This window comes from Diadema antillarum, unplaced genomic scaffold, assembly GCF_040938485.1.
Source record: "Diadema antillarum isolate AM-2024a unplaced genomic scaffold, OU_Dant_1.0 scf00000126, whole genome shotgun sequence".
NCBI lineage: Eukaryota > Metazoa > Echinodermata > Echinoidea > Diadematoida > Diadematidae > Diadema > Diadema antillarum.
In genome coordinates, this window is record NW_027271015.1 from 460,251 (window position 1) to 532,339 (window position 72,089).

The following is a 72,089-nucleotide window of genomic DNA, read 5'->3' on the forward strand; positions in this document are numbered from 1 at the left end:
ATTCTGTTGTTCTGGTAAGTGTTGCTACACCAGGCAGTGGCTCTTCGTTCCTTTGTTCTTCTGGTTGGTTTTATATCTGTTTGTTCTTTTGTTTGTTGTTAAGTTTGTGTTTGCACGTTTTTCTTCGTTATTGTTTGCTGAATGTTCAAGATCAGAGAAGGTAAGTAGATAGATTTTAGGACCGTTGGAGAGTAGGTCTTATTATACTGAACGAAATGTAAAACATGGACGTTAAAAGTATTGCAAGGTATTCGGAACTAAAACATGCCATGGAAACAGATTTTACATCCATAATGCCACTATCGGCGTCAGAGCTCTCATATCAATACAGAATCAGTACACACGGAAGAGGATGTTTGCTTGGTTTGTGTGTCCCGGTATGTGTGCGTATGTGTGTGTGTGTGTGTGTGTGTGTGTGTGTGTACGTTTGTGCAGTGATCTTTTTTGTGTGATTTTAGTAGCAAACCTAGCAAATCCAATCCACTCCATCACGGAAACAAAAGTTCGTGATTTGCAGCAAGAAGTCATCTTTCCTGAGTTTTTTTTCCCGTCTCTATATCTCGCTATCTGTCTTTTAATAAGTTTTCTTAATTTTCTTATCCATCTATCTTTTTATATGTATCCACAATAGTGCATGTAGAAAATGCCGAAACAGTGACAAAGAAGACTTCAGGATGTTCGTGAGCTACCGAAATTTGGCCTCACCTGTCGGAACTGGTCATACGTTGGACAGGGAACAACGCCCTCCGGACAGTCCGTCCGCGGTCAGATTTTTCTTTAAACACGACTCCACCAAGTCCACGCAGTCGCAGGACGTGAGCAGCAAAGGTCTGCCCACTTCTCGCAATCGCGACTCTCCGCAAATGCACAATGGTCCTGCCGGGGCGGAGAGCGCTTCAGCTGGGACGAACATTCATGACCGACAAAAGCGTGGTCCTCCAACTCCGCCCCCAAAGCCTTCTCTGAAGATCCCCCTTGCCGCTATTAAACGCAGACTGGACAAAAGTATCAAGCAGGGAGAAACTGGCAGAGAGAGCAATGACAAAGTGAGCACCAGCCAATGGGAAGGAGACCAGCGCAAAGGCAACGCTCCTCTAAACAAGCCGCTGGACCATAGGAGAAATGGTCCGGTCGTTCTGTCCCCGGAGACCTCCGTTAGGAAGTCCGCAAAGCTAATGCAGCGCTCTGAAGTTGAGCCCACCGAAATTAAATCCAGTTCTGGCAGGGTAAGTGAACCAAAGTCCCCCGTCGGAGGCCCTGAGCAAAATCTGAGGACAGATCCGCGAGCGGTCAAATCCTGCGGAGTTCGTTTCGCCGAGAACCAGAGGACAGTTGTCGATGGTGGATCGGAAGTCCCACCTGTCATGAGGCAAGGACGTACTGCCAGAAACAAAATAGAGGAGCGAAGAAGCCAGATTCATCCCCTTGAACACTGCGCAAATAGCGGTTCGGTTTCCCCATATGGTCGTAAAATTCGGCTCAAGTAATAATAACAAACTACTACCAACAAAAATCATGCAACATCACAACAGCAGCAGCCTAGGAGAAAAACGAAGGGGAGCAACAATTGTTAGAAAGTTTAAGTATCTTCTGTCCCTCCGTGATGTCTTCAACCAAATCTAAATTGGAAAAATCGGTGTAGATCACCGATCCGGTAGAAAATTCGTAGTACAATATGTACCCCCTAAAATACAACAGGGCCCTCCGCAATGATATCTTTACAAAGACTGAATCAATCTAAATACAGACTCAGGGTATGAGACTATAACGCATTGCCCACATCTTACAGAAAACTCCATTCGATTTGCTTCAGTGGTCAAAGAGAAATTAGGAATTTTGTGGAGGATGTCGGGAATCTCGTCCTCCAAATTCTGTCTATTATTCACACACAGGAGCTTTGAATTGCTAAAATTGGAAGAATTAAGACTCGTGACATGCTTTACAACAATCAACATTTCTCTGTGACCGCTTAACCAAATTAAATGGGGATTTCTGCAAAATAGAGCTAAGATGTTATATTTCAAGACGCTGAAGTAGCGCTTAGACAGGTCGACCATATTGGGTGTTACCAATTCCAAAATCTGGTTGTAATTTTTTGGGCGACTTACTGCAGTAGGTCTCCAAAAAAAAAAAAAAAAATACAATTAGATTTTCGCATTGATAACACCCAATATGATTAAATTTTTTAAATGCTACTTCAGGGTCTTAAAATATAACATTTTAACTCTATTTTGAAGAAATCCCCATTCGATTTGGTTTAGCGGTCACAAAGAAATGTGGATTGTTGTAAAGCATGTCATGAATCGGATTCTTCAAAGTTTAGCATTTAAATGATCTTGTGTGTAAATAATAGACAGAACTTGAAGGGAAGAGATTCCCGACATCCTCTACAAAAGTCCGTATTTCTCTTCGATCACTGAAGCAAATCGAGTGGGGTTTCCTGTAAGATGTGGGCAATGAGTTATAGTTTCATACCCTGAATTTGTATTTAGATTGATGCAATATTCTTAAAGATATCATTGCGGAGGGCCCCGTTGTAATTTTTTTTTTTTTTTTTTTTTTTGGGGGGGGGGGGGGGACATACGGTACTATAATTATTAACATCATATATTATTTGGATTTTTCATCATACTTCAAAATCTCTACACTTGCTTATAGCAAGCCTAGAAAAAAAGGGGGATGATTGCATTTTACTATCTGTTTTGTGCATGACGAAAGTCATTCCGTCTTAATCCATGTACGTTTCTATGTTTCAAGTGTCTTGACTGATGGCAAAATTAGAGGGTTTTTTATATAAAGCTGCAGCATGGCCATTGGTCTCTCACCAAATACTTCGCTCTTTTCCCTGAACACACCTACACAAACCAAGCGCTGTACACACGCACAAAAATATATGTAAAGCCTTATATTATATATCTTAATGAACCTATTAAATTCTTTGGTCTTTATATTGATTGTAAGTAAACATTCAAAGGCATTATTTACCATTTGCAGATGAAACAAAAAACCCAGCATTAGTGCTTTAAAATAGTTTTTAAATATGAGTTAGGGATAGAAATAACCACTGTAAAAATTTGAATCGGTAAAATCGATGTTAAAGCACAAGTCAACCTTCACATGCATGAGGATTGAGTGAAGGCAACAATATTGGTAGAACACATCGGTGAAAGTTTGGGGAAAATCCGGCAATCCGTTCAATAGTTATGATTTTTTTTTAAATATCTGTGCTGTCACTGCTGGAGGAGAAGACTACTACAGTGTATGAAGTCACATGCGTATAATACAACGATATAAGGAATATAAAAAGAGAATTTCACAAAACTTGACTTGTTGAACAAAGCGCACATTTCTTCGACTTGTTACTGACTTATGTTAGGGGTAATATCATTCCCCCTGACTTCTGAAAGAGAGAAGTCGAGTGTTCTTTTATTATGTGAGAAAAGTGAGAATATCTTGAATTTTCTTTATACTTTCTTTATATAGTTGTACTCATATGATATCACAAGCTGTGGTAGTCTTCTCATCCAGCCGTGACTGAGCAGAAACTTCAAAAATTCATAACTTTTGAACGGATTGTCCGATTTTCCTCAATCTCTCATTGATGTGTTCTACTAATATTGCTGCATTCACTCAACCCACATGTCTATGAAGGTGAACTTGTCCTTTAAGTATTGTTAAGTATACAGAATGTGAACAATAGTTTTAATAAAAATGTTTCCAGACTAAACCGTATACAGTAATGGTTTATTGAGAAAAATACGGATATCTCCTTATATTTTAGGCCTTATCGCGAAAATATTACGATAGAATGTTTTGTGGTACAACAGACCTACACACATGCATTATATGCCATATCTTGAAATTTTTTTCAATCACTGTTCCCAAAAGTAAACTGGACCTTTAAGGATTATATTGATTTTTAAATTACTATGGCGTATAGTTGAAATGGAAGCAGTATTTCCTTAAGCACATTCTACATTCATCATTCATCATTCATTGTATTCTACTCTATTATTGCCTTATAGGCTATGGAATTCTGGCATGGGAAATTTTTCACTATACTGATGCAGAAAAGAGCCATACGAATAATTAACTTTGCGACATTTCTGAAACATAATAATGCATTAGCCCCCCCCCCCCCCCCCCTTAGAACACTCAAGATCCAGGATCTGTATTATTTCACTATTGGATCATGTATTTATTATTCAAATACAGGTGCTTTCCTTGACGTGCTTTCGTCGATTTTTTTTAAGAATACTGAAGTCCATTCGTACCCTACGAGACAAAAATATTCTTTTCATCTTTCTCCTGTACGGACTGTATCGGCCTTAAAAGCAATTACTACCACTTGACCTACACTCTGCAATGGCCTGGATGAAGAAATATTTCAATCTTAATCTCTTGATTCATTTAGGCATAAACTTAACATAAATTTTCTGAATTCATATCTATAGCGATTTCTTCTGCCTTTTTGCATGTATTCTGGACTTTCTATGTGCATATCTGACGTGTACCTTGCTCGGATGATCACGCCACTCTCGCGGACATTCTTTTCTCTTCTTTTCTTTTATATTCTCCAACGTCTGTATATCCATACTTCATAAATCTTCATTTCTTTAACCGTTAATTTCATGAAATAATTCATCTCCTGGATAATTATCAGCATCTAAGAATCTACACCCTCCCTATAAACAATGTTTCGATGCAGATTCCTCATACTTTACATATTCAATTGTCTTAATTGCTGTATTCGACATTATTTCACCAAGTCAATTTTAGTTACATTTTTAATGGTTTATTTGTTGAAATGTGGAATATGGAAAAATAATAACCCAACAAATAATCAAATATACATACATATTCTATGTATATAGGCCTACATATTATTAAGTCTAAATATAAGACAAATGTATCATACAAACTTTACCTGGTCACCTTTGAAACGTACTACGTATTGACATATTCAGTGAAGGCACAGGATATTTAGTTTTCAAGACATAGTTATTAGATCATTTTGTTTGTTGTAGCACTTCCGTAACATATTTTGTTTAAAAAAAAAATATTCACTTGAATATTCTGTATCTTACCTGCTATTCTTCATGCACACACACACACACACACACACACACACACACACACACACACATACACCAGTCTCTGAGATATTATGGTTAACACTACCATGAAGTTAACGGCGGTATATTTCAGAAGGTGAAAGATTGATGTCAAATTGTGTTTAACAGTTGAACAAAAATAAATGCAGTAGCTCGTATTTGATCTCGTAGTGGTCTCTTTCATTATCGCTCAGTATCGAGTGTATTTCACTCATTCATTTCTTCAATATTTTCGTGATGCATTGAAATGTCCACATTATTATGACCTATTATTAACATTATGTAACCATTTCGTCCTGGAATGCAGGGATGATATATATATATTCCGTGCATAGTTATCAAAGAGCTTTAATCACCGAAAATCAATATTTGACTGAAGTGTTCGTTGTATGACATACACACACATATATATATATATATATATATATATATATATGAAGACTTTGATATCAAAACGGGTCTAGCACCATTTTATAACATTTTAGGGCAAGCTAATCATCAGATAGGGCAATATATGAACTTTCCAATGATACCTCACTTGTCGCATAACAAATCATATTCGAATTCGATTCGAAGTTTCCTATTTGTTCTTGTTTAACCTCTTTAATGTAATATATATATATATATATATATATATATATATATATATATATTTACTCCTTGCTACGACACAATAAAAAGACATGGAAAACCAAATCTGCGGTTATGGTGGTTTAATCGTGGAAGCCATAAGTTATATAATCCATACAATCGAATGACAACGTGCTTATCCATAATAACGAGTTCGATCTTGCATATACATTTTGATATAGTGAGAACTTCTTACACCATTCCAAACACGTACAATAGTAATACACTTCACAGCATTATGCATCCCGAGATGAAGGGGGTTTATAGCCTCTGTGACAAGGGCCCTTAATTCATATAGTAAACCAATGTTACTCAACTGGTATATCAAGCGAAAGCCAAGCCACCCGTAAAAGTCCATCTGCCCCGCCGCACCGATAGCGAAATTGGCAGGAAATAAAACCCAAACACCTGTTCTGGTCGCATTAACAAGTGCTTCACGAGGGCACATATACCAACTCCGATCCCTTGCGTCCGCGCCTTGAAGCAGTCACCGACCAGCGCGACTGCCCCAAGACTCGCATATTTACGGAGGGCTTAGATAACAATCCATCCTCGTGGTACTAAGGTCAGCCTGCTTCGCTACTCGCCGGTAAATAGAATTGCATCCAAAAGTATGTTACCAGAACAAAGCCCCCTTTACCTCGAGAGGAATATAATTATGAACGATTCAAACTGTACTTTAAAGCAGATGTTATCCTATAGCGTAATATATATATATATATATATATATATATATATATATATATATATACATATATACTTGGTGATTCTATCCTTCTATGAAGAGTGCTCGATATCCTCAAAGGAAGAGCTTTAGACAGAAGTATTGGAACAAGTTCACTCGGTTGACAGCAGGTTCATCCGTATTTATTGCTACTCGGAATTTCATGTCACCTCCATGAGGCGCAATCATCAGGCAACAAAATATGTTACTTTTCTTTGCCGGATGATTGCGCCTCATGGAGGTGACATGAAACTCCGAGTAGCAATAAATACGGATGAACCTGCTGTCAACCGAGTGAACTTGTTCCAATACTTATATATATATATATATATATATATATATATATATATATATATATGCATATGACCGTGCATCACAAAACGAATCAAAAGTCACACACACTGATTTTGTGTGAGGACTGAAAATAGGACTGGTGAAATGGGTCAAGCTAGCCAATCTTTATTTTTTCATGATTTCTAAAAGAGCAAGTCTTCTTCTACATTGTACTAAGATTTGGGATCATAAAATGGGCAGGAAAGTGTGTTTTTTAGCAGTTTATTTCAAACATTTTTTGGTACAATAGTTTGATTAGGTGTGTCTTTAGAGGCCACTTTTCATTTCTTAAAAAGCTTGCACTCACTCTTCACTTTCAACTCTGATAACTTTTGAAAGGACGATGCTACTGCTTTGAAAGTTAGTATCAATTATGGACAGAATGTGTTGACAATGCATGCTCAATTTCAGGTTAATCTGATAATCTCTTTATTGTTGTTACTCCGGCGGTTTACATCCTGTTTTTTGTCCCATTCATCGCACAGCCAGCACAGCTTGGTTAAGATTATGCACTATACTTCAGAGCCTCTTTTCTCAGTTCACACTTTTTCTGAGTGTGTTTTTTCTTTCCAAAAATTAGATAGGTTAGGAGAGTCCATTTGATTTGATTCATACATCATTTTAAAGCACAGAGTCTGCTCTTTCAGAATATGCTCTTTAACTAAAATTTCATGTCTGGCGACTTTTTTTTTGGATGCAGGGTCACACATTATATATAGAGAGAGGGGGGTAGAGAGATAATAATAAATTTCAAAGCATATACTCAGTTTATTCCAGTTATCAACAACAGCAAAATAAAACAATTTATAGAAAAGATGATGAGTTTAGTTTTCGTTACCACAACCCACTCAGTTGATTCAGAATAGATGTGATTCTCTGCTATCCGTTGCATTGAAACACACACACACACACACACACACACACACACACACACACACACACAAATACACATAGAAAGCTTGATTAAAACTAACCTGATGTAATTTCCAATCGAGACACAAACAACGCAAGAAAAAAAACCGCAGACATGATGTCAACTCTCTTTCCAAGATCACCATTGTGTATATGATTAAGTTTATTTTTAATATTCAAATTGCGTTGAATGATATAGAACGGTTACAAGGAAAATTACAATTACACACATGCCAAGGAAATGGCATGTTATATTTGACTCATCAAATGCTGCTTCATCACACTGGTTTGAGCATGGAAAGAAAACATGATACATTGACCTGCAGCTATTACATTTGTGTATCAATAAGTCTTACAGCATGATGAAATTGGATCACTTGTTCAATTTCATTACATTTGCTTGATCATACCAAATACATACAAAGAAGGAATTATAAAAGGACATCCAATGATATAGGCCATCTCTCAGATAGTACACTTTATAGCTAAAACAATTTGATATTAAGCAAATTCTGATTTAAAAGGAAGAAAAAATCACCTTAACTCCTTCTTATCCATCCGTTATTCACATTAAGGTAAAAATATACAGCAATCGTGTGTGTGTGTGTGTGTGTGTGTGCGTGTGTGCGTGTGTGTGTATGTGTGTGTATGTGTTTGCTCCGTTGACTCTCCATATCTCCTGCCCCCCCTAAAAGAAAGACTCGCACGCAACACTTCGCTTATCTAACTATGCTTCTCTAGTAGCCTCCCTAACCCTAAACACAAATATGCCCCATATATACACAAACTCATACATTCGAATGTACCATAAAATTTGCTTATCCTTTCAAAATACACAGGATTATTATAATTCTTCATATATGTATATATATGTGTGTGTATAGTGAAAACTTTGAGCAAAGAAAGTAGGTTTTCATCGGGAAAACTCATTTTCTTTGCTCAAAGATTTTTTTTCTATCTATTAATTGTTTCTGGTCAATTTTCCCCTTCTTTCTTTAAATACACACACACACACACACACACACACACACATATATATATATATATATATAAATATATATATATATATATATATATATATATATACACATATGTATACATATATAAATGTATATACATAATACAAAACAAAATGCCTATCACACGTAATAAACATGCGTACACACAAAACGTTATGGACAAATAATAGCATATAGCTGTTCATGACGGAACTTCAACAATAAGATCGAAATATTACATTTTTGTGACATCTCACAATCATGTTATATATATATATATATATATATATATATATATATATACATATATTAGCTAACAGACTAGTCAGTCTATTTCACCTCAATTATTCCCTGTCCCGTTCAACGTGAAAAACCATTTAACCTTCTATTTGCGTTCTGCATCATTGTCCAAAATATTCTAACTTTTTTTCATATCTTTTGTATGTTATGATATATTTGTGTTTTTTAATTTTATTCTATTGTTTCACATCTCAAACACAAGTATGATAAAATAGATACAATCGATAGAACATAAGACAAGACATAACGTCATAATCAAAAGAGAAGACAACTTTACAAACATGAAACGTGGGTTACCTGCGAAAAGCTAAGTTTGTATTTTATAGGTCCCTAGATGAAAATGTTACAATTGTATTACAGTGATTGTCCAGTTTTGGTAGAGACCTTACTGAGGTTTCTAACATTGTTTGGTGAGATAATGAGAAACTTTTTTGAAATATGAAAGAGCATGTAATTCTAAGAGAGATTCAATGTTTATTTCACGGAAATTTGTTTTAAAATGGCTGAGATATCCAAAACAGAGCAATACTAGTAAAAGGTGTGTCCCACCTTTTATTAGGATCCATTTGTTTTACTTTGTTTTTGGATGTCTCGTCTCTGACATTCCAAAACCAATCTTTATCTAATAAACTTGGAATTCCCCTTAGAATATTATGCTCTTTCTTTATTTCACAAGTGGTTTCTTGGTCTCTCGCAAAAAGTTAAAAGCCCAATCCTCATCTCTACCAGTACTATACCATCCATTCAAATAAAATACCTAATCACGAAAACTTTGAAAGGAAGGAGTGGGAAGTAAGGGAAAAGAGAGCAAAAGGAGCAAGAGAAACAAACAAACAACGATAAAGCAATTAGAACATACCGAGATAGCCACCTGTAATATATTTACAAGACTTATGATTCCTCGTCAGCCGCGAGCAACGTAGTTGCATAACTATAATAATGTGTAATGAATAAAATAAAAATCACTGTTCTCGTCTTCAACCCATTTGGTAAATGTTCTCCATGTTACAGTCAGTTTGTAAAAGTTTCTATTACAACATCTTTAAAAATGATAATTTTAGTATACATATTCACTAGTAACTGACAGCCGAATGTACTCTTTAATCGGCGATTAAGTAAAATGAATGAAAAAAAAGAAGGTGGGTATTCTATATACAAAATCTTTATCTTTTTAACTGAAGAGCATCATCTTATCTGGAAGGTGTTCGAGAAGGAGAAGAATGTATGCCTCATGCTCCGTGCCGCCGAGAAGTTATACACTCGATCGCATCTTTCCTATAATACAATACACCTAGCCAGCAGCAATTTGCTATAACCTTCCATAAATTATATTCGGCAGCAATTGTTTCGTGTGCAAGAACAAAAGACATACGAATAATATTAGTAAAATTGTACTAATTTAGCTAAAAACAATGCTACTAAATACGCAAAACACGCATTAGCCAATTACTTATTTCGAGAGATTTACCTTTCAGGTAATAAACCTAACAAAACAATATAATGCACAAACGAGCGCAAGATAGTAATACGTGAACTTATCTATGAGATACTAATACTCCTTTTTTCAGTCTAATAACAACGACATTTGAAGAAGAAAAAAACCTTATATCAAGAACCTCCTCTTTTATCTCCATATCCAAACTCTATTGAAGAGCGACTTGAAGCATGGAGCATCAAAGCCAGTAAAATGCTAAGTATCATGCTACGCATAAATTAGCACCACCCCTTCTCTAACACCTCCCTGATCTCTACATGACTTGAATAAAAGCCAAATAGCAGGCTTCATGACCACTTCATAAGAATTGTATGGAAATAGCTGCCTTATCACGATAATACGCACTGGTATTGAGCAAGTTTCATGGTCTTGATATGCTTTACAGTGCTGCAATAGGAATGTTGTAGCGATGAATGCAAGGACAGCGTACGCTGAAAGCAATTTTTTATACACAGAGCTTCAAAACAGAAGTTTGAATACACCTATAAACACACATAGTAATATAATTTACATTTATTTGATGTGGCTTTTGCGTTTTATTTTTCGGCTTTCAGGTGATCTATCAATATACACTACGCATCTTAAAACAATAATGGCTTTCTCTACTTCCTTTGTGAATAAAGCTCAATTGGATTATCAGTTTGAATTTACCGAAAACATTACGGTCAAATTCTTTCATGTGCTCATGGTGGTGATAATCTATTCTCTTGATCTGTTTCAACTTGAGTTGTGATTCAGTCGTTTGGTCGTGTCGCGTGTTCCGTGCGTTCTGCAGATTTCTTCCCTGGCATACGTAAGAGATCACTGCTGAGAGAAGTTATGATACAGTATCAAACAAAGGGGTCAGTGACGGAGTGGATGAGGGTTCACGAGATCGTAACCTTCTTGTGAAGACTTGACGTCAGGTACAGAGTACTGGTGTCCAGAGGTGGAAGATCGAGCTCTCTGCATACCAGACTTCCAGTGATCATACGAGTGAGGTAAGCTCATTGCCTTTCCCCCCAGGTTACAGGCAGACGACAAGAGCTCATACCCGCTGTCGTCTTCATGGTTGCCGCGCTCAACCGATTTTCCCTGACAGGCCGATATTGTTTCATATTCACCGTAATCGAGGGAAGGACACGAGGGTGTTGGTTTGCGGACAGGCTTACTCCCTTTCGATTTGAAAAGTCTAGCAATCGTGTTGCGGACAAAAGCTTTATCCTGTGAGGGTTCAACTTTTGAAAGTGTTACTGGCTGGTATACCTTATCAGGCAGGAAGTCCGCAGCTGAGTATACAGTTTCATCTTTACTATTGCAGCCAAGGATTTGTTGACCATTTGCAGAACGTCCCTTCTTCTTTCTTTTCCTCCCTTTCCAAAACTTATTTTTCTTTGGATTCGACCCATTCACTCCAGCAGTTTCCACTGAATTGCGACAGGTGTGGTTATCTGAGTCACATTCATCGCTGTCAAGAGACTCGCAAGAGTTTTCAAAGGAAGGAGAATGTTTCAGATCTGTGGATTCACTCTTCTTGGAGCGGTCTATGGTGGCATATAGACTACTAACGTCGAGCTGACAGATATTTCTCGAAGATTCTGAAGTATCCAATCTCTCCCGATGGAGAATATCTTTCTTTGTAATACGCAGGTCACGAGCAGGCGTCTCATTGCAGAGGGTTTTACGCCATGATGAAGGCTTGTGCGGTAAGGCTTTACCAACCTTTGGAAGGGTCACTGACTGGCCGCCCTTGGCAGGCAAGAAGTCTGCAGATGAGTAAGTGTCATCTTTGCTATCATGGTCACGGCTTTCTTGATCATTTGTAGAAGGCGCCTTTTTCCTCCTTTTCTTCCCCTTCCAAAACCTAAGCCCAATTCCTTTTTGGCTCAAGCTATTCTCTGTAGCTGCTTCCGACGATTTCACAAAGGAGAGGTCAACTGAGTCGCATTCACTGTCGCCAAAAGACTCGTGTGGGTTTGCCGAGGGTTGGGAGAGTTTCAAATCTGCGGATTCACTTTTCTTGTTGCGGTCAATAGTGGCATAATGACTACTAACGTCAAATCCGTTACCATCTCTCGGGGAGTCAGGATCCTTTGTTATCTCCTGCTGAGCACCTCCTGCCTTGCCTGTATCACTGGGGCGTGTTCTTGGAGCTGGAGTTGGAGCTGTTCGCGCCTTTTTAGTTTCACTCAAATTTGAAGTAGTGCAGGGCTCGGTATCGTTTGAGAATGATTTGTCTCCGCCATCCTGTAAGGAATACAGACTAGCATTTTTCTCTAGAAATGACTTTTCTTTGACAAACTCCTTCTCGCTAGTCTCCTTCCCGGAAGTCACTGTTTCGGGATCAGCTGCATCTTCCCTGATGGGCAACATGTTTTTCGACTGTGACAATTGTCGGTTCTTCCCCTGAGGGTCCACTGATGGTGACTTTGTTATCCTATAACGTGCAACACGTGCCGCTTTTCTCATCTGAGACTGACGATTCTTCCAATACCATTTTGAGCTGTAAACCAATTGGGAGAAAACAAAATACAAAAAAAAAAAAACGACATTCAAATAGGTGTTCTGGCTGCACTATTCATGGTTATATATCTATTACAAAAGTGAAATGTAATATAGCACATAGCAATGCTCATGTTGATAATGTTTATCTCTCAATATTCAAGAGGATAGAGATATATGATTCATCAACACAGACCGTGCATAATGGCTATTGTGTAAAATCCATAAGATTTTGCTAACGTACCTTTAGACTGACGTATAACTTGTGTTCAGTGCTAAGAAACGGAGGCAGCATGATTTATATAGACAGAACTATATAATGCACCGAACAATACATCATAGCGTGCTTGCAATTCAATACATTCACAGGTCATATAGGATGTAAAAGCATGATAACACATTGCGTACAGATATCATGGTAGATACACTTGTTGAAGATAAGATGGATTTATCTGCATTTCCTGAATAGGTAGGTTCACATGGTAGTCATTCCAAAAATATAAAGCAAACAAAAAAGTGCAAAAAATACACAGACGAATTTTTTGTTTCATTGTTTTCTGTTTTTGTTCTACAGCTTTCTTTTTCATCGAGTTTACAATCATGCAGTGAAAACCTGTGAAGCTCACATATAGATGATGTAAAGGGGAGTACTTTGACTCAAACACTAGAGTGTTTCGTTCGTATTTCAAGAAAAAGAGGGTCTCTTACCAAGCTGATGTCGCCAAAATAGCAGCCGACAGAGGAATGAGGATGCCGATGATCACAGCTGTAATATTCATACTTTCGTAAATTTGTACAGCTGAAATGAAGCAGGAATTGAGGATTGTCTGAGCAAAGTGTGGATATCACCATTTTCATGATTTTTATTTCTATATTTGATGTGATCGCAGTATGCATTGTGGAATAGAATTACCGTGATTTGATTAAAAGACAACAACTTTGATTTTAGAACGTTCGAAACATTTCTTTCATTATTACACTCTGAATTTTATATCTTACTCTTTGGTACAGCTTTTCATTTGATGATTATGATGACTGATAAGAATGGCTATCAATACTGGATATAAATTCTACAGACACTTTCAAAGGTGCCCTTTGATCCTATAAATCACCATTAGTGTGAGAACATAATACACATAAATATGAATCGATGCACATTAACGCTTTATACAGTAAATGTATCTTTTCATGACGTGAATTTCAGTTTAAACAAAATCATAGGAGTACAAATTCCGGTTTAAATGATATAGACTTTTGAAAGGTCCGCAGTCAGGTCACCGGCCCCCAAGAAACCTATAAACAAAGATAACATCTAATTTTCTTTCCTATATCTGCTAAAAAGCATCCTCTAAGATATTCATATATACTGTAATCAACTACACACAACACATTCACACACACACACACACACACACTCACAGACACCATATTGAAAACTTTCACCCTAATTCACGCAGAAAATCCGAGGTGGCGAAAGTGAGTGCGTGTGGGGCGCGTGGCTAGTCGACACGTTAATGGGGGTGGCCTGCAGCACCGTGCGTGGAGGGACATTATGTTCACATTTCACGCGTAGTGTGTTGTGTGTGTAGGCGACAGAAATCGGATTAAATCTACAGTTCAGATAATATAGTCTAGGACCTTATCATTCCTTTCCAACATTACTTCAGTTGATTACCTGTGTACAACACGTGTATATATGTAAGCGCCGGATTGCAGACAGCAGGTGGCAATCGACCGTTGCAACTACTTACATTATTACCACCTCCGAAGGAAATGCACCAGTCCGACTAGAGCCATCATCGAAAAATGAGACGGAATGTAGTGGAATATATTTGGTTGTTTTTGCTCCCAAACGTGACAGTTGTGTTGTTCATCAGGCTGCTACGTATCTAGATAATGTCTCATATACAACTGTATCTGCATATTGCGTTGAAAATGATATTTGGCGAGAAACAAAAGCTTGAAATCACAGGAATTCACACTGCTGACGACGGCAGACAGTGAAGGTCATCGGCTCAAATTTTCGTTGATAGTCTCGTCACGTGATAGTTCTGTATGGATTGTGCACGTTCCCAATAAGGCACCACAGAAAAACCTGATAGAGAGATATCTTCGTCGCGACGATGTCGCATTGTGCATGTTTGATGATTTGCATATGAACAGGCGTCACGTGCATATGAATAAGCAACCGCGCATATGAATACACGTACTTTCTATTCATACCTTTGTTTATTCGTCCCGACGATAAGCGACGATAGAGAAAGGATTCCCTTTCACTAATCGTCGCTCTTCGTCCCGACTTACTAGCTATTTTCAAAGTTCGGCTTCTATTGTGCCTTGCGTTTCTTTTGTTAAAAACGTCGCATATCGTTCCCGACGAATCATTGTTCAACCGTCGGGAGACGTTCTGACTACATGGCTTCGTTTCAATGCCGTTCGTGTTCAAGTTTATGTTTTGTTCAGCTTTACTTGTCACAGCATAAAGCCTGTTATCCGTGTGATCTAAAACGTCGCATATCGTCCCGACGAATTACCATTACTGTACCACCGAAATTCCGTCTCTGTTCCATCGTCGAGCAACGTCCAAAACGCGTGGCTACAGCTAATCCGCTGGGTGATATGATTCGCAATGCCGAGTACGATAATGAATGGGAAGTTTTGTGTTTTCACGAGAAAAAAAAAAAGTATTCTCGCTGCTATAGATAATTGTGAATAACAGGCTGACTTTCTGTCTTTTGTGCAAATGGTAGTTACGGCGATGTGAAAGGAGACTTGACCGCAGTCGATAGACATTGAATTTGTATTATCTTGTCTTTACGCGTAGGAAACACGGCGGAGAGATTTTGTCCGGTTTACAAACGAAAACTTGACCATCGTTGCAAAACTTATTTGATGGTCGCCGTTCGTTGTCAAACTCCGACAACTTCTGTCATATTTTTTTGCTGTAGAATACATTGATTTTTTTTTTGTTATTTCACACAACATTGATTCAAATATTTGTATTTTAACAACGTGTTTACCTTTTTATTCTGTTGCGGCATTTACTTCAACTGGTCGTCGGCCTTCGCGTGGTTGTAATCATTGTTAACATTTATGTCGTCTTGTAAAATTTTAGAGCGGGCGGAGAGATTCTGTTCAGCGTTCAAACGGGAATTCGACTGCAGAACTTGTTTCAGCTGTCAATCCCTGCTGACTGTTCTCATTGTTGTTATGCTAAAAAAGGGATATTGATTTCATGTTGTCAACATACCAAAAATGTCAGCTGCATTCGCCTTTTAACCTTACTGTAAAGGCGGATTTTTTTTTCACCCACTTTGCGCAACCAGAAACTAGCGCAAAAAGAAAATTATGCGAATGTTTTCACTTGCCATTATGTTTCAGGAGATGATGTCTTGGTTTCGGTAAAATACGAAACTCTCTTTCACGGCCAAGTGCGAAGAATTGGTCACTAAGATGGTTGATGGTAGCTACGACGACTTGTAAGGAAACTTGACTGTTATCGAATTAATTGTTAAGCTTCAGGTGGAGAGATTTTGTCCGACTTCCAAACGGGAACTAGACTAACATTCTTATACTTATTTCAGCTGGTTGTCTTTCTTTGTTATACTCCGTTGACTTCTGTCATTTTTGTAGCTGCATAGAATACATTGATTTCTGTGTTCTTTGACACATCATTGAATCACATCTGTGTATTTTAATACCAGGTTTACCTTTTTACTTTGTTGCGGCATTTACTTCAACTGGTCGTCGGCCTTCGTCATGGTTGCAATATAATTGTTAAAATTTATGTCGTCCTGTAAAATTTTAGAGCGGGAGGAGAGATTCCGTCCAGTTTTCGAACGGGAATTCGACTGAAGAACTTGTTTCAGCTGTCCATCCCGCTTTTGTCGATCCCTGTTAACTGTTCTTATTGTTTTTTATTCTTAGAAAAAGAAACAAAACAAAGAAAAAATTGATTTCATGTTGTCAACATACCATAGAATGTCATCTGCGTTCGCCTTTTAACTTTACTGTAAAGGCGGATTTTTTTTTTTTTCGCCCACTTTCCGCAACCAGAAACTAGCACCAAAGGAAAATTATGCCAATGTTTTCACTTGCCATTATGTTTCGGGAGATGATGTCTTCGGGAACACACACACACACATACAAAATAAACCACACACACACACACACACACACACACACGGAACTCTTTTTTTCACGGCCGAGTGCGAATAATTGGTCGCTATAAGCCCCTTTTACACTTTCACGGATTGCATCACGGATGACCATGGATCGTCGGTCTGGGATCATCCGTACTATTTCCGGCATGACCGTGTTGACTTCGTGAAGTCATCCGACATTATCCTTGATCATCCGGCATGTCCGCCGAAAAAAAAAAAAAAATGAGCTTGCTTAATTTTTCATCCCGGACATCACGGATGGAAATCAATACAAACTCTTCCTTGTCGGCACCGTCTACTCCGTGTTGCATCCGTATTCCTTCCTTGTAGGCACCGGCTACTCCGTGTTGCCTCCGTGAAGACATCGGAACGTCCGTATTAGCATCGGCTCCATCCGGGATGAAAATTCGTGTTTATTTTGCCAATACAAGCTCAGAAAGTCAATGAAATTTGCTCACATCTTCACCCATCAGTACAGCCAATCGACTCCTCTAGTAGGTTTATATCGCATGAGAATCTTCAAGTGACCCACACACATCTTCTTGCTGTTTTTTTTTTTTTTGGGGGGGGGGTTGATTTGTCTTAGTTTGTTTTGCTTTGTTTATGTTGTTATGTTCCCGCAAAATGAGATTTTGCAACAAAGAGATATGCCTTTATGATGTCGACAAGCAGATGCGTATGTAATCTGCAGTAGATTTTCTGGTGTGCTTGTTACATATTACTTAGCTCTGGAAGCATGTCGCCCAAGAATGATAAAGTATCAAAAGAAAAAGCAAATGTAATGTGTCAACTTTTTGGGGATATCCGCGTAAACACCGCGAAGGGACCCAGTTGCATCCGTGCTCTTCCTTGATATCCGTGTTAGCTCCGTATCGTTTCCGCTGTGGTCCGCGTTCATTCCTTGTCTGTCCGTGTAGGCACCGTACTTGTCCTTGTAGCTTCCGTACTTATCCGTGTAGACAACCAGTTGGGACTGTATTCACACCGGCATTGAAAGGAAAATCGATATTTTGCATGCCGGAACACCACGGATGACGATCCGTGGTCATCCGTGAAGCAATCCGTGAAAGTGTAAAAAGGGGCTTGTGATGATATTAAAAGATGGTAGCTACGAGTTGTAAGGAAACTTGACTGTTAGTGATATAATAATTGTTTGGCATCAGGTGGTGAGATTTTGTCCGACTTCCAAACGGGAAGTAGACTAACATTCTAATACTTATTTCAGCTGGTCGTCGTTCTTTGTCAAACTCCGTTAACTTCTGTCATTTTTGTTGCTGTAGAATACATTGATATTTGTGTTCTTTGACACACCATTGAATCAGATCTTTGTATTTTAACACCGGGTTTGCCTTTTTATTCTGTTGCGGCATTTACTTCAACTGGTCGTCGGCCTTCGTGATGGTTGTAATATAATTGCTAAAATCTATGTCGTCCTGTAATACTACATGTAAGAGCTGGAGGAGAGATTCTGTCCAGCTTTCAAACGGGAATTCGACTGCAGAACTTGTTTCAGCTGTCCTTTTCCGGCTGAGTGCGAAGAAATGGTCGCCAAGAAGGTTGATGGTAGCTACGACGAGTTGTAAAGAAACTTGACTGTTATTGATATAACAATATATTGTTAAGCTTCAGGTGGAGAGATTTCTCCGATTTCCAATGGTTTGTTTCATTTAACATATTAAAGATATTTTCTTTCAGTTACATGCATTCTTTCAAACGTTGGGGTAAGTTTACAATTATGAATGAGTATCTTATGCTTTGAATTGCACCATGTGCCCATTTCTATGCAAGAGCCAAATTTTCCTTTTCTTGAACTTGTTGGACACCTCAGTGTCTATATAGAATAGTTATTTCAGGCTAGAGAGGCGCATCAATTTTGAACTTTGTGTTTGAAAGGCTATTGTCATCTTAAAGACGACTTATAATGTCGCTCAAATCGACTGAATGGAGCAAGCCCTCTTACGATGCATGCTCGGATCTACAAAGACTTTATGGTCTAGTGCTCCGACATACCCAACAAAGAGACGGGACGAAAAGCATCGGTGTCTGTTTTCTCTGTTCTGTCCTCACCCTTTCCTCTATTCTTCTATCATCCCTCCTCTTCCATGATATCCCCGCCTATCATATAGGCTAACACTAGAGGCGCCTGCCCCCGGGAAAGGCCGAGACTTCACCGGCGTCGGCGGGCGGGTCCTCTACCTGCTTGCCGACGGGAACGGCGTAACCCTGCATGTCGGTGCAGGAGTATAGGCAGGCGATATCTTTTCTTAAAACGTGTCCCCTTTCTTTCTCTGTAAATATCTCGATTGTAAATATTGAGATATATATATATATATATATATATATATATATATATATATATATATATATATATATTGTTATTATTATTATTATTATCATTATTATTATTATTATTATTATTATTATTATTATTATTATTATTATTATTATTAGATTTTGTAAATAATTAGAAGTATAGTGTAGGTTTTTATAATTGAATTTAAGTGTATATTTAAATTGAATATATTTTTTGGAGTAAATTGCCCACCCGGCACACCCGGCACACCCGGCAGAGAGCTCCACAAAACTAAAAGAACAACATCAGCATCGGTGGTACACAGGATGTGGTTGCTTAGGCGACGCTTTCTATTGTCGGGATGGGGATGATGATGTAGGCGACGCTTTCTATTGTCCGGATGGGGATGAAGAAGGTTCTTTTATAACGTGAAACGTTCAGCGTAGCAAACTTAATCTCCTGAAAGTAGATAGCGGGAGTCCATTCAAAAAGAAACTGCCGCGTACTGTTGACGTGCTTGTACATTATACGAAAAAGCTATTCTTGCTTGTTGTGATGACTACACGCTGGCACAGCGGTATTCACACTGTTGCTGATCACTTGATGATCTGACAATCAACCTACATGTTGCATAATATTTTAAATGGGCCATTGGAAGTTTGACGGAAATTTGTATACATTGCTAACCATTCTCCTTTCGTCCGTGTATATGAATTCGTCAACATAGAATGAAATTTGAAGATTTGGCGCCTAATATATTTGAACCGAATTTTGGAATATGCTTCAGGTTCTCTTCCTGCAGATGTTAATCCCACAATGTCGATCAAATTATAAGACAGTTAATCTTTCTGAAGCGGTGGACACACAAAATTGTCATGTCAGTGATCATCCTAAGAATGATGTGTAAAGAAGACGAAGTTTAACCTTGCCTTTGGTTTTGTATTGTTTTACCGCTTAAGTTGCAACATGCGAACACAAGGTTTTACTGTAAAACGAGGAATAATTGCGTGCATGATAATTTTGCAAATTTCCCGAGAACCAAGAGATTAGCATGCAAGTGGAAGTTCTTGCCTACACTATATGCATTGAATGCCAGCGACAATAAGCATAATTATTATTTATGCCACGGATACTTTAATGATATTAAGAATCGCAAATCTTCAGTATTGCAGGGATGAACCATAAAAATCAAGCATAATCATGACTGTTTTATGCCAAATAACATTGTTTTTTTTTCTTTTTTTTTTGTTTGGGTGTTTTTTGGTTTTCCTCTTTTTTTTGGGGGGGGGGGGGGGGGGGGGGGGCGAGGGCGCCGTGGCACGGTGGATATTTAAGCTTCACGACTCCCAGTCGAAGGACCCGAGTTCAATTCCCTCCCCGCAGCGATTACGTCCTATTCCGTCCTATAGCAACTCTATATACGATAATAATGTCAGGCGGGCCCTCTTATAGCTAGAGCACTGATAGCATTGAAGAGGCTACTCTAAATAGAGAAGAGTTTTTTGCAATTATCATCATTGTTATCGTTATTGTTATTATTATGATTATTGCGGGGGGGGTTTTTTTTTTTGGGGGGGGGGGAGGGTACTATTGCTACAATATCATTAGTCTTGCATGAATGCGGTTAGGATATGTTCTACCTCCTATCTCTTTGTAACATTCATCTATCATCTTCACAACAAATTTCAAGACATCATTATGTTTGTGTCATGTACTGTAAAAGTGGATATTTTCGCGCGACTAATTTTTCGCGTTTGGCCGGGTAAGAAGAGATTCGCGTGTTTTTAATTCCGCGGAATAAAGACATCACGCACAGGAACATACAGCAAGCAAAAAATATTAACGTGCTTTTATTTTCACGCTAGTTTCTGGTTGCGCGAAATTCGCGAAAATTTCAACACCGCGAAAATTTCCACTTTTACAGGTAGTAACTAGTTAGTAGGGATATTCATTTCACTTTGAAATACTGCGATAGTAATTGACATAATCAGACAATGATTATTTTTTTTTAGTATGACAGGAAGGGCTCATCATGAATCCAAAACCCAAAGAGAAGTGCGATTTGAAATGGCTGAGATATAGGTGCCCGCCTTTTACAAGGATCGCTATGTTTCACTTTGTTTCTGGATATCTCTACCATTTCAGAACCGATCTTCACCAAATGAAATTTGATTTCCTGTCAGAATTGTATGCTCTTTAATATTTCTTTCTTTTCAAAGTACGTTTCATCTGTAAAAAGGCTAATAGCTGAATCCTCACTCAAACAATTATACTATTTCATGCTTAACACCTTGAATATGCTTCTCTGCCCCTCGAAAAAAAAATGCGGACAGTTTATCAGCATGTAGCACATTGATTTGATGAAACTGCAAAACTGAGGCTGTACTTTTTTACATGTTTAGATTAGTTTCTTTTTGATAGCAGCGGAATAGTGTGCAATGAAAGCCGACTTATGGATGTTATCATAATAAGTTATCGAGTCTTATACGATACACTGTTACCTGTAATCTTTAATTATAATTTTGCGATTTTCGTCTTTTACGTTAACTTTCAGTATATATATTATGTATCAAAATGGACATGCGCCATTTTAGATATTGAATAGAGTTATTCTTGACTTTAGATATCAAATAGAGTTATTCTTGACAACGGTTTGTTACATTAAACATATTCAAAGTGCTTTTTTCAGTACCATGCATTCTATCAAATGTCTAGTAAGTTTACAACTAAGAATTAGTATGCTTAGAATTGCACCATTGGCCCATTTTTATGCAAGAGCCAAATTTCCCTCTTTTTTGTACGCGGTGGACACCTCAGTGTCTATATAGAATATGAGAATGATAGTTATTTCAGGCTAGAGGGGCGCATCAATTTTGAACTTTGTGTTTGAAAGGCTATTGTCATCTTAAAGACGACTAATGATGTCGCTCAAATCGACTGGAGCAAGCCCTCTTATGATTCATGCTCGGATCTATAAAGACTTTATGGTCTAGACATTCCCAGTAGTATACGCCAAAGAGACGGGACGAAAAGCATCGGTGGTACACAGGATGTGGTTGCTTAGGCGACGCTTTCTATTGTCGGGATGGGGAAGAAGAAGGTTCTTTTATTATGTGAAACGTTAAGCGCGTGGTCATCTTAATCTCCTGAAAGTAGCTAGTACAATATAGGAGTCCATTCAAAAAGAAACTGCCGGGTACCATTGAATTGTATATCAGAGAGGCTTACAACCTGTTTCTTTTCTCGGACGAAACGCTAAAGCAGTCCTGCTTAGCGACGGCGTTCACGCTCCATCTCACGCACTACCATGAGAAGGAATAGCGATACCACGCATGATGCATGAAAACATGTTTAAAAGGCGAGAAAACTAATGAAGTTTAAAGTTGACTTCTCCTTCTTCTTTCAATGTAAACAGAATAATTGAATAGATCTATTGAAGCGGATTGTCACTGCTGCGAACGATCGCCATAGCATCGTTAGTCTTGCGAGCAAATCGAAATCCTAATACTTTTATTTTTGCCTGATAATATGAGTAGTAACCCTTTAAAGGACTCGTAAATTCGACGTTTCAAACAGTATAGTAAAACAATGAAATGTATTTCAAAAACATTTGGATGCGTTGGGTGTTAGAATTTAATAGCATCCATCTGCATTTTATTTTCCGTCCGTATTGCACACAGAAACGCAAGCAAACATTATACTGTGAATACGCTGTAAAGCATCGTATCATTATTAAAAGTGTATTCATTCTTCTTTTATTTTCAGCCTGCTTGAAGTAGTAGTCAAACCATGTGATCAGTTAGGCAGCCTATGTATAAAGATAGTCGTTACTCAATATTCGTTTGATTTGTTACTGTGTGGTTACGATTACGAACGATGGTTATGAGTCCGAAACACTCGTTCATATTGAACTACATGTATAAAGGTCAAAGCTGTTTCGATAGTATAGCTCGGTACGAGTTCAAAACGCAATCGAAATCATCAGAATGCTATCATAGGCGGAAATTATAGCTGTGGAAAACTTGTATTAAACATAGGTCAATAAAGATTGCCATATCCAATCTCCGTAAAAAGTTTTGATTCATGCCATCCTCTGAGCATTTTGAGATATTTTGCTTGTGTTTTGATTATGTTACGATTTAGGTTTGAACTATGAAAATTGAAAGGTGTGGTTACCTCAACGATGTCGCAGTTCCATTAACCATGATGGGTAAAGGGAATTCATGACTTTATAAGACTAATCCTTGCTAAATTGAAGATCAATTCTTTAAACCATCACCTATATGTCTTGTAAATAGATACGTCTGTAATCATAACCAAAATGCCTTAGGAGACAAAAATCATCAAACGTTTATAAGCGTCATCCGACAAATTTACAATTGACAATGCAAATGTATGATTGCCCCATTTGAATGTAATAGCTGTAAGCTATCTTTACGTTGAAGTTAACTTCCCTCCTTGAGAAAAAGAAAAAAAGTCGGGTTTTCGCTAGAGGTACTTATTAGGAAACGATAAAAACAATTATCAAGAGATAACCTATACAAACATGAAACAAACGTATATTCTGTCCGTTATAATTATGCATGGATCTGTTTATTTGTTTGTTTGGTCATTATTTTAATGGCATTGATCTTGGTTTTTTTTAATGGCATCGGTCTTGGTCGGGGGAAAGATAACAAAAAAAAAATGTATCACTCTGTTATCAGATCAGGATGATTGCGAGAAGGGTGTACATGTATTCCCGCCTTTTTTATACAGGCAAACAATAAGAGCTTTGTATGCTATTATAAAAGCCTGGAGGCAAAAGGCAGTTTCAACGTTCAACTCATAGTAACCATAGTTTATCCAGGGCTCGACACTAACGGTGGCCCGGTGGCCCGGGGCCATCAAAAACGCACATCGGGCCACCAAAATTTCAGAAATGAAGACTTTGGTGGCCTGATCGGGCCACCAAAAAAGGACGGATGTTTACCTTTGGGCCACCAAAAATAAAAGTTAGTGTGGAGCCCTGGTTTATAGGACATAAAGTAAGTTAGCGTCTCACTGACTGTGGTTCTTTTGTTTTGGCAAAACATGAACACAAAGGGGGTCTGAATTTTTTTTGTACATAGTACTTGTAGCAGACATTTATGCAGATTCTCCAACAGCATCGCTCCATTACGTCACTTCCTGCTATCAATGGCGAAGAAAGGATGATGGCTGCTTGATTATCCATTCCTTGAGATTGCAGGAAGCTCACCTTTCTTGTGTGTGTGTTTCGTTGTGTGTGGTTCTGTGGTACTCAGTTACAAGGCGTGAAGGTCCGAGTCTTTTCATTCTGATTACACATTTCAATACAGGCAACTGATTCGAGTTTCGCAAAGCTGTTGAGGCAAATTCTTTGCACACTAATGACCTCTGAACTGTCAGGTACACGTACTACACGAAAAACATTCTTATTTAACAAACACATTTTGTGTAGCGACAAAGCTTTCTGTCATTTTCTCAAATAGGCCCTACTTCTAAAAGTGCTCAGATGAAGAGATTTCACAAAGAGAACACGAGTTAAAAATGGGCATCAGTTATTGTTCCGATTTCTCTCCCTGCCGGCAATAACTTATTCAATAAGTCTTTGGACTGGGAAAAGTACACATATATTCATTTGGCGAATTAGCGAATGAATTATTACACGAATTGTCTTTGCGAAAAGGAAATTAACCTTGTATATCTCCAAAGATAAACTTTGAACAGCCTGTCACATAGTAGGGAACAGCTGATTATTATCATTATTTGAATGAATTATCTATTGATGAAGCCAATAACCTTTGTAAATGTACACACGGAGAGCTGTCGTAAGTTCGCTATTTTGTGTTTTAGCTGTTATAAAATATCTCACATTATATATATATATATATATATATATATATATATATATATATATACACATATCGTACTTTGTGTCTACACTTTTCAAACGCCATTGTGCGTCATGCCAATCACCACTTCATGAAATGTGGTGCGTGTATATCGCCGATCAGAGTCTTGCTCAGCTCATCAGTATTGCGCAATTCTAAAGCCCTCGCCGCCGCACGCTCTACGCCTTTTGTCTTCAATGGGGTCAAGAGCAATGCTCATTAGCATCTTATGCTCTACAACGGAAGCGGAGTCTCGATCGGGCCAGCCTTTTGTCAAGGCCCTGTTGCTGTATGGTGAAGAAAGCCCAAATGTAGCTGAGTGGGGTTGCGCGCTGGCGTGGTCGGCTGGGCTCGCTTCGCTCGCCCATTACAGCGAGAGGGCCTTGACAAAAGGCTACGATCGGGCAAGAACAATAGGTGCAAAGCGCACCGTAAAGTCGATGGTTGGAAAAAAAAAACATGTAACGGAAAAAAAAATGTCTCAAAGCAACCGTGATTTGGGACACTTTTACTAATTTTTCACACTGAAATTTTCTGAACAGATAAATAAAACACCAAGGAATCATTATCCGTCATTAAATAACTTCCCTATTTGACCCGAGTAGTGCATCCCCTTCATCTCTGGCTCAATACTGGAAAACTCCACGTGCGACATAGTACTCATTGTGAGAGAGCGCCACACCGAATAGACGTCACCTAATAGGTTGCAGCGTGAAAAGCTTAAACTTCTTTAGACGAGCATGGGATCATTTTCTTTCTTTCTTTCTTTCTTCCTTTCTTTCTTTCTTTCTTTCTTTCTTTCTTTCTTTCTGTCTGTCTGTCTTTCTTCCTTTCTTCCTTTCTTCCTTTCTTTCTTTCTTTCTTTCTTTCTTTCTTTCTTTCTTTCTCTACATATGTAAAATAAAGAGAATATGTGCGGAATCAAACACAAAATCCTTACGTTTTGTTTTCCCGTTAAGACAAGATGAGTGACCGTGAGTGAACGTGTGTGTCTCGGTGCTCCGCCAACCGTGTACTTCTGAATAGGAAAAGCGGCCAAGAACTGAAATGTCGGGGGCGAGTAGACGACAACGGCGCAATGAAAAGCCCAAGCCCGACGGACCCCCGGGAGCAAATCGTAACCTGGACCCTGAAAAAGCCGCTGAAATTCTGAAAGACGAATGTGACTGGGAAGATTCAGATCTAACGTCCGCCATTCAATCGGTCATTGAAAATCTCCTCACGGACTCGACCTTCGTCCAAAAGCTTGTGAACTCCATTAAATCGAAGCTGCTCCATGACGTACATGAATCTCTGTGTGACGAGGTGAAGCGGTCGCTAAACTTCGAAATTGAGACTCGCGACTCCAAGATCGCGGCGCTTGAGAAAGACGTCAAAAGTCTGAAATCAGCCATAGACGACTCGGAGCAATACTCCAGGCGGAACTGTCTGATATTCGCTGGGGTGGAGGAGAAGGATGGCGAAAGTACAGACGTCATCATCAAGGACATCTGCCGAAATGAGCTCGACGTCGAACTGGACGATGGAGACATCGATCGGAGTCATCGCCTGGGATCTCCTCTGCCTGACGGTGGTCCAGACAACCGACAGCCCAACATACCTTCTCGACGAAAGAAACGACATCGGAACATCATTGTGAAATTCACGAACTACAGGATCCGTGAAAAGGTCTACGGCGCCAGGAGGAAACTTCGCGATTCTTCGTCAGCCATCCCCGTGTTCATCAATGAAAACTTAACGAAAACGCGGTCGAATCTCTTTTGGAGGATAAAGAAAGCCATCAGGAACAGAACCCATCAAATATGGACACAAGACGGTGTGATTATCGTCAAAGACTCCAAAGGTGGACGCACCAAGGTAACTCGAGAGAGCGATCTTGCCAAACTGTCCGACTTGAACGTTAGTTAAACTTTACCTGAACAAGTGTACAAACACTTTGTAGTGTATGACAATTTTTCATTCAACTTTGTGATATTTTGTATTGTGTAGTCCTCATTTGGTGTGTATGGTCATCTCATACCCGTGCGTTCTCTGTAAACAATCAGTTAAAAGTAATCAAAAGGCTTTGTTATGTGTACTGTGTAATGAATGGGTACATACAAAATGCGCAGGTATATCAAAGCATGTATATGACGACCCCACTGAAAATTTCGTGAACTGGCAATGCTCTAAATGTCTATTTTCTCATCTACCGTATTGTTGTGATATTTTCCCAGAAAACCATGAGAGTGCAACTGCACACAAAACTGGGCAGGAAAGTGAAAGCAAACTCAATTCTGAACAAATTTTTGATGATGAATTTCCCGGACGGAGAGGAATGAAGGTAGCACATTTGAACATACGAAGTTTGCGAAATAAGAAAGATGAGTTAGGACTTTTTTTAAAACAGTCTCCTTATGATCTGATGTCGCTCTCAGAAACGTGGTTAGAAAAAGATGTATGTTGTAGCACGGTATTAATTGATGGTTATAAATTTGAAACAAAAAACAGAGAGCAATACGGAGGGGGAGTTGGATGTTATATTCGTGAAGACATACCATACACAAGAAGATCTGATTTAGAACAAGATGATTTAGAAATTTTATGGATTGAACTGAAGCCTAGACATGAGACTAGCCTCTTAGTAGGTGTTATTTACAGACCACCTAACAGCCCTGTGTCTTTTTTTGATGTATTGGAAAACCATCTTGATAATGTCACCTCTGTTTCTGATAGAATTGTATTACTCGGGGACTTTAATTGTAACATGTTAACAGTCAATCCCCTGTCAAAGAAACTGAATAACTTGTGCAGATTGATGGGATTGCAACAACTAGTTCAAGAACCAACCCGAGTAACCCCGAATAGCACCACCTTAATTGATCTAATTTGTGTTTCAAATTCCTTTGGAGAATTACAATGTGGTGTTCAGTCAATAGGCATCAGTGACCATTCGTTGGTGTATGTGTTGTTAAAGGCTATATCTCCAAGATTAACTCCTAAAATTTTTTGTTTTCGATCATTTAGAACTTTTGATGAAAACGCTTTTTTGTGTGATTTAGCGGATATAAATTGGAATGATGTGTTTCTGCCTCAAGACGATGTAGACTCAAAACTGAAAAAATTTATATTTTTGTTCTCAAAGCTGTGTGATAAACACGCTCCGTATATAACAGTTCGTAAAAAACTTAAAGGATCACCCTGGATAAATAGCCAATATCTGGAAATTGCCAGAGAAAGAGATTTTAATAAACGGAAATTTAACAGAACAAAGGATTTGAAGTATTGGGATCAATACAAGTATTTCAGAAACAAAGCTAACAATATGAATAAGAGGTTAAAGCGAGCATATTATCGTGATCAATTAAATGATGTTAGCAATGATCGAAAAAGGGGATGGAAATTTTTGAACGAATTATTACCTGATGAAAAGAAATTGAGTACAGTGTTAAATATTACGGTAGAAGATGAATTAGTAACCGATCCCCATAAAATTGCAACTGAGTTTAATGTGATGTTTAGTAATGTAGGAAAATGTGCTTGTGAAAGCAATTCTGATGAGACACAGACTAATTATTCTCGGTTATACAGTTTAAAACAGGCACAATCTAGATTTGTTTTTGAGGATATTTCTGTTGAATTTTCTTTGAAGGAACTGAGTAAGTTAGATTGTACTAAGGCTGTAGGTCTTGATGATCTGCATCCCAGACTATTGAAAATCAGTGCTCCTTTCATAGCTACGCCCTTAACCCACATCTTCAATCAATCAATTCAATCTGGTTATTTTCCATCGGACTTTAAACTTGCTAACATTGTTCCTATCCCGAAAAGTAAATCCTCCAACGACGTGAACAATTTCCGTCCAATATCCCTTTTATCCGTGGTTTCGAAAGTGTTTGAAAAGGCGATTCATTCACAGCTACTTAGTTACTTGGACAAAGAAAAGCTTCTGTCTGATCGTCAGTCAGGCTTTAGACCAAAGCATTCAACTTGTACGTGCTTAACCGAGTTCTCCGACCTTATTTACGATAACCTCGATAAAGGGCGATTGACAGGTGCAGTCTTTTTAGATCTAAAAAAGGCTTTCGACACTATCCCACACGATCTTCTATTAACGAAGCTGCATTGTTTTGGTATTAAAGAGGTGGAGTTGGCATGGTTTGAATCTTATATAACAGGTAGACAACAATGTGTAACATTTAGGGGAGTGACGAGTGATTTTCTTCCAGTCTATGCGGGGGTTCCGCAGGGATCCATTTTAGGTCCCCTACTATTTTGTATGTATATCAATGATATAGCTTACCTTCCTCTTCACCCCCAAACAAATATATCCCTTTATGCAGATGATACTGCCGTCTTTTCCTCAGGGTTTGGCGTGAAGTCAGTGCAAAAACAGCTTCAAACAGATATACATGTGTTAAGTAAATGGTTTATGGAAAATAGAATGGTGGTTAATACAAACAAAACAAAAGTAATGTTATTTAAATCCCGAAAGAAAAAGAGTTTCTCTGAGTTAGAAATTACCATGAACGAGAGAAGACTTGAGAATGTTACGAAGTTTAAATACCTCGGTGTGACGGTTGACCAAAACCTCGACTGGTCTCCTCAGGTGAATGAAGTTATAAGAAAAGTTTCATATGCTACAATGTGTATACGTAGAATCAAGCATTGCTTAACAAAAGATATGTTAATTCAATTATATTATTCTTTGATTCTCCCTCATATTGATTATTGTTGCACAGTATGGGGATCTTTAACTAAGAAGAACATTCATAGACTTCAAATATGTCAAAATAAATATTCTCGTATGGTATTAAATGCAGACTATAAAACATCAACAGTTAGCTTACTAGATACACTTAAATTGCAATCCATTGAAAAGAGATTAGAATATCAGTATTGTATTTTGGCCTATAAAATAGTTAATGACGCAACCCCATTTTATCTTTGTAAGCTTATATCCCGACGTAACGTTATATATCCTACTAGACATGTCCTAACGAATCAGTTATATTTACCTAAGCCAAAAACAGACAATAAGAAACGTTCCTTCTCATACTCCGCTTGTAAAATGTTCAACTCACTTCCAATTTCCGTTCAATCATCCCCTTCATTACCAGTTTTCAAGAAACGTCTCCGACTTCACCAGTCTATCTTTTGATTTAGTTATCATTTCATATGACCACCACTTGTATTATGTCGTATTATGTTTTCATTTGTTTTGTTTTGTTTTGTTTTCTATTTTGTATATATGTTACCCGATATTATTTGTAATTCGTTGATTTTGTAACCTTTGTATGTGATGCAGGGCTCCCTTGCAAAGCAGGCCATTGAGGCTCTGAACGGGACAACCCTGCTTTTAAAGAAAACATGAATAAATAAATAAATAAATAAATAATTGCAATAATGTCGAAAGATAACTTTACAACGAGAAATGACAGTGTTTGAGACAGAAAAAACAACAACAAAAAACGGGAAATAAAGATTTGTTGGATTTTTTTTTTTTCATCACTGGGTAATACTGTTCCGTAGAATCTTTGGTTAGAGGGATTTAGCATTGCGTGCTGGCCAACGCGGCTCTATAGCTGAAAGTCAGGGGATCGCCGCGGTGATCGAACAGCAATTACTCGTTTACCTTCCTGTATATCAAAACATCCTTTGAACTACTGCGTATTGAAAGTAACGTGTAAAGGATGGAGAAAAAGACAGTTTGTTTTGAACAAAACAAGCATAAGTGTGATGATGGCACAATACCAATATACACACTGTCTCGAATAAAGAGAATCAGGCGCTAGTGTAGGGCCTATTTTCATACCCATGGGGACTTATCAAATTAAACAAGTACCAACTTGCACCAAAATGACGGGAACGCTAAATATAAAATTTCCGATCACCTTCGTAAATTTGAACCGAACCCGTTATCGCGAATTACGGCAAATTGCATGACATCGATCAAAACAACTCGTGACAATCTGTTCGATCTGAAATTGAAATTAGCCTCCTACACTCTTAAAAAGAAAAGGGTAAATCAACATTTAAAAGGGCTGAGGAGTGACAACGTTTTTAAGGTAATGTTGCATTCACCCTATCTATCCAGCTGAATCCAACGTTAGATGTGCTAGATACAGCTAGAAAAAGGGTGAATACAACATTTTGAAAACGCTGTCGCTCCTCGCCCCTTTTAAAACGCTGTTTTACCCTTTTCTTTTTAAGAGTGTAATGCTACGGGTTTTGGTTGAGCGACAGACCAACGGACATTATGCGCAATATGTAATCATACAGCCAACTTCACTTTCAGATTGTGTACGTGGCAGTCGTCGCAAAGCGAATAAATTTGGAGCTGTATTTCTTTATTTATTTATCTATCTTTTTATGGCATTCAGTTACATATATATACCATCCATTCAATCCTAGATTGGAACTACTTTCTCGATGTTTTCCTCTCTATCTGTCTTTCGGTATATGCAATGCTGAATTTCGTGTAGGATATTTTCTGCTATTACTTTTCGCACAAGAATCCGCCTTAGGGCTGGGTTCCACTGCCGATCAAATCTGCATGTTATGATCTATACATGGGCGTCACCAGGGGGGGTGCGTTGGGTGCGAACGCACCCCCCTTCAGATCCTTAAAAAAAAAAAAAAAAAAAAAAAAGAAGAAGAAAAAAATCAGTCTGCGAGCGACCTCAACGCCGGACGCAAAATAATTATTCTTTTCTATTTTTTTTAGATATTTGACACCAGGGACACACACACACACACACACACACACACACAAATCGTCGGCAAAAACAATTCGCACCCCTGGTTCTGGCAGCACTGATTTTATACATATCTATTAGTATTCTACAGTGTTTACTATCTATCGACCGTATCGTACATCCGTGCGATACGGAGCACTTATACACGTTTGCATGTACGTGTGCTACTTACAAGTATGTAGGGACTATGTACGTTACTTCTGACCAATCCATATTGCCAGCCCAAGAGCGAGCCTTAGCCTCATAAAAAAAAAAAATGAAAAAAAAAATGGAGGGGCAAGCATATCATTTTGCCCACCCCCCCCCCCCCTCTCCATAATTCCAGAGACGAGAAGATTTTCTTTCTTTTTTTTGACAGAAAAACAAAATGTTACCCCCATAAAAATATTGGAGGGGCAAGCATATTTGAATTTTGCCCCCCCCCCCATAATTAATAATTCCCGTAATGAGAAGATTTTCTTGCTTTTGAAAGAAAACAAAAATGTTGCCCCCATAAAAATATTGGAAGGCAAGCGCACCGTTTGCCCCACCCCACATAATCATAATTCCCGCGATGAAAAGATTTTCTTGCTTTTTTGTTAGAATTTAAGAAATCTGTCCAATTATTTCACCCAAAAGCAGTGGCGTAACTACGGAGGGGGGGGGGGGGGGGGGGGGGGGGGGTGCGCCCCCTCCCAATCCGCTGGTTAAAAAAAACAAACAAAACCTACCGAAATAGTAGTTCAAGTGTTAGTAAACTGCTTTTTGAATGAAAGGGTGATCAAGAAATAAGATATTTTTTCTATGATTTCTTTAAACCATAATTAAATAGGTATATAGTGTGAAACATTGTTCAAAAAACCCGAACGCGACAAAAGATTGTGATTTAGCGTGATTCCTGGTTGGCATTCTGCATATTATAAGCAGGATGTGCGCAGTGTACTCAGTACATCCGAACGAAGAGTCGCTACAATGTTGCGCAATGTGATGTAGAATGTACACCTTTGTACCTCACGCTTCGTTATATCAAAGCGAGATCATTGATTTTGCAGTGTTGCTTTACATACTAAATGTCTTGCATTGCCAATAAAAAGACTTGACCTGGGCTAATTCCTAACTTTTCCATGTATATAATACACACACACAAACAAACACAATTAGTTTAGGGAATGCTCTAAAGTGCAGATTTTGGACATCCTTTCCACGACGCCACCTCGCTGGTCATAGCTCCCCCAGTCATGAACATAAACCCACACCCTTGACTACAGTGGCGGATCCGGGGGGAGGGGCGCACCGGTCCCCCCCCCCCCCCCCCTTTAATTTCCAAAGAGAAAAAAAAAATAATATAGCTTCAAACGACAGTTTTTGGACAGTAAAATGTCAAAATTTTCAAGCTCGCTCGCTCCTCTCGCTCGCATTTAGTCGTAATGCCATTCTCCTGAAGTTGCTGCCAGTAATTGCCGGCAGTTGCGCCTGGTGCGCCCCCCCCCCCCCCTTTGATTTCCAAAGCGAAAAAATATAGCTACAAACGGCAGTTTGGGGACTGTAAAATGTCAAAGTTTTCAAGCTCGCTCGCCCGTTCGCTCGCATTTAATGTTTATGCCATTCTTCTGATGTTGCTGCCAGTAATTGCCTGCAGTTGCGCGCGGTGCGCCCCCCCCCCCCCCCTTAATTTCCAAAGCGAAAAAATATGGCTTAGAACGGCGGTTTTTGGACTGTAAAATGTAAAATTTTCAAGCTCGCTCTCTCCGCTCCCTCGCATTTAATCGTTATGTAATTCACCTGATGTTGCTGCCATTAATTGCCAGCAGTTCCGCCCGGTGCCCCTCCCCCTTAATTTCCAAGACGAAAAAATATGGCTAAGAACGGCAGTTTTTGGACTGTAAAATGTAAAATTTTCAAGCTCGCTCGTTCCGCTCGCTCGAATGTAATCATTATGCTCTCCTGATAATGCTGCCATTATTTGCCAGCAGTTGCGCCCGATGCGCCCCTTAAATTCTAAAGCGAAGAAATATAGCTACAAACGGCAGTTTGTTTTTTACTGTAAATGTCAAAATTTTCAAGCTCGCTCGCTCGCTCGCATTTAATTGTTACGCAATTCTCCTGATGTTACTACCAGTAATTACAAGCAGTTAGGCCCGGTGCGCCCCCCCCCCCCTCCTTTATTTCCAAAGCGAAAAAATTATGGCTACAAATGGCAGTTTTAGGACTGTAAAATGTCAATATTTTCAAACTCGCTCTCTTCGCTCGCTCGCATTTAATTGTTATGCCATTCACCTGATGTTGCTGCCAGTAATTGCCAGCAGTTGCGCCCGTTGCGCCCGGTGCGCCCCCCCCCCCCCTTCATTTCCAAAGCAAAAAAATATGGCTACAAACGGCATTTTTTGGACTTTAAAATGTCAAAATTTTCAAGCTCGCTCGGTCGCTCGCTCGCATTTAATTGTTATGCAATTCTACTGATGTTGCTGCCAGTAATTACCGGCAGTTGCGCCCGTTGCGCCCCCACCTCTCCTTTATTTCCAAAGCGAAAAAATATGGCTCCAAATGGCAGTTTGGGGACTGTAAAATGTCAAAGTTTTCAAGCTCGCTCTCTTCGCCCGCTCGCATTTAATTGTTATGCCATTCACCTGATGTTGCTGCCAGTAATTGCCAGCAGTTGCGCCCAGTGCGCCCCCCCCCCTTAATTTCCAAAGCAAAAAAATATGGCTATACAATCGGCAGTTTTTGGACTTTAAAATGTCAAAATTTTCAAGCTTGCTCGCTCGCTCGCTCGCATTTAATTGTTATGCAATTCTCCTGATGTTGCTGCCAGTAATTACCGGCAGTTGCGCCCGTTGCGCCCCCACCCCTCCTTTATTTCCAAAGCGAAAAAATATGGCTCCAAATGGCAGTTTTGGGACTGTAAAATGTCAAAATTTTCAAGCTCGCTCTCTTCGCCCGCTCGCATTTAATTGTTATGCCATTCACCTGATGTTGCTGCCAGTAATTGCCAGCAGTTGCGCCCGGTGCGCCCCCCTTAATTTCCAAAGCAAAAAAATATGGCTATACAAACGGCAGTTTTTGGACTGTAAAATGTCAAAATTTTCAAGCTCGCATTTAATTGTTATGCAGTTCTCCTGATGTTGCTGCCAGTAATTACCCGCAGTTGCGCCCGTTACGCCCCCACCCCTCCTTTATTTCCAAAGCGAAAAAATATGGCTCCAAATGGCAGTTTTGGGACTGTAAAATGTCAAAATTTTCAAGCTCGCTCTCTTTGCTCGCTCGAATTTAATTATTATGCCATTCTCCTGATGTTGCTGCCAGTAATTACCAGCAGTTGCGCCCGGTGCGCCCCCCTTAATTTCCAAAGCAAAAAAAATATGGCTACAAACGGCAGTTTTTGGACTTTAAAATGTCAAAATTTTCAAGCTCGCTCGCTCGCTCGCATTTAATTGTTATGCAATTCTCCTGATGTTGCTGCCAGTAATTACCGGCAGTTGCGCCCGTTGCGCCCCCACCTCTCCTTTATTTCCAAAGCGAAAAAATATGGCTCCAAATGGCAGTTTTGGGACTGTAAAATGTCAAAGTTTTCAAGCTCGCTCTCTTCGCCCGCTTGCATTTAATTGTTATGCCATTCACCTGATGTTGCTGCCAGTAATTGCCAGCAGTTGCGCCCGTTGCGCCCCCTCTTAATTTCCAAAGCAAAAAAAAATATGGCTATACAATCGGCAGTTTTTGGACTTTAAAATGTCAAAATTTTCAAGCTCGCTCGCTCGCTCGCTCGTATTTAAATGTTATGCAATTCTCCTGATGTTGCTGCCAGTAATTACCGGCAGTTGCGCCCGTTGCGCCCCCACCCCTCCTTTATTTCCAAAGCGAAAAAATATGGCTCCAAATGGCAGTTTTGGGACTGTAAAATGTCAAAATTTTCAAGCTCGCTCTCTTCGCCCGCTCGCATTTAATTGTTATGCCATTCACCTGATGTTGCTGCCAGTAATTGCCAGCAGTTGCGCCCGGTGCGCCCCCCCCCCTTAATTTCCAAAGCAAAAAAATATGGCTATACAAACGGCAGTTTTTGGACTGTAAAATGTCAAAATTTTCAAGCTCGCATTTAATTGTTATGCAGTTCTCCTGATGTTGCTGTCAGTAATTACCCGCAGTTGCGCCCGTTACGCCCCCCACCCCTCCTTTATTTCCAAAGCGAAAAAATATGGCTCCAAATGGCAGTTTTTGGACTGTAAAATGTCAAAATTTCCAAGCTCGCTCTCTTTGCTCGCTCGCATTTAATTATTATGCCATTCTCCTGATGTTGCTGCCAGTAATTACCAGCAGTTGCGCCCGGTACGCGCCCCCCCCCCCCCTTAATTTACAAAGCACAAAAATATGGCTACAAACGGCAGTTCTTGGACTGTAAAATGTCAAGATTTTCAAGCTCGCTCGCTCCCCTCGCTCGCATGTAGTCGTTATGCCATTCTCCTGATATCGTTGCCAGTAATTTGTCGTTTCACACCGTCATTCCATAATCCATTTATAGGGGGTACACCCCCCTCCGGCACTTCTACACCCTCCCCCACCCTTGCTCGCTCCCTCGCATACTAACCCCCCTCCCCCCACCCCCCCCCCCCCAAGATGAAATCCTAGTTACGCCGGTGCCCTTTCCCCGCTTGGTTTCCCTAAAAAAAAACCAGTAAAAGTCTAGGGATTGAGAGCTTCGTATATTCCAAATGTCTGTCCAAAAAAATCTAGTAACTATTTTAGTGTCAAAACGCACCCCCCTTGAAAAAATGCTGGTGACGCCCCTGTCTATAGTCCGACAGAGTGTTAAAAAATATCGTGTATAGGAGGAAGCCAAAACCAATGTCGATCAAGGTAGATCGATCACACCCAGATCGATTCCGATCGCGTCCTTGTCGAGAGAGATTTGATTGGCAGTGGGAATCCATCGTTTCCATACTTGACTTCATGTATAGTTGCTATTACAGGGCCTACAGTTCGGGACATAGAGTCAAACTTTCGTTTTATAGGCCTATACTGATGGTATTACGCGTGCATTGATACATAATAAAAGCATTTCCTTCCTTTGTACGTTAGCGTGGGGACGATTAGTGAAGTTCACCACGATAATAATGAAAGGCTTGACCGTCAAAAGAAAGATGACCCTTTCCCAGGAACAATGAAAGCAGTGTCCAGCTGTCTTGAAAGACACCATCCTGGCGGAACAATACAAGAAGAATCGAATAAGACACGCTGATTCAACAACACACACAACGAGACTCGTTTTAGACACAGCTCGCAGAGGGTGCGCTCGCTTGTGAGTTGGGGTATCCCTCTTGCCAACTAGCTAAGAAATCATGTAAGCCATTTTAATAGTGTAAAATTTGTATGAATTTTACATACTAATTTTGGTGCAAACACCACACATCACGTACAGCTTCTTAGTGTAACTGATTAGGCCTATGATAACACAAGCAGTTGTATGGGCATAGTATTCGCGCTGTTACGTCACTGATAGGCAATCACGGGACGGATACACTGATTTGGTCTATCAACAAACATCAATTAGAAAAGCTATCTTTTTCGATTCTCTGATTAGATAGAATGATGTGGAATCGGGTTCTTTAGTGTGATCACTGTAAAGGTAAGATTATATGCCTAACTAAGACTTGACTCATTTCAAAAGAGCGCGTACCCTATTATGTGATCCCCAAAATTCATAAAGAAAGGGGGAATGGAGTAGGGGATATAATAGGCTTTACCAAACATGCCAAATGGAGCAGCATCGCGCTGTCGACGATGCTTTTAACACATGTCCGAAATCATTAATTTTCCTTCAAAATATATGCAGCTGAGAGTGATCAATTTCACTAACATAAAAGTCTTAATCTCATTTCGTTCTGTCCCTTCTTTTTCATTAATAGAAACCATAATGATGAACGAGGATTCAAATCCTTAGGTTGTGGCATTTCTATTGCGTTTGACGGTTAAATTGCGGTATTGTGAAGGTTTCCAATTGACAGGACACATAATTCGCTGTAATTTAGATCAGCTGTAGAACGCGGGCATCCAATATTGATCATTATTTTAAGAAATATTTGTGAAAGATCGTGAAGATATCTTACGATACTCAAATTTACATAATCATACTACCAAATACCCAACGTCGAAGAGCTCTGCAAACTTCATAGCTGTGTTGATGATATTAAGCGATGCTCTCGCGATAATCATTTGAAATTGAATTCTGATAAATCAGAATTGTCAGGCGGGCTAGTTTTCTCACAAAAATTTATCTCCCAGTCCGTCAGAGATCTAGGAGTTATGGTAGATAAGCATCTGAACTTTAAAAAACAACAACAAACGAACAAATGAAATAACACACACATTAAGAACTCATGTCGTTCTGCTGCTTCAGGGGTATTTGTAAAAATACATTATTAATATCCGTAAGTTATCGGAGCAGTCTTCCACCGAACGTCTAATTCACGCATTTGTTACTTCTCATCTTGACTACTGCCATTTCCTTCTTGTTGGTCTCCCTGCTTCGAGTATTGCACCAAATTCAAAATTCAAAATACAGCTGCAAGGCTTGTAACCCTGACAAAAACATCTGACCAAATTACTCCAGTTATCCAATCCCTCCACTGGCTCCCCATACATCAACGTATCACCTTTAAAATCATCCTTATTGTTTACAAGATAAATATTATGGATTAATCTTACCTCCCTTCCGCTCCTCCACTACAGCCTGTTCTCTCTCTTCTCTCCAATTATCACGTGGTCCCGCACATACCCGCTATGGTGATATATGACCTTTTCTGTATTTCCCCACCCCTTTGGAATAAACTCCCTCTCTATATTCGTATAGCTGAAAGTGTTGATAAATTATGTTCAAATCATTGTTGAAAACTTGTCTGCTTACTCAATCCTAATCTTGTTGTTGTTGTTGTTGTTGCTGTTATGTACATAATGGTGTATCTTAATTATACCTCAATATTTTTAATGTATATATCGGGCATCCTTTTCTTTATAAGATCATTGGTGCTGTTCGTTATTCCCAGGTTCGCTATTCCGAAGGGTCATTAATCTGAAACGCACAAATGTCCTATACCGAGGTTCGTTAATCCGAAAATGAAAAAGGGTTCGTTAATCCGAACATTGCATTATTCCGACGGGTCGTTATTCCGGAGATTCGTTAGATTGAAAATGAAATTCGGAATAACGAAGCTTCGGAAAACGAATCTTCGGACCAAAGAGTCTTGTGAATAACGAACCTTCGGAATAATGAGCTGTTACCAAGATCATTGGGCAATGGCAGGTTGATGTGCGATGCGTTGTAATGTGCTGGATTGTAAGCAAAAGTAAATATGTTATTTTTTTCTTAATTGATCAACTTCATGTACATTAAAGTGTAGAGAGTTATATACGCCTACGCATGATCATCTTGATCTCAGTGGCCTCAAAATATAATTTAGAAGACATCCCAGTGCAGCTGTAACAAATCTGTTAATCCAAAAATTACACGAAGGTTCGTCATTCAAAAAGGCGAATTATCTATCTATGCCGAAAAATAAACGTATGGCTCATCCTGCATGATTTAGAAAATGAAATAAAGTCTCATCCACAGTTACAAAATAAGGAGATGCAGTTGAAAATAAAACAAAATGACCGGATTTCACAGCACACTCACCCGAAAGAGGAATACGTATCACACACGAAACCGCTTTCATCAATATTGAAGCATTGTACTATACATGGTGAATGTATGCTTTGCGTAAATCCAATTTCCGAACACAAAAGCTATACTCTTGATAGCTTAGTCAGGGGAGCACAATTGACTGAAAAAAAAAATATAATATTATCAATGAGATACTTCAACAGACTAATCACAGGCCTGCTTCTTAACTCTTTATGTGCCATGGTGGAAGCACCCTGTGTGCCACGTTATTCTGAGACACGAAGGTAGTCATGCTTTGAGAAAGAATTCTGTTTTTCCAATTTGTATAACTTCTACAAATTTCTGTTAAGATGGGCGTAATAGTAGGCAAAGTTAAAGAGGAATGCCAAGCTTTGTTTCGATATAAATTGTATGCCGACTCTATTTTCAAATTTTTTTTAATGACCAGTTGCTACATTACTATAAAGGCATGACTTTTGCACATTAAACCGTGACAGAAACATAGAATGTACGAGTAAATCTAGTTGGGAACATCGCTTGATAGTTGTTCACCACATTGAATGCAAGTATGTTAGTATGAGAGGAACAAAAGCACGAGAAACGCTTTCATTGTGCCGCGGGATTAGCAGTAATTAGCGGTTTATCGATCGGTCTTGGCGGCTTTGTTTGTTGAGCAGAATATGCGAAGTTGGCACGCCGTCGACTGAGTCGGAGGTGCGAGCGTGGCACATTAAGAGTTAAAGAGTTAGTATTGATATTATACACTCGATTTATTTAGTGCTCCACTGTGAATCGAGCGTAAAAATACAGTTTTGGTTATTGCTGAAAGCAAAACAGAAGAACACTTCGAATCGCAGCGTTTATGATTATATCATTATGCTTTACTTTAATGTAGCTTGTAGATACATGCATAGTACTTCCCGTGTCCGAGGCACTCGGATAGAGGTCATGAACTTCATGTCCAGTTTTATCATTTTTAGTATGTCAGTGTAGTTCATTCTTTTAATGCTAGATTTCATCAGCCCCCCCCCCCCCCCCATGCTGAGTCTGATATATCAATACCCGCCTTCACGATGTGCAAAATAGCGCGTTACTGAACATGCTCCAATACTCGAGGTTTTTTTTTTTTTCCAACTTCTCAGACAAAAGAGCGTGCACGCGAGGATTGTACACTTTTTGGTTCAGACGCTCCAGCCACCCTCGGAAAGTTGAGGGGTTTTTTTTTGCAACCGTTCACACGTACAGAAAATAACCCGCTAATTGCCAATCGATGAAACTATTGTTCTTGTGCCTCACAGTGGTGTGGAGAGCACGCTGTTGTTAATGATGAGAATAAAAGAACTCAATCAAGTTTCTAAACCCGACCGTTCAAGTACTGCCGGGGCAAATACCGCGCTCATTCAGAAATATCAGCAAGATTTCTGAGGTTATGCATCGCGCTACTGGTTCGCACTAATTTTCTGTTGTGTGTGTGTGTGTGTGTGTGTGTGTGTGTGTCCACATGTGCAAAAGACTGGAGTTTGCTAAAGGGTAACAAAAATTGAGTTCTGTAACATGCTAATTTGTGTACGTGTGAACCCCCGATTACAGGTATGTTGTAAGACTTTTGTTGGACTTTCCTACAAAAGGAGGTTTGATTCTAGCCTGCTCGCTTGCTGTGTTCTATCATTTATTTTGCAGTAACGTGTCTGTTTGTATTGCTGGTATGCCATACGGAATATTGTACCATGATTCCACCTTCCTGGGGACCGTTTCATGAAACTTTTTGTCAGTGATTTACACTGACAACTGTTAAAAGCTACTGAAATCCTTGCGTCTGATTGGCTGATGGCAAATTTGTCGGTGAAAACCTCCGACGAACTCGTTGATGAAACGCCCCCCCCCCCCCCGTTGATCTACTTTGCGATTCGTTTGCTTTGTATACGCCCTTGAACGGGTGGCGGTTTTTTCCTCTCTCTCTCTCTCTCTCTCTCTCTCTCTCTCTCATGTCATGATGATGATAGTCGTGTATTGAATGTTATAGGATATGACTATAAAACTGATCTGAATAGCAATGGTGATGACAATTACTACTGCTGGCATAAGTGACAGCTAAATGAACAGATGTTTCCTTGTTCTGATTTCACCTCTCCCTCATTTCTCACTCTTGTTTGCCCCCTCCCATGAATGATAAAAAACAACAACAACAACAACAACAACAACAGACTTAACCGCACAACAAGTCAGATAAATGCGTGCTGGCAACCAATAGACCTACGTGACACGTATCTTTTAGGTTGAAACTATAACTTAATGGCCATGACAAATCATATCAGAGGAAATAATGGCAGAAGAAAAAAAACTGACAACCCTTCTAGTATAAATTTCTGCGAAAACAGGTGCCCCCCCCCCCCAAAAAAAAAAAAAATGCGCGCACTGCAACTATTTCAGGTTATAAGCAGTCTGTAAACCGACCGAACGGCATAATTCTATTAAAATGTCGCCTTATCTTGGCTTCTTTAACAGTAAAAAAACCACACGTTGAACAGTATTGGTGTATTACACATTAATGTTAACACTAAAACAAAACAAAGGGGTTATTCGTCGCTTCATACTTACAATCAAATCACGTGTCAAAAAAATAATGATGATATAAAAAAGGTCCCGAATGCCGAAGAAAATATCGCTTTCCTAGATGCCGCTGCAACAAGCTGAAGTTTATAGTGTAAGAGCTATACCTACCCAATTACACAACAGTAGGCCTACATAATATCATGGCAACATATATTGAAACTTCTTTCGATCTCACACTCATAAAATCTGCGTACCACTGCGTGTGAAAATTAGAATGAACATCACGGACATATCAACTTAGAAGTTCCTCTAGATACTTCTTCCCGACTTGGCGATCATCAAACAGTAAAAGACGTGACTATTAATTTATTTGTATCGAATGTAAACTGTTTACTGTAAACGAAAAAAAACTATACGGAGTGCCTCCTCCGTTTATTGTCTTTGCCGTAACCATGGAGCTACTACGAAACCAAACAAGAAGCACGCATGGACGGCGCGTTTCATTGAACTTGATAACCACGTGTTTCGCACTTCGGCACATATTGCACTGCGCGAAACGTAGCGATTACCGTACTTGTGGCGGACATACTGACTTTGGTCAAGGAATGAAAATGGAATACATTAAGAAAAATATTATGATATTGAAATACCGACATCATGAAAATGTTTGGAAACAACGAATGATTCTGGAGTATAGAAATGAAAATGCCAAACAAAGATTTTCATTCGCTCATAGGGAAGCTCTCTAGAAGAGATGAAAGCATCTCTCCCCTCGTATGGCAGTATAAGTTTCCCCAACAAGCTGAGGTTAGTGAGGTGTACACCAGGGCTCGACACTAACGGTGGCTCGGTGGACCGGGGCCACCAAAAACGCACGTCGGGCCACCAAAAAAAGTCGGATGTTTGCCTTTACTTTTGGAAATGGACAGCGGTAACAGTCGACTCCGTATAAGATGCTAAAATAAATGTCAGATGTTGTTTTTTATTTTTGGAAATGAATAACGGTAATATTCGACTCCGTATGGTACTAAAATAAATATCGGATGTTTGCTTGTATATACCAAGGATGCTTATACTTTTCGATTTGAATAACGGTAAGATTCAGCTCCGTACGGTGCTAAAATTAATGTCAGAAATTCGATTTTGCGTTCGGAAATGAATAACAGTAATGATAGCGACTCCGTACGGTGATTAAATAAATATCGCATGTTTGCTTTGACGTTCGGAAATGACTACTAATGATATACAACTCCGTACGATGATAAAATAAATGCCGGGTATTTGCTTGTGCGTTCGAAAGTAAATAGCAATAACATTCAGCTCTTAAAGATGTTAATATAAGTGTCGGAAATTTGCTTTGACGTTCGGAAATGAATAACAATGATATTGAACTCCGTACGTTGATAAAATAAATGCCGGATGTTTTCTTTCAAGCTCTGGATTTGTGGAAAGATAATAATGTACGTTCATCACTTTTTTTTTCATGATTCATTCACGAATTTCGGGAGTCTGACAGCCATCGGATCTCGTTACGATGTTTTTGTATTGTTTACAGACAAGTATGGCAAACATGAGAGCAAGGCTTCATAGAAGATGAATTACCCTGGTGGCAATCATTGAACGACAATTTCAATTCAATGGGCAATCGTCGGGACCACTCGCGATGTTAGAAAAAATAAACACCTCAGCATCGAGCAATTTCTATTATTGAATGAGCAATCGTCGGGACGATGTGCGACGTTTCAAACTCATACCAAACGGTGATTTAAGTTCAATGGGCAAGCCTAGGGACGATGCGCGACGCTTTAACAATTACTAAGCGCGTCTCTGACCAGTGATTCAAGTTGAATGGACAATCGTCGGGACGATAAGTGCCACGTTTGAACAATTATGGATTAACAAACTCGCCACGGAACGGTGATTTAAATTCAATGGTCAATCGTCGGGACGATGAGCGACGCGAAACCATCACCAAAACCTTTACAAAACGGTTAGTCAAGTTGAATACGCAGTCGTCGGGGACGATGTGCGACGTTTGAACAATCACTGAAACGCTTCGCCGATCGACAAAAGACCTCCTTAATTGATTAGTCGCGACGAAAAGAGACGACTTCGTTCCGACTCGTCGGAACCATCTTTTGTTGATATTTATAATGAGCCAAAAAGAGCGCAGTAATGAGCACATGAGGCCCAAAATTTGGATCGTCGGGGACGATTGGCGACGATCTTTTGTCTCATATCGTCGCGACGAAGATATCTCCCTAACACAGTTTTTCTGTTGTGCCTAACAGCAATTGTGACTGGGTAGTCTAGCTTTACTGCGAATTTGCGTCAGGACTGCAGATTCTTATATCACAGAAATGGGCAGAATCTCTACTTTCTGAAACCGTCCGCCCCAAGTTTGTGCGACCTTCCGTTCTCGAGATATCCCGTCTTGAAGAATTGCAAGACGGCAAAATGTGCTCAAATTCGTCAAATTTGGACTGTTCGCCATAGACAATTCTACTCATAAGGTACTTTTCTGATCAAATTTGCGTCACTGCTACAAATGTTACAATAATGATATATACACATAAATAATCCCTAAAGTGTCCACTTTCAGAATCCGGGCGCCCCAAGTTTGCTTCTTGAATAGTTTAAAAGTTATGGCAGATTTTGTGGAAAAATGCGTCGATTTTTTTTTAACCCGTTTTACGTGTTGTAGCGTTCGCCCGGAAGCGCGGCTTCGCAGATGACCGAACGTTTTCAATATGACACACACATACTCATACAACATAGAATACGGACTATTGTGTTTTTAAAAAAGTGTGATATAAATACAGTTAGAGAACAGAACTTTTGATATGAATTTACGGAGTGTTCAAAATATTGGTATTTTCCAGGGCTGTAAATAACGTCTTCAAACAAACGCTTACACATACTGGAGATAGAATCTTGTGCGGCCTCATTTATTTTGGAATTTTCCCCCTGTTCTTATACCGATTTTAATAGCATGACACCATCGTCAAAGGTCACAATATATTACGACGACGAAATTTACCTTTTATACAAACTGGTGTAAGAACAGGTGGATTGTTCGACGTGATGTTTGTCTCGTTGCTTGTACTGCAAGGCGGTCGATTCCGTAAGTCCAGCTGGAATCCATTTGGACAGTCAATGGTGACAAGGGTCCAATTTCGACCTACTCTGATCGTCGTCTGTGCTTTTTCCGGCGGTACGAGTGATTCACAGACAGTCTGATTTGTTCTGTACACTATGGATTGGACAAGACGAATTGCAAATAAAGTGATGATTACTGGTAAAATTCGCACGAGCTTATGTGATATGAGCTTCGATCATGAAATAATCCCGTATTTTCGATGTAATTTATCAATACAATGAATTCCAAAACATGAATTGGGTGCATTGCTGTTTTTCAGAATAAAGAGTATGATTAGGCAGAAGATTATATCCTACACACTTTGTCCATCGCAATCATTTGAACGTCTATAGATGCGAAAAGCAATAATATTCGACGATAATGATGTTGCTTCTCTGACAAGGATCACAAACATACCTGAGAGAAACGTATCGCATGTTTGGTCAACGGTTGTGACAAGAGATGATTCACAATTTGCATCCGCCCTCTTGGAGTCTATAGAGATTTCCTCAGGGTCTCGCCACATGCAGAGACAGCACTGTCGTGAGAAGGCAGCGAAGGTATGAGGCCTGCAAAACACAATGCACTCGTTGGCGTTGGTGGCGTTCTCCAACTGTATTTCCCCTCGTCCTCTCCACTGGGCTTCATACCGGTAACATCCGATATACCTGGATTCTGTTCCACACAAAAGAACGCAAGAATGGTATCTGTTTGTTAGTGACAGTAGGCAAAGAAAAGGCAAGTAATCTCATCCATTGCATATCAGAGTACTAACAGTTGGCAGAACGACGTCACATACCTGTTTGTTGTTGTTGTTGTTTACTTGTCTGATTACTTTTATCTTTAATCCCATACCTTTCAAATAAACTACATAGATCAAATTATGGAAAATGAAAACTACTTCAAATTCCAAAGTAAGTTAAAACTTACTAATTCATTATTGCATAATCACTGTCATCAATATACATTACTTCTTTTTGTTTGGTTTTTAGCTAAAGAGTTATCAGTTTTCGTTCCCGTTGGATCGACCGAAATTTCGTCTACTTCTGGGAGCACTGGGAAGAATCCTCAAAATTATGAAAAATCGGGCTGAAAAAAGGAAGCTCCTGATAATCATGAATATGAATATTGTTACCACCATTACAGGTAGGCTACTATAATCATTAGTTTTGTCGTAATGACACTTTACGTCTTGGTTTCTATCCATCTGCGTTTTGACTGACCAAGCATATTCTCTTACAACTGCTCACTCTATCTGTGACAAAATATTGTAGAGAGTTATATTATTATTCTTCATGATCTGAAACACACTGATATCCAGCGCACTACCACAAAGATGTGATGTTAGCATTTATGTATCATAATTTGGAGTACGCCCCTATAGATCATGAAGAATAATATTATAGGAAGTAACGTCAACTACAACAAAGAGATTATAGCCCCATTTTCTTACTGGTTCATGTTGTTTAGTCGCATAAGCTATTCGTGGTAAAGAATAAAAATCATTGTCTATATTTCTCCGCTGAGCGTACTATACACACCTGGACATGCTACCAAGACTGCGTTGCCGACACACTCATGACCAGTCTGGTTGAGTCGACTGAAAAGCTCACAGTCTACTTCATCTGTGTAAAAAGGACGGACATTTCTGAAAGCTTTACTTCTCTTGTATTCAAACACTGAATATCTATTTATTCATTTTCTTTTTCATTCTTATTTCATGAGGGTAACCCCATAAGTAGGCAAGTATTGTTCTTTCTTGGAACCTTGAATACATTCAACCATAACAGCTAACAAAACAATGGCCTTTATAAACATACTGATCAGACATATGATAAACAGTCATCACGATAATGAGTAATGCAGTGCGTTTTATGCAAACGATGTGATCATGACAGATGAAGGGAATAATATATATGTTATATATATATATATATATATATGTTTTATATATATATTTACATATATATATATATATATATGTATACAATAATATATAAATACATATAGATATATATAGATATGTAATACATGAACATATGTATGTTTTATATGTATATATATATATTAAAAGAATAGAACAGAACTCAAGCTCATGCTGTCAACACCAACAATAAATTTCTTAACGAACAATTTTTTGTGCTTTTCACCCTTTATCAAGTGTTCTTGATAGAGGGCGAAGGTCCTAAAATGAAAAAAGTAATAAATAGGTAAATAAATAAACTGTTCGTCTTGACAGGGTGTATGAGCTTGTTTTCTCTTCTATTTCTTATGATATTGAACCAACGCGTGGACTACGGGTATTTACTCAATAATAGGGGAAAAAACACATTTGTATAGCGGCCATCCAATTACACTAGTCGTAAGTTTCATGCATAAAATTATGTATGATCGAGTTGCTGCATTGTAGCATGCGCATAGCAAGGAATTATGTTTTTTGGTTTTTTTTTTTCATGAGTATTACTATTACAGTTACTGAATGGCGGGTGAATGCAGCGGTGGCGACCACTGAATGTTAATCATGAATAACCGGCATGGCCACCAAGCAAAATAAAACTCTAATTAATTGCTGCTTGGCTGCAGCTTCGCATGTTTTTGAGGCTTCTATAGTCTATAGACAGGCTGAAATCTGTCGCGGGAGACAAAATTGGCGACCGCTGGCAGCGTAAGATAGATCGCCGCTTTACACAGATTCTTTTAAATGGTTTTTCTAGGGGGAAGGATTTTTCCGTCGCTGCTATAAACAGATGACAGCTTTCAACAGTTTTCAATATACGAAGACTTTTATCGCAAAACGAGCTAAATCCATGCTTGTTAAGTTGAGATATTTAGCTGCGAAAAAACAAGGAAAATACAAGAAACAGAACATACATGATATCTTATAATAACTAACAGAATATTCCTTGTTATGTCACAATAATGAGGTATTCCTGGAAAGGTTTAATTTTGCTCTGTCTGACAATGGACTTGTTAGACCCAGTGTTATTTATAGTTTACATTAATGATTTTATCGATCTTCAGATAAACTCTTTCATATTATTTGCGGATGATTCCAATCTTTTTTATTCCCACCCTGACCCTAATACTTTAATTAGTACAGTGAATTATGAATTGAAGAATGTTTCACAATGGATATATGCAAATATTGTAACTGAATATTGAGTAGACAAAGTATATGTTTTTCAGTAATTCCTTAGATAGATTACCAGGTAATGTTATACTAGTATTTGACACTACTCCCCTATCGGAGAGGTTTCGACTATTAAATTCTTAGGTGTTTGTGATGATAATAAGTTATCATGGAAGTGTCATATAAACAGTACTTGTAATGTAATTGCCCGTAACATAGGCATAATGAATAGATTGAAATATTATCTTCCTTCTTCGGCTTTGATTACGCTTTATTCAAGTTTGGTATTGCCGTACTTGAATTACGGAATTCTTCCTTGGGGGAATACATATTCGATCTTGTTAGATAAACTTTTTTCTGCAAAAGATGGCGCTCAGAATTGTTTTTAACCTTCATATTCGAGCACATACTGACAAGCTGTTCCTTGAACACACAATTCTGAAAATGAATGAGTTGTATTTGTTTCAACTTGGTCAGTTTATGTTTAATTACAACTGCAACCATCTACCCAAAATATTTTATTCTTTATTTCACCGTAACAGCCACGTACATACTTATCCCACGAGACAATCTAAACAATTTCATCTTCCCTTATAGTGAGAACTGTACACACTCAAAATACATTTGTTTATACCGGACCCAGATTTTGGAATAGCTTAGATAATGATTTAAAAGAATCTGTGAAGTTAATTACACTTAAATATGAACTTAAGAAATATTTGTTTTCTAAGTATACCAATTAATTCTGTTTAATAAAAAAAAACCCGTTATGTTTCACTTGTCCTTGAGATTTTGTTGTGTGTCCATAGACCTTTTCCATCCCTCTCTTTTTCCCTCTCCTTTTTCTTCTCTATTCTTCCCTGCTCCTCTTTCCTCGTTCTTCGTTGTCCAGTATCTGTCTGAGTGCATTTCCTCAAATTCTGTTATGTCTGTGTTTTGTGTTGATATTGTTGTTGCTGTCGTTATGTTTTTTTTTTGTGGCCGATTGCATATCTTCCTTTCCCTTCAATTTTCCTGGCATACCTGGCCCCATAGTGTTTGTGCCACAAATGTGATATGTTATGTAGTTTATATGTTTGCATTCTAAAATCCTAGTAAGTATTGTTCATAGTATCAGCATCAATGAGTAAATGTACAATAGTATAAAGAAGAATTTAAAATGAATACGTTTTATTGGTATAACAAATTGGTGCTGTTGTTGCTTTGTTCCAGTGTTCCACGTCTTACAAGCTTGGATTTTTTAGTGGAACACTGTTTTCCATCATTGTAGTTATTTACTATTTTTGTTGCCATGGCAAAGTACATTGTTTCTTTTTTTATGACATCATTCGTGCATATACTTTATATTGTATTTGAAAAAAAATCCTCTATCAGACGAGTGTAAGAAAAATTAAAAAACTGTATCACTTTGAATTATGTCAACTTTTTTTTTTCCTTTTGATGATGGAAATGAGTACACTATCTGACTATTGAATTGAATTGAATTGAATGGACTTACTTTGTAATGTTTGGAAATGGCGCTTAGCTCATTTTGCAATAAAATTCTTCATATATTATGCATATATGTATATATATATATATATATATATATATATATATACATACATATCAAAAAGATGAGGAGAGAGTACTAGTATACCTCCTGCGCAAAGTGGAGACTCTGGAGACTCGAAGTTCTTGCTTGGTTGTGCGTTTGCTCGACGCATATCTTGGGAGCCAGGCTTTTCGCAGGTAACTGTGGCTACTTTGTAGTTGGTGGGTAATCCGCACTTTGTGCTCCATGTACCATTGTCGCCAACCTCGATGAAGACTTTGAATGAAGAAGCAAGAAAATGTTCAAAATATAAAAACGGCTCCAGCACATCTTTGCAAATCCCTACGAATAGCTGATAAATACGAAGAACGTCAAACGTGTTACGAACCATTCTAGAAGTAGCAGCGGATGAGAATGCTATCTTCAAATTTTCGCATTCTTTGGGCATTCGGTGAATCGATACGATCTAGTGTGACGCAAATTTCGTTAGGAAGACAAATATACAAGAGTTTGAAAGCATATCTGATATACAATAATTCAAAAGTACGAGACAATGCATCAAGACAGATTGAGTGCATCAAGAGCTCTTGAAGAGGGTCAAATGACATGCTTTGACATTAACAGAATGAGATGGAAGGAGATGCAGAAATCCCTTGTATGCTCTAAGTGTCGTTTGGAACAGATACACCATACCTGGGTTGTACACACTATCTTGTCAACCTCCTTGGCATGAAAAGTGGTACAATTGAAACCATGGTTTAAACCATTTGTATGGAGCACCAAGTGTCTCATCACCAATTTCGTTACGAAATGACTGATTTTGCTCTTATGCATGTTTTAGAGAGCTGGAAGTACAAGGCGTGTTGGACGTCTAGAATATTATTATGATGGAATATGATTGTGGTGTCCCATTAAGGGACTCGGGGGGTGAGTTGGCTCAGTCGGTAGCGCGTCTGCCTCACGACCACGCGGCCCGGGTTCGAACCCGAGTCTGGACTGAGCAATGTTGTGTGTAAGTATACCGTCCCCTCTAGCAAGAGGCAAAACACTGTCCCTCGGATAGGACATAAAATGGAGGTCCCGTGTATAAGAGAGTAACAACTCATTCGCGTAAAAGATCCCGCTTCATTCATTCATTGCAAAGAGCAGGGTGTATAAGCAGGTGAAGCTGAATATGGGCTATCCAGCCGTCTTCTCAGATGGAAATGAACAAACAAACAAACATATAAAGAAGCTTTACATAATATTGTACTATGCGAAGGTGCAGGCCCTATATAGGCCTACACTGTATATTCAGATAACACGTATGGAACGACACGCTCAAATTTGAGGGTGAATGTACATAGATTTGCTAGTACATTTACGGTGTATAGTATGCACATAGATTTTGTATTCCAGATACAATTTGGTATCTTAGAGAGTCAGGACATTAGAGACATTAAGAGTTGACATACAGTTTTACGAGACTGCTGGCCATGTGACTCAGTTTCTGCTGGTTTTCAAACTAATCACGCCTTGACGCATTTCGAAAGGAAAACTTGACACCAGACTCAAGAACAAAGCGTCAGTTAATAACTGAGCGCACTTGGACACTCATATGAGGCTGACAGTATTTATTAGCCATTGTTGCCATTAAATACTTAAAACATTACATCATCACGTGGATGATGAAAGATATGTTTTTTAACGGTATAGTCATATCAACTCTGGACTCACCAGAGTTTGTTGTTTAGTGCGTTAATCTGATGGGCAAAGGGGAAAAGAAAGATCGTATATGTGTGCCTATATACCCCATCAAACTTTGGATAAGTTTGCAAAAAGCAACAACAGCAACTGGAAACAAAGTCGCGAAATAAATTGTCATGAATCGCACAAGATGTGAAGGTGGACTTGATAACCAAGGGGACAGTTTAGTGCTTTGTCTGTGTAATAAAGTTTGCTGTCAGCTCGAGATATATCACTGGTTACGAGTATCACAAAAGCAGTACCAGAACTTAAGTCCCCGCTTCCTAAACTGGTCGTCCGTGAAGCTATAATAGCAGGGCCGCGATGTCGGCCAAAAATAAGATCAAAAGATACATATCTTTTTAACTAACTATTGGCCTCAAAAACATATATGGGAGCCAAAGTAGGCATGTTGTTGAAAAGGTTGAGAAGCACGGTTTTAGAGAGTGAAATATAACGAAAAGATAAAGAATTTACAAACGCAACGCGCCGTGGTCAAAGATCAAATCGACTCTGCCTTGTAGTAGCACGAGAGAACATGCATACTAATATAATCAATAGGCACCTACTTTTTGGAACGGACTGTCCGATCGGCATCAAGTTTCACCCACGATATCCTTGCCATGCTTTCAAAACACCATGAAGACAATTTTGAATGGGAACTCGACAGAAGGTCCAAACACTGGTACTTCCTTTGCTCTGAAACTGCATGGACTCATCAATCGTCATGACGTGGTGGGTAGCGGCAACGAATCTCATATTTTACAGGACCTATCCAATCTTGTAAGTTATCACCATTAGCAGGGTCAGCCATCCCCTTTTTGAAAAGAAATTTTGTGTTGATCTGCAGGTCCTTTGCCTTCCCGAGGAGAGTTTATCCTGAATTTCTGAGGTGGATGACGATTTTTTTTTAAAAATTCTGTTACAGACTTTACTGGCAATAAATGGAAATAATTATGCCATCGCTCACAACTCTTAAAACGCTATAAGCTTACTGTACGATGTGGATGGCAATTTTCTCCAGATTTCCGGCATTTTGAAAATGATATCCAAATAAGACATAACTGGAATCAAACAGCCTGCGAACAAATTAAAACCTATCAAACGTTATAAATTTTGAAATGAACTGAATCAAATATTGAATCTAAAATGACGAGTTAGTTGAAGGTTAAGGATTGTCTAATTATTACAGATGCGGATTTAGGAAGAGGTAGTGATTCTGCATGGTTGCTGACCACTTGAAAAGGTACTGCATAGCATCTTACTGCAACATGATTTCATCAGTGTATACCACTTGGAGAAAAATTCCCAGGACAGTCCTAAAAGAAATATCTGAATTCCGTGATACTTCTTGGACACCATTGTTTCCTCCCTTCAAGAAAGAAACCTCAACCTCATTTTTTTTTTTTTTTGCAGCGCCATAGAATCAATGAGACAAAATCTTACCGTCCTTTGCAAAGGATACTGCAGCTGCACACCCAAGAACCAGTACAAACACTCTTTCGACGCTGAGCAGACACCAAGTAGCTTGTGTTTTGATGGCCATGTTAAACTGAAAGCAAAGGCAGATTCCTCTCAGAGTTTCATAGGCTATTACCGCGTCTGTCCCCTCTTTGATACCGAGGCTCGTTGCTATATAGATAAATACACTGAGAGGTGGAGACGGTGCAAGGAAGCTTCACCTTTTACCAAGGAGAAAATACGTGATTCCGCGCACGACACTATTGTTTTGGATACCGAGAGCACCATAAACATTGGATGCGCTGAGAAGACCAATCACAAGGTTACCATTATATCTATTGACATTATACCCTTCAAGTTTCAGTTTCCATCTTTGACATTAATCTTGTAAAGTGTCATGTAAACAAGTCCTTGATATCACATCACAGTGATCGTCCTCAAGTGTTCTTCAGGAAAGCTGTGCGACAGTGGACATCCCCCCCCCCCCCCGTCCTCTCCTTCTCACAATCTATACCTCTTTTTCACTTTTAAATGTGTCAACTTGAGTATGCCAAGGGTTCGATAATTATACAGACTCTTCGAGACACCGACGTACAAAAGACCGAGGGTCCGATAAACCGAAATTCCTTCATAAGATACCTACGGATGATTTTCAGAGTCTTACACTGAACACCCATTTAAGAAAAAAGAATATAACACCTTAATTGGTTTATTTTGGTACAGAGTCTCGGATCTTACAGCGGCTAGGAAAAGGAATGGAACAATGTTTTCAAAATCCATAACTTATCACAATGAACGAGGAGAACGACATAACAGCTTCACCTATAGGGACGCATGCTTCAGAATCAAGCAGAACAAAAGCAGAAAACACGCAGAAATTCTACACGTGAAGTTGTTAAGCAAGCAATATCAATTACGTTCAGATGGTGACCCTTATCCTCGAAGATAGGTTATCAACTAGCTTCGAGGATAAGTTCTATGGGGCGCCAAGTGACGAGCAGTCGATTTCGTTTCGAAATTAGTCATTTCATTGACATCGTGTCACAACGTACAAAGGACAGGTCAAAACGCCAATTTGGATCGATATTCATTCGCTATCCCCCAGGGTACTTTCGAAAAACCAATACACCATCAGCGCAGGCTTCTATAGGTTTTCCAAATTGTAAAAATCAATTTCGAAGACTCATTAGACAAGTTCGTCCCGAGAGGCACACAGAATGCAAATCCTAACTTTAATTTAGATAATCATAATCATGATTAGTTTTTCGTCAACGATTTTCAAAGACATCGCATTCAAAATCGTCAATCGTCATTAAAATTCATTCCTGCCGCCCATTGACTGGCGAATGTATCTTTTTCGCACAATTTCACGATTCTTTTTTTTTTTGTCTTCAAACAAATGAGTCTGATGGTATTGGTCTTTTATTGTGAGGGTGAACTAATTCTAAGCCGGCATTATCAGAGAACATTAAAACTTCCTAATAGACAATCTGTAATCATGCGGTGACAACATCTGGACTTGAGCTGTTTTGCTTCCTGATTTTGTGTTATTGCATCTCATGTATGAAACAAACTTTTTTTCAACATTTAAACAGGCAAAGACATAGTGCATGCCTTTTATTTTTTTACATTAAAACGGGGTTGAAGTCTACACACATGTAAAATCCTCCTATATCTTATGCGCCTGGAAATCGTGGATCACTGTTTTCGTTTGTGTGACAATACATTTGTTTGTTTCCGTGTGTGATTTAATTAGGGTGTGTTTGTATATGTGCATAATGTGTGTGTGTTTGTGTGAGTCTGTGATTTGTGTGTGTGAGGGTTTGGTACACTTTTGTGTATGTTACTCCTAAATGTGAGAAAAAAAGTTAAAGGTTGCACGCAAAATGAAATAGTTTAAAAATCACGACAGGAGAGATACAAAATAAATTCGAAGGAAAATTTGACGAAAATGATCTCTAAAAGACGAAATTGCTTTTCTTGTTATGAGTACAGCGAGTGTGACCAACAAATTTGAATGGCAAATGACAAGAACGTGTGACAATGTTAATGAAAAATTTAAATAGACTTTAAGAAAAGATGGACTAAGACGAATTTGAAACTAGGATTGGCATATTCCAGATTTCTCGGAACGAATTTAGATTACAAATTGATTAAATGGAATGAAAAAAAAAGTTTGAAAATGAATAGGGAAACCAAAATAAACATATTACCAGTCAGCGTAATCTCGTTGGTATCGTCAGACCCCATTTGACATCACAGTTTTCGGCTCTGTGCGCCTATACTTGTGTGTTATCAGGCTCCCGTACAGAGATCAGTGATAAAACTTTACACCATTCGTCACATGAATCCCCCAATATATTATATGAATTGGGCCAACCTTCCCAATGTAGGCCTACATAGTCTGGCCACGCTACCATGTCTTTCAAACTTGACAGCATAAGGGCTTTTTACACTTGTGTTTCTTAACCCCGGACTTTCTCTGACCCAGGACTATCGTTAGTCCCGTACCAATTTTTTCAGCTTTTTACACTCGCCAATTAGTCCCGTACTATCTCTTGTCCGGGGCTAAGGAGAAAACTGACCTTTTTACACTCGTATTTCTTAGCCCCGGACTTTCCAAACCACATGAATATTCATAATTACGCTGTGTACTGTACACGTACACGCACGCACCGGCAGCACTTGATTACCTCGTTTCTGATTGGTCAGTGAGGGTCCGACTTCGTCTCCGTCGCTTAGCCCAGGATTATTTTTTCGTTCTGTTTACACTCACTTGCTTGGCACCGCAATTGCGGTGCTAGCACCGCAATTGCGGTGCTAACCCCTGCTATTTTGCAGGGCCAGATAGTACCGTACTATCGGTGGGGCTAGCCCACTTTGGCAAAAACGAGTGTAAACAGAAAGTGGGCTAAGGATAGTCCCGTACCAACGGTGGGGCTAAGGCCCCCCCCCCCCCCCCCCCCTTAGCCCCACCGTTGGTCCGGGGCTAAGCAAAATTTTACAAGTGTAAAAAGCCCTATAGTCTGCTCTCGCTTCCGCAAAGTTTTGGTTTTAAATTAGACAATAGTTTGATGTCTAGAATAATCCTGTCAAGGATGTTTAATTACCACTGAATATTTTCGTTTTCTAAATATATATGATAATAAAACAGCACTTAACTGAATCCTCCTTCAGAGAACATGATGAATGTAGCATTAGTCTTAATCATATGGTTAGTGGCAAGTGGAAGGAATTATGTAGGCCTACCTTTCGTTTAAAGAAAAAATACATTTTAGCGGTCAACTACTTCGACATTATATATTTCATCAATCAATAGCCGCGCACATGGAATTGACTAAGATTTTAAAATTTCCTGCCTTAAGAATTCAATGTGACAATTTTCTGACCCTCCCCTGATCCTGTATTTATTTTTGTATTCATAAAATGTACTGTGACTGCTGTTTTTTAGGTAAATTTCTAATTCAAAGGGCCACTCAACAACGAAATTATGAAAATTCAACAAAATTAAAGCATATCAATAGATCGAACAAGATTACATGTACATCTTATATCCCGATTTCAAAATGTTACGTTTGCAATAATACGAGAGGCAATAGGAAAGGCAGCGTATAGTTTTGGTTGAGACCTACTTCAGTTTTAATATTCTTTGTTGAGATAGTGAGAAACCTCTCATGAAATATGAAAGAGCGTGTAATTCCAAGGATTCAACATTTATTTGATGAAAACCGGTTTTAGTATGGCTCAGATCTCAAAAACATTCCTGATAAAAAAACGGGACCTACCTTTTATTAGGATCGTTTCTATTTACTTTTCTTTTGTTGTCTCAGCGATTCCCAAACTGATTTTCAGCGAATAAACTTTGAATTAATTCTAAAATGGTATGCTCTGCACTTCTTCATAAGTGGTTTCTTGGTATCTCACAAAAAAAATTAAAAGCCCAATTTTCACCCCCACCAATACTATACAATTCCTTTAAGCTGCCAAAGACGTATGCATTGCAGTGGCGGATCCAGAGGAGGGCGCAACCGGCGCATGCCCCCCCCCCCCCTTTATTTTTCGTTAAAAACAAAATAAATACAAATAAAAAATAAAATGAAACCTAAAAGTGGCACCAGAAATATTAGTTGGGCCCCTCCCCCCCCCCCCCCCCCCCCCTTTACAGAATTCCTGCATCCGCCCCTGCATTGCAATCACATCGGGCAGGGGTTTCTCTCTCGCTATATACATTGTGGAAAAGCCAAGCGTATACATTACAAAGTCTTGTGTATGTATATATACTAGCAGTGCTCCCGTTCGTTATTCATAGCACTTTGGGCGGTTTCATGCACTAGAAGGTCCTGTTGTTGGGGAACAGTTGTGTTACTCTTGGGCAGTTTAAATAAAATGAATTGAAATTGAATTGAAATAGAATTGGGGAATTCATGTCCCTCTTTTCAACAGGTTAGATTCGGTCATCCACTTGCTATGAGCTACAAAACCTTATATTTTCTACAATTGGATATTGCACTGCGGTGTCTTTTATTTGTCTCCGTCTTCCCTATAAAACAACATTCCGCCCAAAGCAACAATGTTTATCAAATAAGGAAGAAGGAAGTAAGTAATATTGAAAACAAAAGAAACCAGAAACCACCAACTTTCACTTGCATTTTCAGTGAGAAAAAAATATATGTATCAACATAATGACAATACATTCCCCATTAAGATTTATGCATTCACAGAGGGTTGACCGCGACCTCATTTTCTTTCCATTCTATGGCAATCGAATGAGTATATAATGTGCTTACATGATTATATTCATGTCACATGAGTATCATCAAGTAAATTAGTATTTAAACAATGTTTCCTTTGTCTCTGTCTTTCTCTCTCCCTCTCTCCTCCTCTTCATCCTCATCCCCTGCCTTTATACGTGCGGATTGTCTATAGGTCGGGCTTTTTACACTTGCAAACTTTTGCTTAGTCCCGTACGAACGGTGGGGCTAGGGGGGGGGGGGGGGGGGGCTTGCTCCACCGTTGGTACTGGACTTTCCTTAGCCCGCTTTCTCTTTACACTTGTTTTTGCCAAAGTGGGCTAGCCCAACCGATAATCCCTTACTATCTGGCCCTGCAAAATAGCAGGGTTACAAGCGAGTGTAAACAGAACGAAAAAATAATCCGGGGCTAAGCGACGGAGACGAAGTCCGACCCCCACTGACCAATCAGAAACGAGGTAATCAAGTGTTGCCGGTGCGTGCGTGTACTTGTACAGTGCACAGCGTAATCATGAATATTCATGTTGTTTGGAAAGTACGGGAATAAGAAATACGAGTGTAAAAAGGTCAATTTTGTCCTTAGCCCAGGACAAAAGCTTGGTACGGGATTTATTGGCGTGTGTAAAAAGCTGAAAAAATTGGTACGGGACTAACGATAGTCCTTGGTCAGAGAAAGTACGGGGTTAAGAAACACACTTGTAAAAAGGGCTCAAGTGGCTATTGACAGAAAATTGCGTTTTATTGTTAAAACATTTGAGACATCTTATCTCTTAGAGCTATAGTCCATAGATTGTGAAAATGAAAATGCGGCATTATAAGCTTTGAGTGGATCATTTGTACCTATTTCATAGAATACTGCTTTTCTGCTTATGGACTGGGATAAATAACTTTATCCGCCTTTACAGCGGGCAGACGGCCTCCGTTTGTCATCTTTACCAACAGGTGCACGTTCCGGCTTCCGGCTTGTATAGCCCTATATTGTAGTCATAATGATTAATGTAATATCGATTACAAATGTAACATCTTTTACATTAACCTTAAATATAAGGGGGAAAAAGGTGTACCCTGAATGTAATGACTGAAGAGCCGAAAATATACCAACTGTACATACCATTATTATTATTACTATTATTATTATTATTATCATTATTGTTATTATTTATTCGACCAGGTAAAGAATATACATATCATAAACATTAAAAACATGAAAAAAAAACCCAGAATGAACATTACAAAGGATACACTGTACTGTACACGTTACACTAAATGAAAATGAAATAAATGGAGACTACATGAGGGTCAGGGCACACAAAAGTAAATATATTTACTATTGCCCATAGGCATGTGAACCCACACATGTTGCCCCTAAGAAACATTTAACAATCATTAAAAAATTATCCCTCAACCCCCGCTCCCAACCCCTTAACACCATAGCCCATATCAAACTTCAAAACATAAAAACACAATACAATTCCAATATAATCATTCAACCACTGACTTCATTTATAAATATATTCATATATTAATTTCAAAAACTGAAAAAAAAATACAACTTCAACATAAACGTAGGAGATTCCTGGATTTCCGCCCGACCCCAAACCCTAAACCTTTAACCTCTTAAAACAGTCATCATTGTCGTCAGCATAAAAGTGAAAATGAAGCACATGCATACAAATCAAAACAAAACCTATCACTCAATGTGATTAATACCCCATCAAACACCGAGAATGTAAACTCAGCTAACAATTAATTTGTTTACTGTTACCATAACAACTCAATGTTCAACATGAACAAGGATGAAATTTGCACACCCACATATCATAACAGTCACATACGCCGAATTTCAAATCAATTGCCCAAAATCTGAGAAAATTAACTGAAATCACATTATCATATGATTATAATAGTAACTTTTAACCGTAAAAATGTAAAAATCGATGATCAACCCAATATCATGTAATAATATTTTACCCTATAGTGCATAACCTGATTCATTCTTAACACTAGGTTATAGCATTAAAGGTTGATATCACATTAAGAGTTAAGATTTAGGGTTGATATTCCATTTATTACTGAAAGTTGATGTATCAAGATTCCATATTACATTTAGGCCAAAAGTTATTACGTAGGATTGATTTGGTCAGTACATTCATGGTTAAACATTAATACATTTAGAGTCGATATTTCATTTGGTGTTAGAAGTAATGACACTTAGGAGTGATAACACATTTAGTGTTGTTTTTACATTAAGACGATAACATACCGTTTTAACGGTCTTACCGATGGCGAGATGTAGTCCTACTTCCGCATCGAATCGTCTGTACGTCCAGTGGCAATTTTCGTCATGCCGAGATCCAGTATGTGCTTTCGGACAGAGGCTAATTGGCGTGGAGTCTGTAGTGAACCGCCGAAGTGTTATTCAATCCGTAGGTGGTGCTTCACGGCATATACGTTTGGAGTCCCTTTGAAGGGGCTCTATCTTGTTCATACTTTCGCACTTCGGACATGTGAGGTATTGCGGTTTTCGACCCAAGTGATGTGGTTGCAAATTGAATGTACCAAAGGCAATGATATTCCAGTGTGTTTATTAAAGTTGTATTCAGATTATCTGTGTCTGGTACAACAAAGAGTTATTTCTTTATCATTATAAACACCCTACAGACCGGTTTAATTACTGATATATTCTAATCGCATACTCTTCTTTAATAATAAGAATTGTTTTTCTTCTTTTTTTCAGTGCATTAGGTCTAGCTTTGTCAGGCAAACCAAGCAAAGCATGAAATGATGTTCTAAAACTGGATTTCGTGTATTGAAATCTATTGAGCACGTTTAGGTGGATGGAATGTTTTGTGCCTAGATTCAGAGAAGAAAAACACGCACGTTAAATCAAGTATCAAGCTTTAAGCATTAGTGATAACACATTTTAGTTTAAAGAGATTGTACAGTTTCGGTTGAGACCTAACTTCAGATTTCTAACATTTTTGGTGAGATAATGAGAAACTTTCCATGAAATATGAAAGAGCGTGTAATTTTAAGAGAATATCGCGTTTATTTGATGAAAATTGGTTTTGAAATGGCTGAGCGATCCCTATGTACTGTGAAACCCAGCTTTTATTACGATCGCTTTGTTTTAGTTTGTTTTTGGGTGCCTCAGCCATACCAAAACCGATTTTCATCAAATAAACTTTGATTTCCTCCTAGAATGGTATCCTCTGTAATATTTCATAAGTGGTTTCCTGGTATCTCGAAAAAAGTTAAAAGCCAAATCCTCATATCCACCAATACTAATCTATCCCTTTAATAAGTTAGGAAATTACTTGTACTATAATTCACATATCGAGTATGGGTAAAATGGCACCTTAGGGGAACCAGAAGTATCACATAATTTTATGAAAAAAACAACAGGGCATTGTACGACCATGAAATGAATCAACACTAATAATAATTATCGTTTCTTTCTTTTTTTGTTTTTCACTGTATTTTCTCAATTTTTTTACCATATTTTCATGGTATGTTGAGAATCATATAGGCTAAACAAACTGATGCTCAGACCGTTACAGAAGAATAGAGCATGGGCATTCCCTCAAAGGTAGGACAGGGTATTCGGAATTTAAACAATTATGTCATGGGAACATATTGCACATATATTTGACTATTTTAAAGTAAGTACATCACTAAACAAGGGGAAAATTCAATGCTACCTCATTGTAACATATTAAAAGACATTCTTGAAGGTAAGGTTAAAATGTTCTATTCTTATTTTCTTTCTTTTTTTGTTCAGGTTTAATCACAAATATTTCCCTTAACAAGAATGGAGTTAATTGATTTTGTGAGCAAACGCTTCTTTTCTCTTTCATATTTGGAACTTTTGTCTGTAGTATACTGGAAGAAACCACAAGAGTCACAGTCACCTACGTTTAATCTCTTTTCAGTTGTATTCAGCAGCGAAAAGAAAGCAATATTCCAAATGACGATAAGTTCAGTTTCCTCTATCAATCATTCACCGGATAAAAACACTTGCGTGTTTCTGTTTCTACCCATTGAAAAGGCGAAATGATGAATCAGGTGTAGTTCTTCAGACTAACACAATAAGCTCAGACGTGACGTCACATCTCATTTTTTGATAATGTATAACACCTGTTTATATGATTATGTATATTTTATTCAAATTTTGTTCAATTGTATTTATGGAAGTCAAATACTACCTTTTTAATAAGTAGGCCTACCCACATCCAAAAGAAATAGCATGTTGTATTTCAATCACTAATGCTGCTTGATAACATTTATTCGTGCATGCAAAGAAAATGGAGTCGTGCACAGAACATAATAATACAAAGACATCCAATAGTATACAGGCCTATCGATGTATTTACAGTTCTTACATAAAATATGACCCAAAGGGATTAACTTGATCAAGTTCATATTACTGACTTTGCTTCATCACACATTAACTATATACATACACGAAAACAATAACGAAGAAGGAATTATGAAACAACATTAAAGGGTGTGTACAGTTCTGGTCGAGGTGAGGATTTAGCTTTTAACGTTTTGCGACATATTCAGAAACCACTCTATGAGATGTCAAAGAATATGCAGTTCTAAGGGGTATCAAAAGTTTATTCGATGAAAATCGGTTTTGAAATGGCTGAGATATCCAAAAACAAGGTGAAACAAAGAGATCCTAATAAAATTTTATTGTTAGCACTTTTTTTGGATATCTCGGCCATTTGAAAATCAATTTTCATCAAATAAACGTTGAATCCTTCTTAAAATTACATGCTCTTTCATATTTCATTAGAGGCTTTTCATTATCTCACTTAGGAATGTTCAAAACATAAATCCCCACCTCAGCCAGTACTGTTAAATATTAAACATAATATGTATATAATTATAGTATACGTATGCATATGATATCCGTGTCATTATTATTGATTTAATAAAGAAAAAATCCGTTTTCTATTAACATATCACCTTAACTCCCTTCCCTTTGTCTCTTACTTCTATGATTTCTTATGTGTGTGCGTTTACTGTCCATCCTCTGTCCTTCCCCCTCCTCCATAATAGAATTTGCCTCTTCACCCACCACTCCATTTTTCTACTCACATCCCTTCACACACATCTACACACACACACACACACACACACACACACACACACATAAATGCAAAATTCACTTTCATATAGGCTTACCTATCGCACCTCTATCGTTTTACATTCCGACGTATTCAAAAGTTACACGTTCCCATTCATAATTTCCAAATAGGCCTACATAGCCATGTCATTCCCAATTTTCCCAATTTCAGTTTTAGGCTCGAGCCTTTCCCTCAGTCTTTCATTTAAATCCCAGAGGAGAGGTCGAAATTCTGAGTTGCATTCACCGACGCCAAAAGTCTCGTGTGGTTTTTCCGAATTAGGTGAGGGGGGAGGGGGGGGGGGGTTCCAATCTACTGATACACACTTCTTGGTCGGGTACTGACATAGATACCACTAAAGTCAAATGGATGACCACCCCTAGGTGAGTCAGGGCAGTTTGTTTTCTTCTGATTAGTACCTGCTGCCTTGCCTGCGTCACTATAGAGGGAGGTTTTGAACTTCGAGCTGTTCGCAACTTTTTATTTTCAAGAATGCAAACATGAAATAGTGCAGCAGAGCCCAGTAACCGTGTGTGGCGTTTTACCTGCGATATATTCAACCCAATGCATATACTACCATTACTCCCAGGATACGACAGTTGCAGTTCCTTGATACGTTCCTTCGCGCTAGTTTCTCTTCCGGGAGTCCCTGTTTTTTAGCGTCTTCCCGGGTTGAAATGTTCTTCGTTTAATTCCTTTGAGTTGCCACTGATGATTACTTTGCTATCCTAAATCTGACAACACCTCCGCTTTTCTCATCTGATGAGACTGACGATTCTTCCGGTACCATAATATGCTGTAACGGCAGACGAAGAACCAACAAGCAACAATGAAATAGTAATTATTCCCGATGCATAATCAGTGGTTGTATATTATTGAAGAGTTAAATATGAATACAGGTACACGCTATTTTGAAGGTTTTTTTCCAAAGTTAGGTTATCATCAAAGGGAGGCAATACTCGTTATACCATACTCGTTATACACGTACTACGAGTGGATATGTTGGAAGATATCATAAATGACATTAAAAAATACCAAAATGTTCTTGGTTTTTTCAGCAGATACAATGTCAAATAGCTCAATTTGGTAAAAATTGACACATCGGTTTTTGCACTAAAACCTTTCATTTATTTACAAACAAAATGGCCTATTTCATGTGGCACAGGTCAATATTAATGTGAATAATGCTCAACTATCAACATTCAAGAGGTCACGCAGAGTCAAACGATTCGCTAAAACTGTTTATTGTATAATGTATCTAATTTTGACAACGGAGCATTAGGCTGATGCGAATCATAATAATCATATAGGCCTACTAAGTTTAACACTGAAAATGAGGGTAGCATAATCTTAAAAACGCTTAATAGGACTGACATCCATCGCAGAATACATCCGCTATGCTGTCATATGGTTACACGGTAATGCGCTTAAAATGTAACTTATAGGCCCTAAGTTATAAGATCATGATTACACAACTCCATAACAGTATATTTGCTGATCAATGATGATACAACCACGATTGCTATCATACACAAATCTTTTGCGAGAAGTCGGATTTTTCTTTGGCATTCTTTTATTTTAATATCATTGTATTCATGTAGCCCGTGTACATTTTCTCTTCTTTTATAATGTTTCATTACTTTCCATGTTCCTCAGTGTAATTCATCGTAATTAATTTATTTTCATCCAGTATGGAGGGTAACATTCGGTGTATTTCTTTTTGTTTGTTTATTTGTTTTTATTTTATTTTTTGCATTCAATCATGATACAATATGAATATAAATTTCAAAAAGTACAAAGACAAAGAATAGCAAGTGCAGTGAAATAAATCGATAACAGTACACAAATAGATACACATAGGTGATTGCATTGAGCAATGTAGATACACAGAAACATGAACTAAAATATACAGTATTTTTCAGTAAACAACAGAGATCATTGAATGCAGGAGACCACCATTGTAAGCGATTAAGCTTGAAATGGATGGAGGCGTCATAAAGCAACTATCCAACGACACAACTCTCTTGGAGGAAAGTGATCGGGTGGGTGCAGTGCAGTTGCAAGTGTGAGTGCAAGATGCAGTTGAAGGAAGAAAATAGAGATTGAAAAGAAAATGGCAATCATTTACCATAAATATCTGTTATCTTGATTGGTTGGGAGAATATGATTGTATCAAATATCGTTTTAGTGAAGCTTTCAAAGAATAGTTGGATTAAATTAGATTCGGTTTGGTTGGGCTTTTAAATAATGGACAATGATAGACGAATATGTGGAAAGGTAATGGAAATGAAAATAGATACAAAATCTGCAATTGTTGAAATTAAGGTGACTTCATTGCATTTGGGGTAACATGAAATTTCATAAATTCATCATTATCGGCATCTCACGCCGCAATTATTAAAAAAAAAAACAAGATAAAGCAACTGCTTCTTGTTTCCTTGTTCACTGTATTTACTACCATGTTGAAAAGCATGTGACCCTCACATACACTGTGCCAATGAGACTAGCTCAAAGATCAGACTGATTCGTTCTTAATTTAAGGAAAAGAAGAAAGCTTACCAAGCTGATATCCCCAAACTGGAAATCGACAGAGCGATGAGGATTCCGTAGATCAGAGCTGTGTTTTTCAGTAGGTCAAACAAAAAGAAGCAGGAAATGAAAGATGTCTGGGCAAAACGTAAATATCTTAATTTTGATTCATATTGGTTCCATTCAAAGAATCAAAGAAACGAAAGAATATTGTTATATTCATAATTATCATCATAAAAAATATTCAGCCGCTGATACTCTTTTTTACTCTTTCCTTTAGAGAACTATGAAATCACTCATTTTTTTTATATGTGTTTTTTATTGTCAGATTGTGGTAATCAAAAAGTATGGTAACCTTTGTTACATATTCTACATCCTTTGAAAGAAGAAAAAAAATGGACGCCATTTTCAATTATTTAAAGTGAGGTCATCACCAAATGCCGAATAATATCTTTCAGATTCGCTACATAATATGAAATATTTCAGAAGATATTATTAAAATTTTCACTTAGCTTGAAATAATTTTCTTTGTTTTTCAACAGTTTCGAATACCACGTAAATAGGTCATACTGTGACTAAGATGTAAAAACGAGAACAGTAAAAATGAAATGATGAAATAGAAAATGACATTCCTATATAAACAAAGATAGGTAGAATAATGGATTCAATTGAGACAAGCTATGACTAAATTCACTTAGAACTGAGGCATAAATATATGATTTCCCATGACTGTATAGGAGTGTATCTAGTTTTATTATGGGTTACGTGAAGTTTGTTGCCGCGTTTGGCTGTAAAAGAGAGTGAGTTTGGCCAGAGCGAAGACCAGCGGAGATTTGGCGACCCTTTTGCCGGCAGCTAGTTAAAATGTGTGAAGTTACAGCGGTGAGTTAAACGTGAGTTAGTCGATTCCGGATGAGAAAACCATATAAAAACAATGTACTCATTTTGTGGCCTGAACGGCCCACATATAACATACAATTTTTGAAGAAGAGGTAGCCCGACATCGATATCCCCGGGCCGCCGCTATTCATTTTCATAAAACAGACTGATTCTTGTAAGGTTCCCGCACTCCAAGCAGAAATGAACATCCTCTAAAATTACAGTTATACCAGCTTCACAAACACAGAACATATTACCGTACAGATGGCTTAATATTGCGTGACATAATACATTTTAAAATCAGCCCTTTAATATTATAGAGGAGCGCAGTACTGTATTCCAAATATTTTAATGCGTGTGTAGTTATCATGAATTTCTGCATAACATTCTTTTTTTTTTATTCCAGCGCTGACAAAATGGTTTGAGCAAAGCAAAATGATTTTACACGTACTCCCTGAAATACATCATGCGCATTATATACACAGAGTATTATGTTTATTAACAACACGATGTATATCGTGCCGCTTTTAATTGCAGTTTTGCGTGTTCTTGCACTAATTTCAATAGCATCACACCCATCTTCAAAGGGCGAATGTACATGATTGTGAAATTTACATACGATGGCAAAATTTACCTTGTCTACAAACAAACTTAATGTTTGTTTCGTTTCTTGTGCAAGTTAAGTCGTTCCGCAAGTCCAGTTGGTATCCAGTCTGACAGTCAATGGTGACAAGGGTCCAATTTCGACCTACTCTGATTGTCGTCTGCCCCTTTTCCAGGAGTACGAGTGACTCATAGGCAGTCTGATTTGTCCTGTATACTATATTGGAGACGACCAATTGCAATTAGTGAAATTATGACTATTATTGCAAATCACGGATAAACCTCTACTCGCACGAGCCTATTGCATAATGTTATCAGCACTTTGATCACTAAAATAGATTACCTATTTTCGTTGCATTTGTTCAACAAATTGGGCTGCAAAATATGATTTCGGGGCATTGCTTTTTTTCTGAATAAAAAGGAAAATCATGGAGGAGATTAAATTTTACACAGCTTGTCAATCGTAATCCTCTGAACGCCAATAGATGCAAAAAGCAAAAATATTCGACGATAATGTTGTTGCTTCACTGATAAGGATCACAAACATACCTGAGAGAAACGTATCGCATGTTTGGTCAACGGTTGTGACAAGAGATGATTCACAATTTGCATCCGCCCTCTTGGAGTCTATAGAGATTTCCTCAGGGTCTCGCCACATGCAGAGACAGCACTGTCGTGAGAAGGCAGCGAAGGTATGAGGCCTGCAAAACACAATGCATTCGTTGGCGTTGGTGGCGTTCTCCAACTGTATTTCCCCTCGTCCTCTCCACTGCGCTTCGTACCGGTAACATCCGGCATACCTGGATTCTGTTCCTCGCGTAAAAGAATGTCGGAATAATGCTGTTTAAAGGCTCCGTCACAATAGAGTGAACGCCAAACGAATGTCAAACAAATTCGAAAATTTGAAGATACGTTCACATCGGTTTCTATGAAATGCTGAAATAGTTCTTAACGTGTTTGACGAAATTCCTTGTATTTAGTAATTATTCATAGGGATTCGCAAATATTGTATACCGGAGCCCTGCTTTTAACATGTAAAAAATCTCCAGCGTATCTCTGCGAATCCCGACGAATAAGTAATGAACGTAAAGAACGTCAAATATATTACATACTATTCTAGTATTAGCAACAGATGCGAAGATATCTTCAATTCTTTTATTATTCGTTGGGCATTCGTTATGCAGGCATTCGCTCTATAGTGTGACGGGGCCTTTAATGTTTGCAGGAAAAGGAAAGTCAAGACGTCTCTTTCATTGCATATTTCAGCTCACTAACAGACGGCAGAACGATATCACCTACCCGTTGTTATTTTTTTGAAAAAATTGTATATACCTTTTAGGTAATTCATATAGATCAACTTACGGTAAACGAAAACCACTTCAATATTGAGCACATATACCCTTTATAAGTATCACCTCCACTAATACTTTTGCTTAGACTATCTCTCAAAGTAAGATGTAACTGATACGTATTGTGCAACCAATACCATCGCTACACTTTAGCTTGTTTTCTGATGCAAATACAGTAGCTAAAGAGTGATCAGTTTTTGTTCACGTCAGATTGAATGAAATAAAATCGTCTACTCATGGAAACACTGGAAAGAATCCTACAAAAAATCAGAAGGTGGGTGTAAAAAGGAAGCACCTGATAATCATACTTATTGCTAACATTGTAACAACCATTACAGGTATAGGATGCTACGTGTATGATCAGTTTTGTCGTTATATTACTTTACGAATTGCTTGCTATCCATATGCCATTGAATGACCGACCATACTTCCTCACTACTTAACCTATTTAAAAAAAACACACACTTTTGTGAGTTTGTCTCAAATTTTAGAGAGCACACGATATCTTTAAAAAACGCTTCATCACATCCTGCTAGAACGCGATGAAACCCAGCACACTAACACGAAGATGTGATATTAGCATTTTTTCTGTACAAATATTTACAGTACATACAGGTAGGCAGCATCATCAACAGTAACAAAGAGAATACATACCCGCGATTTAGGTTGTTTTATACATTCGTGATGATGAGCGAGGGTCATTGTCACGCAATGTGTATATGGTATGCGGAGTAAAATAATTCTCCGCAGAGCGTACTCTATAGGCCTACGCACCTGGACATGCTACCCAGACTGAGCTGCCATGACACCTAAGACAAGGCTGCTTGAGTTGGTTGAAAAGCTCGCAGTCTGCTTTACCTGTTCAAAAATTATATAAATTTCTGAAAGCTTTGTTCATCTCATTTTCGAACTCTGAATGACAGAAACAGTCACCACTGTGCTGCGTGATATAAGAGTACACACACACACACACACACACACACACACAATCTATATATACATATATATTATTATTATTATCATTATTATTATTATATATATACATATATATATATATATGATACACTCAGCAAAAAAGAAAGTAAACACTTTTCGCACTTTTTCGAAACTTTACGCATGAGGGAACACCCTTATTTTTGTCTTCCAAGGCACAAAAGTAAAAATTGCACAATTGACTATGCAAATGGCCCTTAAACGCATAATTTACCATTTGCAGATTAAACAAAAACCCAGCATTAGTGCTTTGAAATAATTCTAAAATGTGAGTTAGGGATAGAAACAACCACTATAAAAATTAGAATTCGTGTTAAATATTATTAAATACTCAAAATGTGAACAATAGTTATAATACATATGTTTCCAGACTAAACCGTATACAGTTACGTGTTATTGAGAAAAACACTGATACATGTATCTCCTTGTATTTTAGGCTTTATTGCGAAATTTGTATATGGTAGGATGTTTTGTGATACAACAGACCTATACATATGCATCAAAATGTGATGTCATGAACATTTTTAAATCACTTCTCCCGAAGGTAAACTGGACTTTAAGATAACAATGATAACAAAAAAAAAAAACCCGTTCAACACAATGAGAGACATGAATGAAATATCAAAAATAAGTTTCGTTCTCTTTATCTCTCTATAACCTCAAACAAAATCGAAGTGGGAAATTTTAGAGGGAAAATTAAGAATTAATTAAAAATTAATTAAGAAAATTAAGATCTGACAACTCAAACTTCAAATTATGTAGGGAGTAAGCGCACAAAGATGATTGAATGAACAAAATATCTTATTTCAAGGGCGGATCCAGGACTTCCGTAAAGAGGGGAGGCGCCTTTACAAAATTAAAGAGGGCGTATGCCCCCCCCCCATGTTTTCCTTTTATTTCTCTTGTTGCGCCCCCCCCCCCCGATCCGTCACTGTATTTCATTCATTCAAGTTAGTTATTTAAGAATTCATGACACAAATTTAAGAACCAAATATAATTTACAATTTTCCTAATTTGAGAAATCAATTCAAAATCCTAGTTTTTGCTTCTTCTCTCATTTCCTTTGAATCAGAATTTGACAAAAAGTTTTTCCTTTTCCTCCATTATTTCTAGCCTTTATTGATATTTTGGGCTTCAAAGATATCATAGAGATCATACGTATATTTTTGTACCTGATTTCATGTTTTTAATTGTGTTAAATTTGTCTTTTGTTCTTATTGTTTCATGGAAGAGCATTTACGCATGAATGACAAGTTGTTCATTTTTGCAATTTGTACTTCTGTCCCTTGGAAGAGAAAAAGAAAGATGTTCACTCATAATGCGTAATGTTTCCCTTTTGTTGACTAACCAATTTGATAGTTAATTAAATTACCTTTCTTACGGTATTTTATACATTAACATTTAACCAAAAACTCTATGAGAAATGAAAACTTGAAAAAGTGTTTACTTTCTTTTCTTTTCTTTTCTTTTCTTTTTTTGCTGAGTGTATAAACATAATATTATAATCAATGATATGAGTACATTTCACAAAATTTTGACATGGACATATTGTACTAAAAGCCTATATCATATCTTTGGAACCTACATTCTACAAGCTTTGCTTTCTAGTGGGTTCCTCATATTACACGTCACTCAAACACTGTCCTTATATTTGTGCAATTTTATTTCAAATTGATTGTTGTGTTAAAAAAATTCTAAAATAAAATGGAATATAAAACTTGTATGAAATGTGGAATATGGAACATGAATAAAAAGTGAAAGAGATAATGTACACTTATACCCTCCCTATCAATGAGTTCATGCGTATGAGTAAAAGTGCTGTCACCATTTTACGCACTTGCCAGTGCTATAGGCCTTACACAGATCTGACGACGGGCCTAACAGTGCCTAATAGGCACAAAACTTGTTAATGGGGGCTTGTTCATTACAGCCACCTCCAATGGTGTCGCTTCTATTCCGTTGTCACTACAGCATGTACATTCAAAGTTATGAGACAACCTGCTATGGTCATGAATTTGAGCTCCCTGCTTCCGCTAAGATGTTCTTAGTTTACTACATAAATGACATCAGTAAATGAATATGAAAAGGTAATGAACAATATAATACATTACCTCCTAGGCACGAAAGAGACTCAAAGTTATGTATGGGTCCTAGTTGATCTCGCTTCGTGCCTGCTTGACCCATCTCTTTGAAGTCAGGCTCTCCGCAGCTGACCACGCCTACTTTGCAGTCGAGGGGTAATCCGAACTTCAGTGTGTTCCAGGTCCCATTCTTGGCAACTTTAATGAAGACTTTGTCACACTTGCCAGCTGTTGTCAGTTCAGTATTTTGATACCAATCAAGAAGCATGAAAAGCAATAAACACACACACAAACACACATAGATATCACCACTGATTATAATAGAGAGGTAGAGCAAACGATATAAACTCTCTATCAGAATTTAGGAATGAGTTCCGAGGATTTTTGGATTCAAGAATGTAATGATGACATCGGAATGAAATAAATCATCGATCAACTATTTATCAATCATTTATGTGTCAATGAGTTAAATATGCAAAATCTCACAAATAAAACATACGCACACACACACTTTTTTCTAATG

General features: G+C 38.3%; 2 protein-coding genes across 4 annotated transcripts in view; both read right to left on the reverse strand.

Moving 5' to 3' along the window:
• Window positions 1–9,655: 9,655 nt before the first annotated feature.
• On the reverse strand, window positions 9,656–58,963 carry LOC139720285 (uncharacterized). Of its 3 annotated transcripts, none has more exons than XM_071631646.1 (7): window positions 58,838–58,963; window positions 50,166–50,336; window positions 46,938–47,021; window positions 45,814–46,071; window positions 45,298–45,510; window positions 13,696–13,786; window positions 9,656–12,988 (listed from the first exon to the last, which is right to left on the reverse strand). In XM_071631646.1, exons 2-7 carry the CDS (start codon window positions 50,230–50,232, stop codon window positions 11,350–11,352), a joined length of 2,352 nt encoding a protein of 783 aa, XP_071487747.1. In that variant the 5' UTR covers window positions 50,233–50,336; window positions 58,838–58,963; the 3' UTR covers window positions 9,656–11,349. The 3 variants fall into 3 exon arrangements, with proteins under 3 accessions (XP_071487747.1, XP_071487746.1, XP_071487745.1); XM_071631645.1 differs by lacking the exon at window positions 58,838–58,963 and adding an exon at window positions 53,232–53,405; XM_071631644.1 differs by lacking the exon at window positions 58,838–58,963 and having other exon boundaries at window positions 50,166–50,536.
• A 4,724-nt stretch (window positions 58,964–63,687) lies between these two features.
• The window catches only part of LOC139720312 (uncharacterized), an 8,617-nt gene continuing 215 nt past the window's right edge, over window positions 63,688–72,089 (reverse strand). Inside the window, exons 2-7 of the mRNA XM_071631675.1 lie at window positions 71,597–71,794; window positions 69,267–69,350; window positions 67,693–67,950; window positions 67,175–67,360; window positions 65,692–65,749; window positions 63,688–63,928 (exon numbers count right to left, since the gene is read on the reverse strand). Coding sequence (XP_071487776.1) covers window positions 63,856–63,928; window positions 65,692–65,749; window positions 67,175–67,360; window positions 67,693–67,950; window positions 69,267–69,350; window positions 71,597–71,794 — 857 coding nt within the window. The 3' untranslated portion in view covers window positions 63,688–63,855. The remainder of the gene's footprint in view (window positions 63,929–65,691; window positions 65,750–67,174; window positions 67,361–67,692; window positions 67,951–69,266; window positions 69,351–71,596; window positions 71,795–72,089) is intronic.

Bases quoted from the DNA above. Each gene is read 5' to 3' on its own strand.
- LOC139720285 (XM_071631644.1), bottom strand. From the start codon at position 50,508: ATGCCCAAAGAATGCGAAAATTTGAAGATAGCATTCTCATCCGCTGCT. The intron at 45,511-45,813 runs GTATGTTTGTGA...TCCAATCCATAG, and splicing joins ATGCGATACGTTTCTCTCAG to TGTACAGAACAAATCAGACT. The intron at 13,787-45,297 runs GTAAATTTCGTC...GCTTCATTTCAG, and splicing joins TACACCAGTTTGTATAAAAG to CTGTACAAATTTACGAAAGT.